General features: G+C 42.6%; 2 protein-coding genes across 3 annotated transcripts; both read right to left on the bottom strand.

Annotated features, from left to right (window-relative positions):
* Window positions 1–18780: 18780 nt before the first annotated feature.
* Window positions 18781–29516, bottom strand: LOC115047395 (integrator complex subunit 3 homolog). Of its 2 annotated transcripts, none has more exons than XM_029508300.1 (2): window positions 29213–29516; window positions 18781–23312 (listed from the first exon to the last, which is right to left on the bottom strand). In XM_029508300.1, the coding sequence occupies exon 2, from the start codon at window positions 22755–22757 to the stop codon at window positions 20874–20876; it is 1884 nt and encodes a 627-aa protein (XP_029364160.1). In that variant the 5' UTR covers window positions 22758–23312; window positions 29213–29516; the 3' UTR covers window positions 18781–20873. The 2 variants fall into 2 exon arrangements, with proteins under 2 accessions (XP_029364160.1, XP_029364161.1); XM_029508301.1 differs by lacking the exon at window positions 29213–29516 and adding an exon at window positions 28221–28387.
* A 4212-nt stretch (window positions 29517–33728) lies between these two features.
* nfil3-6 (nuclear factor, interleukin 3 regulated, member 6) lies at window positions 33729–36973 on the bottom strand. Its single transcript, XM_029508318.1, has 2 exons — window positions 36711–36973; window positions 33729–35831 (listed from the first exon to the last, which is right to left on the bottom strand). The coding sequence occupies exon 2, from the start codon at window positions 35727–35729 to the stop codon at window positions 34515–34517; it is 1215 nt and encodes a 404-aa protein (XP_029364178.1). The 5' UTR covers window positions 35730–35831; window positions 36711–36973; the 3' UTR covers window positions 33729–34514.
* Between the last annotated feature and the right edge of the window lie 17512 nt (window positions 36974–54485).

Below are 54485 nucleotides of genomic sequence, written 5' to 3'. Positions count from 1 at the left end.
TATATGTATGATGTCCGGTGTTGAGCTTGGCTGTTGCCACGGGAGTACAGATTGTATCAATGCTGCCCCTTAGTCCTGCAAGATCCAAAATGCTATTTATCTGTGACGCCGCCGGTGCTCTGCAAGCCAGAGGAGACACTCAAGGTCTTATGTGGATTTGGCCAGGAAATCAGTGTAGCAAGTCTTTAATGAGGATTGATGAGACATTGAGTTTTGTTGTCAATAAAACTGATTATTTTCACCTCTCTTGGCCCAAGCGTGTTTGAGGAAGTCGGGGATGTTTCAGTGCATGGCTGCTTGCAATCCTTAAGTCAGATGTGCAACTTGTTGTGAAGCCAGAGAGCCGCACAGGCATGTTGAGCAATTTTTTTCTGTCCTAAATGTAATATTAAGATCTTTATATGTTTGTGAAATTTTGACCTCAGTTTGCCTTGTCTTGATCTCAAGGCTCAATGTGTTCCCTTAAGCTTCTACACCCAACTGTAACTTCCAAGGCCTCTGCATTGGTTGTACAAGACTTTATGACATTAGATCATCTGTATTGAGTAAGAAGGAAGTGGATCGCACACACAGGAAAACAAAGCCACTGACAATGACTGATGACAGTCTGCATTATCAGTAGCTTTTGTTTTAGAACTCAGTTTATACTTGCATCAGGATGGAATTCAGCGCGTAAAAGCAGGATTGTTCTCACCTTTAGAAAACATCCCTGTTGTTTTGGTTGTTTCATAACCATAGTAATTGGGAGCACATGCGAGTGTGTGGAACCAATGAAAATGTTGGGCAACGCTGCTCTGATCTCATGCTGATGCGAGATAGCTGCCTCCACCTCACCTGAAAGACCAGAGAGAGGAGAAAGGCATTCAGCTGTTTTTACAGCTTACAGACAGAGGAAGAGTCATGTGCCAACAGCTCTATATGTGTGTGTGTGTGTGTGTATGTGTGAGGTATTACATATGTGTTGAGTTCATAGTGTTACTGCCATGTTTTCACCATCTATTTAGAAGTCATGCGTGCGATGGCGGCTGTAAAAGGTGTGACAAACTCAGCTTGAAGCAGGTGCCGGCTGTGCAGTCTGTTGATAAACACAGCTTTCTTTTCCGTCCTCACATACATATATATATATATATATATATATATGTATAATATTATATATATGTGCACACACATACAGGGAAGAAATCACACAGACACACTTTACACACAAACACTGACTCACTGTGAGTGACAGTCGTGCCTGTTTGCACTAATGCACCCAGAGATATTCTTGGCAGGGAGCAGATTGGTTGTGCCATATGTGCACACACTCATGCATATGCATGAAGGGCTAAATATGACTTCCTACTTTAATGCAGACATTTATGCTATTGTATGCGCATTTAAACTTACATACAGATGTTTTACACCCACATGAGCTATTCCTGGCTCTCCACCCTCTTTCACTTCTGAATTGAATGTAGGATGTTGATCCAGATTGTTAACCTCTCTCTTGCTGTGCCACGTGCTGCCACAAGGAAGCACACACACACACACACACACACAAACACCAGAACGTGTAGTGTTGACACAATTATATTGGTCTATTTTCAGAAGATCCAATCACATGATTTATGTCACTTTAACAAGTTCTCCAGCAAAGCTAAAATGACTCATTTCAATAAGTTAAATCAAATCAAACTTATTTATATAGCGCCAAATCATAACAAAGTTACATCAAGGCACATACATTTAGACATACAGCAGGTCTAGACCAAACTTTTTATGCAGTTGTTAAAGAGACCCAACAGATCACTCCAAGAGCAAGCAAAGGCGGCAGTGGCAAGGAAAAATTTTCCTTAAGAGGCAGAAACCTCGGGCAGAACCAGGCTCAGGGGGGCGGCCATCTGCCTCGACCGGTTGGGTTGAGAGAGGGAGAGATGAGGTGGAGGGGGCAGGGGCAATGAGAGAGATATGGTAAGAGTTAGCATGAAGGAGAAGAGGTGGGGACTCAGTTGGAGAAGAGAAGATGCCATGGAAAAGACAAAAACAAAACAACAAAAAAAACAAAACCCCAAAACATACAGAAAACATACAGTGATTTCAAACTGGTAGTTTTTAAATGTGCACAGAAGAAGACGTCACCACGGGAAATGAGTCTTTGTCTGGAATGATAACTCCAGTTAACTCCTTCAGCAGCAAGCACTGAGAGAAAAGGAGCAAAGTGCAATCCCCATTAGTCTAGGCCTTCATCCATCGTGCCAAGCTACTGAGTTTTTGTATTGATAGGGAATTTCATAAAACAGTGAAAGCTCTCTTACTAAATTCCAGGTATATGTGTGTGCAAATGAATATAGCTGTGATATTTGATGGTGATCCTCTGATTGTTTAAATTGATATGGATTTGGTTCTCTTACAGACAAAAGTCCCTTCAGACTAGGTCACTATAGCTCTGGGATCTAAATAGCTTCAGGAAAATCTTTGTACTAAATCAGATCAGTGGTTATGTGGCCTTTAGTGTGAGTTATTCTATGTTATTATGTTTCTTCTTTATGAAATAAACTATGAAGATAGATAACGTTCAGAAGAATTATCTATTGAAGTAAAACAGAGAACACCTTCTGATATTAATCACACTTAGTGTTCGGAGAAAAACCACAACCTGTGCCTGACAAGAGCTCAGATGACTTTGTGCTCTGGTGTCCTGCCCTTTTCTGTGAGAACTGAATGCCTTCATATAGTCCCAGACGACGAGAGATACAAAAACGAATGAAACACATTTTATATTCTATTTAATATCTGTTTTTCATGATGAAAGCATGATTGAGACAGAGATGCCGCGCCTTAGAAACAAATTTCTGCTGAAGTGCACATGCAAAATTACCACTACCATATAAATCATGACCCACTGCAGTCACAATAGCTTTCAAAAATATTAAAATAATTGTCTTTTTTTTTTATGTAGGTGCTTTATATTGCAGAGTTGTTTTGTTTTGTTTTTTTGGATGAATATATATTGATTGTTATCAATGTTATCAATTATGTATACTCATACTGTTGCCCCTTTAGGTCAGGTAAGCAGTGATATTCTTGTAAGCACGTGGACGTAGCACATTTAGGCCAATGACGTCCAAAGTAACAATGAATGCATTCTTGCACTACGTAGAATTGTGTACTGGTAATCTGCGGTAAATCCCACAGTGATCATTTCTGAGTTAGTCCCATGACTGATAGGCAGAGAAACTTTCAGATCTGGTCAGATGAGTTTCCCTGCAGAAGCGTTCCAGTTTTCAGCTCAGGATAATCTGTCGACCTGTTGTACTTGTCACTGGGTCAGGCCCATCAGCAACGACTTAAACATGTTTCCTCACATGATTTATTCATTCACTTAGAGGAAAACTTAATGTGCCTCTCTGTGCGCCCCCCACAAACCAGAAATGGATAAGCCATTGAAGATAAATGAACAAATGTACTTCATGTAATCATCATAGTATGTGGTTAAATGTTTTTTTTTTTTTAACAAAGAACTGTATCGTACATGTCGCTGTATTGTCCATCCATCCATCTTCTTCCGCTTTCCGGGTTTCCGGGTCACAGGGGGTGCCGGAGCCAATCTCAGCTTCGCTGTATTGTACTGTGTTAATGTACATATATATGTTTGCTATTTTTAATCATCAGGCGTATATGCACATGTAGATGCGTGTTTGTGTGTGTGTGTGAATAGAGGTAGAGTGTAGAGCCCTAACCTCCTCCAGTGTGAGTCATAGAGTGACGTAAACAGCCTCAGTCACTTACACGCCTGGCCCTTGCACATGGCTCTCAGACAACACACTCCCTGCCTACACGTGCTTTCCTTCCCACTTCTTGTCTCTCTCATTCTCTCTCTGTGAGCCTTGCTTTTTTTAGCGTTTCACCAAGTACCCACCCATTTCCTCAACTCTGCCTGTTGCTTCATGGACAATGGCAACCATTATTGTTGCTTAATTCAAGTAGATGTCAGTAACCTAATTTCTCTTGGAAAAACAACTTGAAAAAGATGTCTTTTTTCCACCACTGCTACATTTCTCATAACTCATCTGCCCTGCCTCCTTCTCCATTTTTTTTTTTTTTTTTTAATCGTGCGGTTTTATTTTTGCTGCTTTCTGTCCCAATGAAGTATAGTTTAGCCTGTTGTGAAAAATGTTTAATCGCCTCTGTTGCAACCCATGGCAGAGTCCTACTTGAGCTAAATGTAAACATGTCCCAGCTGCTCATGCCGTAGCTCCCATTAAGAAGGAGCTGTCATGCAGGAGTTGCTTAAGAGCTAAAAAAAAAAAAAAAAAACCAAAAACCCATTGCCACGAATCCCAGTGGGTTATTTAGAAGCAGGAGGATTTCTTAGAAAAGGGGTGTGTGAGAACGGGAGCTGAGGTCACATCAAATGTGAGAAGTGTAGCATGCAGCTCACATGTCGTTAGTTGGTGTTTTCCCAATGTACAAGCCTAAATGTTTAACAGCTACAGCATTATCAGGTTGAAACAAAGGCTCTGGTTTTCCTTTTTGTACCATTTGTTTGCTCGCGGCTGAGACTGAAGGTCACTCAGCAGTGGAGTGTTTGAACTAACATGGCTGTGTTGTTAATTGTCATCACCAGAATTATGAGAGAATCTTAAAAACCTAGTTTAACAGGTTCAGTGACCCACATGCTCCCAAAGAAATCCCAGATTAACCTGCGTATCTCATCTGAGGAAGCCTTATAGCAAAGCCAGGTGTCTTCCGTCTTTTCTCTCTGCGTCTTGCAATGTTGGACTGAAATTAAATCCAGACTTGGGGATTTTTCACTTCCTCTGCTCACCTCACGCTTCAAGTAAATCTGTTGAATGTAATCTACTCGCATGTTGTGCTACTTTGGCAGGAACCTCGGTGTGTTAGCAATGAATGCGCTTATGGTGGCACACTTGAACGCGGCACGTAAGCAGTGAAATGGCAGACACAAACAACAGCTGACACTGTAAATCCCCCCCTCCTTGCAGTTTTCCGCCATACCCACCTGCTAACCCAACGACCCAATCCCATTCCATGCCCTTGGCATAGTGTCGCTCTGTATGTGTTTGCGTGGCTGCTTTACGTAACTGCCCGTCTTGGCCCCAGTGAAGGTGTTACTGTAACACGTTGGGAGCTGGCTGCATGTGAGCACCACTCACATGGGACCTGCCGCTCAGCCTCCTCCTCACCTCTCCCTCCCCCCTCCAGGTGTTTGGATTAGAGCAGGAAGGAATTGAGTGGAGGGGAGGAGCAGGGAGGCCTTTAGTGTAAACTGACTCCCTCGGTGTCATTGTTTATACTCGTGTCCCACTTCTGCCTCTTCACTTCCTTCTTTCTCTGAGTGTATCACTCTCAATGCACAGTGATTTTTTTTTAAGTGCAACTGTAGCTACATTGCCGGGACTTTATTTCTCCTGCCTAATATGGTGTTTTTGTTTTAAGCTCATTGAGCGTTTTTTCCTGTCAACAGGTGAGACCCAGTGCTGCTAAACACACCATAAAAATGCATAAACATCCTCACAGCAGCTGGCAGTGACTCTGCAGTCTATTCACATTGTTTGGTAACACTGAGTGTTTTGAAACACGGGCACTTTTTTAATCCTCGCAAGTTATGTAACTGTTGGGGTGTGCTTATGTCATTAAAAGATCAAGATAGTGTAGTGACTGTTGAGAATTAGAGATTTTAGCATTTAGTGTTTTACTTTTTGCTTTTAACATTTTCGACAAGTTACCTTTGTTAATGGTTAATAATTCTTGAAATTCTCTCATGGTTTACAGATCAGTTATGAACACATTTTCAGGGCCAGATTTAGCTGCAGAGCTGTAAAAAATGATTTGTATTTGGTACTGATGCAGTTATAAAAGTTAGTAAACTATCAATAAATACTGATAGTTTCACCTGGTAACTCAAACATTGTTATTTTTAATGATACAACAGATAAGGAAAGCTTTTGTAAATTGTTGCTTACAGTTTTTTGTTTTTTTTTTGCAGAAAAATCCATATTTTGGAATAGCTCCCACCTGCAACACGAACCTATCCTAAAGGATGTTGCGCACCTTCACAATCAAGCATAGCAATCAAATCTATCATACTATACCTTTATCTTCTAGTTAGTGCAGTGATGATAATAAAATCCTACAGCATTCTTGGAAAGTGACTAATGGCTAATGAAAACAGTGGAGGAGTTTTCAGCTAGGATATTTATTGCCTTATATAGTTGATGGAATCAAGTTAGCATAATCAACTTAAAAGATGAACATTTGTTGATTTTGTGTTTACTGCGTGTCCTACGTTGTTAAGAGTAGGCTAATATAGTATGATTCAGGAGTAGTGAACTTGAGCATTTGTCAACAACTCAATCATAAAGTTATGATAATTATAATGATTATAATGGACCCAACCCGCAACCCAGAAATGACAACCGTTTGAAGATAAATGATTGAAAGAATGAATTCTTGACCCAAATAAACGAGAGAACTTCCTCGTTGCAACCCTTGTGGTTTTAAACACTTAGTTTGGGAAGCTGTGATTAATTCGCTGTAATTAAGGAGTGTTTAATAACATTTTTTTCCCCTTTGGTTGTTGTCTCTCAGTTACGTTCATCCTTTGACACCCAATACAAGAAACAGGAAGTGATGCTTTTGTCACATTGGCTGTTCAAACGAATTCAGCGACATGTATGACCTTATTATGTAGGTGTGTGTGCATGCTTGTCAATGTGCAAGTGCACACTTGGATGCGTATATTGTTGTGCGCATTGTTTACTGGTCGTGTGTGTGGTTGTGGGACTCCACAGGGGCTAAACAGAAGCACAGGAACACAGCTTCCTACTGCTCTCCTTTTGGTCACTTGAACCATGACGGCTCAGGACAGATGGATGGGCTTGTTGACACTAATCCACTGTATGAGGTAATGGAGTTAGCCTTTGTTTGCGCACTCCTTCCATGCCACCCCTGACTTACTGACTGACCTACTTAACCAACAACTCACGTGGCACCAAAACAAGCACACACAGATTTGGTATTTCTTTCCCAGAAGCTTAGATGACTATAAGATGAAAAGTCTGTGTCTGTGTGTGTCGACTGGCCACGCCAACACTTTTGCTGTTGGTATACGTGTTTTTTTTTTTCTTAGATAAGGATTGATCATTTATTAATTCTATGTATGTGTGTGTGTGTGTGTGTGTGTGTGTGAGTAAATGCGCTGGTGGATGGATGGATGACTTTGTGGTGATTCATTGTTAATTACTGTGAAACCCACAGAGCAGAAGTTAAAAATTAGCACATATATATGTATTGAAATTGAAAGGATATTTTAATGAAACACTTCAAACACCCTCACTTTTTCATGTTATCCACCTCAGGTTTGTAAGACTACATTATAAAGAGGTTTTGTTTTTTTTTGTTTTTTTTTAAGAGTCTGTGTTAGCAAACATGCTTGTGAAATGAAACTGAGAGAAATTATAGTCATAATCTGATCTTGTTTTTGAACCAGCATTTCATTAATCTTCTACTGCTTGTCTGTTTTCGGGTCGCGGGGGTGCTGGAGCCAATCCCAGCTCACACTGGGCGAGGGCGGGGTCACTCTGGACAGGTCGAATCAGCATTTCATCAAAGAAATTACTTTATGTCATTTCAACATAAATGGGTGTGTGTGTTTGTGTGTAAACACTCCAATGTCCCTCTAAACCTGCATTGTTGAGGATATGAAACTTCAATGGCCAACTTTTAGCACAAACTACTTGTATCCATCAAGTATATCCATTCATTCTACAGAGTCCTTGTTTTAAAAGAAGAACTGACTCACAGCATGAATGGTCCCTTAACTGACAGCAACAGCTTCATTGGCTGTTTGAAATTAAGAACGCACTAAAGAATGTATCTAATGAATATGTGTGTGTTAGATGTAGACGTGGTTTTCCTGCAATTGTTTGTCAGACAAGAAATAACTTCAACTGTGCTGTAGAAATGAATTTATGAAGAGAGTCCTGTAAAACAAATTGAAATTTTAGACTCACATTGACATTTCACCAAATTACTTAAAACGTGAAATCCTTTTGCATAAGAAAGCCATGAAAAACAATATTGCCAAAGAAGACATTACAACATATATTACTTATTTCACAAGAGGTCCTTGCACCCTCTTCATGAGTCTTTTTTCACTCTTAAAAAACTGACTGTGCTTCAAGGTTTTATGGGTATCTCAGATCACCACAAAGCATATCCACATCACTAATTCCACATTTTATTTTTAGATTTGATAAGAGTTTGATGTGATTGGAAAACACTGACATGGCATGCTGTTGCAGCTCAACATAACAGTCCAGTTAGTGTGAATATATCTGTGAAACACTGAAGTGACCCCCCCCACCACCACCCTCCTGTTTTGCTGCAGGCCCTGATGTACAATTACAGCTCTACTGAGTAAGCTTATGACTCTTAGAAGTGTCCTTAATATACTCCTGCTATTATTACAATTAATTCACCTTTAATTTCCTCTGTGATTTTCTCAAAGGACACCTTGTACATCATCACTGATTCACATCCTGCTGCTTCTTTAATGGACTGTTGTGTGTGAAGAAACACAGGTGAGGTGGGGGGCAATAAGATCGTGTGATTTAGAGTGATGGTGAGCTACGGAGACATGGACTGAGAAACAAGGCCGGTCATTGTCTGGCTGGCACAATAAACCAGATTCGCATGGTGGCCGATGAGGATTCCAGGCCCGGGGTGCAGCCCTTTGTCTGTGGCAGGAAGCCATTGCCACTGTGGGGAGTGATAACATATCCCGAGACGTGTCAGTCAGCAGGGCACTGTCTTAGCACCTGCATCCACTATGCATATTTATCCCACTATTGTTAAGGACAGAAACCAGCAACGCTGCTCCATTACTGTCCTTGTTCTACTACTACAATGTAGCTTTTGTGCATTTTTCATTATATCTTCATTATTTCAGCCATGGCAACGGTGTGGCTGTGTAGATGGCAGATGACCTGCTGGCAAGTTGGTCAGTGTGTTGGTCTGCGCTGAAATATCTCAACTGCTAATAGTGCCCTGAAGATGTATCTCAATGACTTTGATGCTGGCTTTTCCTCTACAGAGTTATAAGCAGTGTTGGTCCAGTCCAGCTCTGACTTCTTAACGTCTTCAGAAATAGACTAGACATCTAGCATCAAAAATAATCTTACACTAGGCTCTCTGGACTTTCTACTAAGGCACTTTCCAGGTCTCACTCTCCTGAGGTCTGTTTGTGGCGTTGTGACAAACTGGATAGAACTGGATGAGAAACTAGGTTCACTGGCTTCGTGTGTATGGGAGGAAGCATCAGTTACACCGTGACACACTATGGAGCAATGGGAGTGTGATTGACAGCAATGCGAGAGAAGGAAACAGAACATGAGCTCAAAGTGTAAGTCCACAGGCTTGGTGCATTTATGTGAGTCACTGCGTTGTGGTCACAGTGCTATCGATCCATCATAATGAAAAACTACAAAAAAATTAAACTGCCGTCTGCCTGTTTGCTAAGTGCTTCAACAACTGGACAACCACAATGTCACGGACAATGTAAGCAACCCCTCTTAAATGTGTCATAGCTGTATTCAATGCAAAGGCCTCTGTGGATTAGCCAAGGCTATTCTGCAGGCAGTCTAATACAAAAAGGTCTTTATGTCCCGTGTTGTGTAACACGCCACTGAATGAAGTTTACCTTCTCAACTTTCAGATCATATTTTGGTTATCTTACTCAGAGACCCTTCTTGAAGGTTTATCTCTTTTCCCCTCCGGCTGTAACTGCTGTCCTGTGTAAACTGCAGTGATGCTGATATCCTGCTGCCGTTTGCAACGCTAATGTCACCGCTCCCAGTATGTGATTCATGCAGTGATCCAGTCTCAAGTTGCAGCTAGAGGATGTTTGTTTTAAACCTTCCTGGGACAGAGCAAAGACTTATTATTCAACCGGCCTGTTTTTCTGTTTCCTGAGATCAAGCCAGTTATATTTATAGGAATACTGTTATAATCTTGTGCCATATTTACAGATAGATTTATTCTTCTAAGATCTGACTGTCAGTATCTTAAAGTGTGACTCAACAATGTGACCTCAGCTATTTTACTCTGTCCCCTTCCCACTGTAGTATTTTCATACTGCGCAGCTGTTGATGCACGACCTATAATTCAACTTCCCTGCGAAGCAGAATTCATCCAGTTCATACTGGCTGCAGCTCTGTCAGCGGGGGCTTTGAGGGAGAGACCCTCCACCTCCCTCAGTATGTGACACACTGCCCTAACAAGAAGACTCATAGCAGAAGGCTGTTGTCATCCACCAACGCCCGCACAGACAGTTGCTGCTGGGGGCCCCCAAAGTGAGTCAATGCTCACATTCCTGTCTGAGGAGAAAATAAAAATCACCCATCATCCCCTCCCTCTCTCTTCCTTTTTCTGACTCTCTCTCCTGCAGCAGACACCAATTGCTTTTTAACTCCTTAAAAGGTGACCTTGTTAGACCCAATGATAAACAGTTTTGGCCGCTGTATTAACACTGGGGGAGAACTAACTGAACGTGCTGAGAGATAACGGTCACTGCTATGAGGGGTTGCCACAGAGACATGACATTCGTGCAGTCAGCCGTTGAGGCAGAATCAAATGCAGCTGAGACACGTGACTGCAGTTTAGTCTGTTGGTTTGTGCTGTATATGGTCAGTTTTGTTGGTGCAGGGAAGAGATTTCCTCAGAAGTCTGTGACGGAAAAAGTGAGAGGGGTGGAAGGGGGGGGGAGTGATTCTATCAAGAGATAGAATCATGCTAGGACGGCCAAATCTGCATTTTTAGATTGCCCTCCTTTGCTGGAGCTTCTCTTTGCCCCTGATCAACCTCCCCTAGAGCACCACCTATGTTAGTCCATGTTCTTAGTTGCTTTCCCTGTCATGTGAGTTCATCCGAGGCTCTGCTGCTTGAAAACTCAGGAAGTTGTGATGGCCAGGCGGGGCCATGTTGAAGAAAAAAGGAGGGGCTGACCTACATTTTGCCCGCTGCCTCCAGAGTGCAGGCGCTATGTGGATATCCACAAAGGTCTGATTGACTATGAGCTATTTTTGGTTCAAATTATGGGTCTGAGGCACCAGGCGATGTAAGATTACCAGATGGTAGCTTGTTTTAGCATGTAACAGGCTTCAGTGAAGACTTAACATGGCAGCGTTTAATACCCTCATCTTTCACAAGCTTTTTTGGGTAACACACGACCTATCGCTTCACTATATTATAGGGACTTCACCAATCCATCACATGAACTGAAGCTTACATCCTCATATTTTACTTATTTGGGATTGAGGCATATTTTGTTATGAAAATTGTACTTTTTTAATGGATTTTGAAAAAAGACCTCAGAGGTGAATGCTTTGTTGCAGCCTGGTCCTAGACTTTGACTTTGTTTCCCACATCTCAAACTTGTTTAGCAAACCAGATTGTTCTGGTTCGCTTTGCAGCACAGACTCCTGCTTTTCACCTACTGGAAGAAGAACCCCCCTCCTCTCCCAAAAAAGGAACTCAGCAAACACAATCTCAGTCTGACTGGATGACATGAAATAAAATAGCGATTTATGAAAGCGTAATTATCAAAAAAGGGGACGAGAAATGCATGAATCTGCCGAGCCGTTGGTCTAACCTGTTATTTCAGACAAAGCGGTGCAAGTAATCTACCTATAGCATGCACAGTCTGTAACTGCCAAACCTGCAACCTCACAGCTCATATGAAAGCTGAGCTGTTACTTGACATTATGGTTTAATATTGCAACTCTAGCAACACGAGTGTGTGTCCCCTTGTGGTGTTGGGGTGGGGTGGAGCTGCTATTATCGTCTCCCCACACTTCCTGCTGTGCTTAACTTTCTTCTTTCTTTATCGAAAGTGATGAGGTCAGAGATGTGATGCCAAATATCAACAGCCGATATGTACGCACGTACTTTCATCCAGTCCACTGCAGACATTAAACACGTTAAAATATGTAACTTCTGTTTAAACTTTTGCAAACATTATATCAACTTATTTTGTTCCAAATGTTTCCATCAGTTTCCGAACATAGTGAAATCTATGTTAGTTTCATTAGGTCTGATTACTTTGTATCTTCTCTGCCCAGGCAGGCGTTGTGGTTTCCTGTGAGAAGTTCAAAATTGAGTCTAATCCAAGGCACGTTTTATCATAGTGTTACATCTTCAACTATAGTTTTACTGGATGAAAAGTTTCAGTCATTGGCCATCTGGATCTTAACTTACCGGAGAAATATTAACATTTTGAAAATGTTACATCCACAGAAAAATTGAATATTGTGTTTCCAGGGACCGTCTTCCATTCAGTGTTTGTTGTGAAATTCTGTTGACAAGTAAACAAACAAACCAGCATAAAACAAAACTAACATTTTGATGAGTTTTATTTGGGTTAGTCGCTGATCTGTGCTCTGCTTAACTTGATGTTTCCTCAAGGTTACACAACCAGACACTTTATACAGTATATTCGACATGTATATTAAGTTCATTTCATATGAATTGACTCATATTAAGAAATTTGAAAAAAGCTGTCCAGGTTATTGGTCAATCAAATTATTGAATTGAATCAGGACATTATGACGACCCATTGGTGTAAAGTGATTTTAAATGTTGTTATTGTTACTGAATACAAAACACGTTTTCATAAACTGATGGCAATCATTGCCATTGTTTGTTAAATGATAATGTCCAGTTTTGCTGTTATACATACATATCTTATATTCCAAATAAGTTCACAACATGTGCCTCCTCTGTGGAACAAAAACGGCTGTTTGTTTTTTTTTTTTTTTTTTTTTTTGCTTCTGGGCCAAATTGACCTTTATCCTTTAGCGATACTGTTCTCGAAGCTTCACAGAAAGTCTTCTTTGACTCGTCAACTTGCTTTTGAATGACAAATGTAAATCTACAAAATGTGGGTCACACATGTGATGCTGATTGCCTTTGTTTATGCAGCGGCTTCCAGGAAAGATGTGTGTTGGCAATCATTTCAAAAATGTGCATAATTTCCATTCAGTCAAAACAATTTGCTTCCTCAATTGATGTTTTGCTCTTTGTTTCCTCATTCCTGGCACTCCCATTGCCCGTGCACGTGTACATCACCAACACCTGTGACGGTGACTTTCTACAAGGTCACTGATAGTGGCGCCCTTCCAGAGTCAACAGTTAACATAACACATGGCCAGTTGCCATTTCGGTGAGGTTTAATGTTAGGAAAAAGGTTTTGTTCTAGGAAAATATTTGGCCTCAAAAGACCAAAAACGGCTGACAAGTAAGTATTTGAGATCAAAGTTCAATCAAAGACTGTTACAGTTCCATGTATGTTAAAAAGGTTGAGTGTTCTTCTTTTTTTCCTTTCTATCGTTGGTGACGTCATGTGAGTCCTGACCTAATTTTTACCCGGGGATGAAGAATCAAAAACAAAAACCGAGGCCAGGCAAGAAAAATAATTTAGTGTGAATGAACCTTTCTCTGACATATATGATCATTCATATAGACATGTGAGTGTCTATATGAATTCACATCCTACACACATACAAACACACACACACTGTGCCGACCGGAGCCCCCTGACTGAGCCCACCGAAATCAAAACAAACATTGATCTTTCTGACTAGCTCTGCCTGGATCCCACAGTAACACAGGCAGCCGTATGTTACTCAACTATAAATACAGGCAGCAGGTTGTCTGGTATTGTGTAATACCTTTCCCAGCCCTTCACAGCCTACACCACAACACCGATGATCTGAGATATCACCTCTGTGAATGTAGTGTCTGCTGCCAGAGCGGAAAAAATAAGCACTGTTTTCATCGTAGACAAAACACAAAGCATCCCAAAATACCACAATTTAATCTGTAAGAATGTAACACAGCCGAAGGGGTTTCTGAAAAGTGTTGTGTGGGGCATGCAAAGACTTTGGCACTGGCTCCTTTCTATTGATAAAACACACTCACATTGTCTTATCTTGAACACGTGGCTCAGTGCACTTCCTAGGTATTGTAACATTTATTACACATTACCAGTAAACAGTTTGTTATGTGTGTGTCATAAAACCTTCGATAGGCATCAATCCAATATTTAGACGAGATTCATTTATGACTGTTTTTGCTTTCTGCATCCGTTCTCCGCAGCTCACGCCTCATGTCAACGTTGATGTTGTTGAATTTTCCAATAATTGAAATACAACTTTATATAAACATCCTTCTGTTGATTTACTAATTACTCTATCACCTCATGGCAAACCAGTGCACAATGGTGCCGTCGCTATGATAAAGTCCCCCTTTCTTTCTTTAGCTGGAATTTGAGAAGATCAGTTATTCCAATGACTGCACACAGCCAAATTGGTCAAAGGTCAGACAAGAAAGAAAACATTTTGATTTTTATCTTTATCAGCAAGAGCTGCCAGGTGAGTTTATACTGGGCGGGTTCTTTAATCCTGTTGCTGTACCACTGGCACCCAACACGTTTTACATGCTTTCACTTATTGTTTTGGTCTTCAAAATGACAGTTTGTGATGGCTGCTTTGGTGATGTAATGGATTCCAACTTTTTTTTTGTTTCTGAAACAGAACTACACAACAACAACAGCCCCCTTGCAAAACACCTGACAAAACAGGAGCACTTGATCACGCCATCCCTCCCTGATGTACGGGTCCAGGCATTTCCACCTGGGAAAGTGCCTGGTCAGGTGTTGGCACGTCGTTTTGCATTGTGGTGTCTGTGTGTCTGTGTGTGGAGGGTTGGGCAGAGCTGCATGGTGGAGTTGTGCAGCAAAGCTGCAAAGAATGCACAAACAACAGAATTTGTGGTATTTGTCACCCCCACCTCTTACATCACGTCTGTGAGTTAACCCGCTGTTGGGGCAGAGAGGTGCAGATGGGGCTGGTGTGTGTGTGGCTGGGTGGGGCTACAGTGGGGTGGTATGCCGAGCTGATCTTTCCGTTTTTGTTTTTTCTTTTTTGCTGGCTGCAGTCGATGGCCTTGTGGTCCAACAGGAAGGAAGCCCATGGGGTGAATGACACAGCCGACTCTTTGTTTTTACTCCCTGCACTGTTTTCACACTCCCCCTCTGTGCCCTCTGGGCCTCCATCATTATTCATTCTCTTTCTCCTCACTGACTCCACCTCGGACTGCTTCGCTGTGGTTACTGCAGGATCATGGTCACACACCTTCCCTCTCTCTTTCTCTGTCTCTCCCCATGGACTGTTCTTTCTGACACGCTAATATGAGCTGGCAAAACCTGGCTTTGCAGATAAAACCCCCTCGCTGCGCTTGGCTGCTGTGTGCCAGTCAGCTTCAAGTTCACTGCTGCATTTGCATTCAGCCTTGTGGGTGGGGGGGTGTTGCTGCACTGCAGGTGTAGGACATTTGAAGTAGTTGAGCAGTTGTAGGTCGCATGAATAGAGTAATAATCAGGATCAGTGGTCGAGGTCTAAATCACTTGTTAAATGAGTCTCTTCTGGTTCTTTTCTTTTCCTTTGTTTGTTATGGTGAAAAAGACATACTCTCTCACTCACCTTTGGAAACCTTTTTATATTTTTGCATCTTCTTTCTTAGTTGAAATGTATCTGTCACTTTTAATCTGTCAGCAGCATTTTCACATCGTGTCTGTCCTGCTTCCAGGTTTTTGTACGTCACACTAGAAATGACAGTTGTGATGGCAACAGACCAAAGACAAAGTCTTGTTTTTTGCATGCATGACCCAGAAAGTTTGATGAAGACAGGGTAGAGGAGAGGCGGGGGGCTAAGTGGGCCCAAAGCTAAATCGGGCCAGGCCACTCCCTGTCCTTGCTCCGTTCACTCCACCAGCCGCTTCAGACCAGTTTGTCCGTGGCTGAACAACTATTCAGACCATTTCACGGCCATCCACCTCATTTCCAGTGTTACTCTTGTAAAACTAAAGAGGCTTCTACCCTCACAGTGTAGGTTCAGCACTAAACTGCACTTTGTATTCTCCCTCTTCTTATTACACTGTGTACACACCTCTAACCTTGTCTTTACATCTTCAGCTCTGTGCTGTTGCTTCCTCTGATCAGACGAACTCTGCAACCCCTTCATAACATGCATGAGGTGTTTTACTGAGCCTCAAGCTAAAAGGAAGTTATGCAAGACGAGACTGCTTGTCATGTCTTTCTCATTTACGTGTGATAGTTTTGGGTTGGTTTCAAACACTTTAATACCTTTGCTGACACACAGAGATTGTCTGTTGCTGTGTTTAAGCAGACTCTCGTATAGGAACTTTCAGTGTCAGATAGTCAGATAGTGAACTGTTGAAAAATTGCGCCTCCAAGTCTATAAATGATAACGACAAGTAGGTTATGTCAACAGCATTGTGGTACAACTGTGTGCATCATCGCTTCAGCTGCTTCACATATGTATTCTGTATGTTTGCACCCACACTCTCACATGTGTATATAGGCGTGTTTGCTCAGATGCGCAGGTCGGGTGCCTTATTTGATTGGTGCAGGTCACTATAGACTGTCTATAGCATGTAATGATGTTCGACATACAGAGCAGAAGGCGTTATGTGGTTACTGCTGTACAGTATGCGGGCAGGAGATTTCACCGTTACCTGAGTCTGACCTGCCTACACAGGCATCCTGGAACCTGCCCCAGAAATGTGTTCGAGGCTTCTAGTGTGTCATTTTGGAAACAAAGCAGATCTCTGCAGTCCAGGGGTCCCCCCTGCTCCCTTCTGGACTGCTATCTCATCCCTCTTTAACCCACCACCCTTCTTGCTCCACTGACCCTTTTCCCCAGGCTGTGAAGTGGGACCAGGTAATATGAGAGCCCTGTTTCTGCTCTGTTTGCCAAGGATATCTCTGCTGCCAGAGACAAACAAGAGTGACATGGATGGAGCCATAACCTTCATCGATCCACCCATCGGCGCTCTCTCTCTCCCACCCTCCCTCTTTAGTTCTCCTTTACCTCTCTTCTCCCTTGCATGCTGACCTACTTTCCCCCTGACCTGTTTATGCAAGCAGCAGTCATTCAAGTCAAATGAGGAAAATAAGGGACACAGCAAAATGACTGCTGGAACTTTGCCATTCATTGCAGGGAGTGTCACGTTGGCATGATCCCATGGGTGTTAAGTAAGTTGGCTGAGGAATTCCATTACTGAACAACTCCGCCAAAACCAAAAACCTAAATGGACGGCAGTCTGCTTTTTCTGCCGGTGTGTGGGTATGTTCACTGCTATGTGCCTGTGTGCATGCATGTATTTGCTTGTGTGTGTGTGTGTGTGATTGTGACTGGGAGCATTGTGAAGGGCATTGATGCGTCAGCCTCAAAGAGGTGCTTTGTTTGCAGGCTTAGATCAAGTTAGAGCAGTGGGTTAACTTCCCTCCCCTCCTGTATCCTCCACCCTCCGTCCCCCTTCACTGCTCCTCCCTTTGCCCTTTATGTTGTTATGAACATGACCCCATTTTCCTTCATACTACAGAGGTAGACTAAGGGAAAATAGATAATTTAAGAGACACTGTATATGATTACCGGTTAATAAATAATTCTTCAGGGACCAGCTGTGTAATCAATCTATCAGTGTCAGACTAGATTGAATTGCGCTGTTTTCATTTCTCTTTCAAATTCATTTTGTAATTTATTTTCTACATTTGGCAATTTTAAAGAAGTCGTGGAATTTAAGTAATTTAATTCTTCACCATTGACCCATCCATGCATGTCTCTCCTTTCCTATACTGTGGTTTCATATAGACTGTGAGACTGGACTTAGATGCCGTAACACAGCTTGGCCGAGCAGGCAGCAGCAGTCAGGGGCTCAGGCTGTCTTTGTCCTGCACGTCACACTGCACTGAGTCTTAGCTTCAGATACACACAGTTTTTCTAGCTCTTTTGCTATAAATATTCTGGATTTCTGCAAGGCACACCTGTTCAAGCTGATCCTCTGGTTTCATAACCCCGTCTCTCTCTGTGCTAAATTAGTTCGTGTTTTTTGAGTACAGAGGTATTTTACAAACTCAGAGCTTTTTATTCATTTCCAGTCCGAGTCTCATTTTAACATTAACTTGAGATCACTGGAAGTGTGTCAAAACTAACAAGATATTTAAACATGCTCCACGGCCACAGAGGCTGTACTCAGAAGACAATATCTCAAAAAGGGATATGACCTAATGTGAGTGTTACGTTTGATAACGATTTCATGCATAAAGCTCAAAGTAGGCCATCGTTACATCAGAAAGGTTTGCCAGGGAGCTTTCTGGCCGCGACAGGTGAAGTGTGTCACTGTGTCAGTGCCCCCCTCACTGCAGTTTAGCCTCAGATGCCAAAGAGTAAGTTGCCCATGGGGAATGGAAAGCTCCATACAAGGCTATCTCTTCACAGTGGAAACAGACTGTGCCAGTTGAGCTTCACTGCCGTCTAAATCTGAATCAGTGAGAAAAGTCAGGAAGGTCTGAAGCCCAAAAAATAAATGACCTTACCTGAAACTTATGTAACAGGACAAGAAAGAAACTAAGAGAGACTAAAATCAAGCCTGATCTTCATAGTGTAGTTCCCTAATTTATTTTGTTTCGTTGCAGGCAATGATTAATCCTCTGATGTCAATCAGTTAGTAATGTATTACTTAACTGATAGTTCTGGAAAAAGGTTTGTAGATCACCACCACGGTTGCCAACTTTTATATGCTGCCTATAGGCAGCACGAGGCTGCGTGGTAGACGGAATAAATGGCTGCTCAGTTCAATGTCAAGTGTGTCCTTTAATTGTGCTCAGCCACACAAATTTGAGACTCCTTTTAAAATATGTTGATAGGCCAACACTCTTTTTATTGTTTTTTTTTTTTCAATCTTGAAATGCTCCCACCTTCCACAATGAACATTAGTGTCTTTACATACATATTCATGTCAGGAAGTGATGGTAATGACCATACATGACCAACCACCATCTCTAAATACCACTTGAACTTTGCCTGTCTCTTTTTTATCCTCTTTTTCATAAAACCATCAGCAAAACCACAAACATTACTGATTAATACACACTGAAAAAAGGGTAAGGGTAGAGGAATGAGGCAAATACATGTCATCACAGTCAATAGGAGAAAAGACACAGTATAGAGGAAACCAGAACAACACCTTGACAAAAAAGAGGATATAAAACCAATGAAATAAACATTACAGTGTTGTTCAAGGATGAGGGGAATTTTACATTTATACACGAGCACCAAAAAGCCAAACATGGTACATAGACTTTTATAAAACTAGAATCCAGTGCAGGCAATTCAGCCCTGCAATCAGAACTACCATGAGACAGGGACGAATAACCCCTGAAATGAATAATGCAGGCACATGGGAAACAAGGGGAGTCTTTCATTGATTTATGCCATGATTCTTTTTAAGAAGTTTAACAATGGCTCTATTGGAGGGTTAGAAAAATTTGTATTGTGTTAGCATTTATTTCACAATAAATCAGTTATCTGGGGTCCAGTGTGACCATCATGGGCCATGATTGGTCAGACTGATAAAACCTCCTTTCTTGTCAGTGAATGTACAGTATCTGTGGAAGTCTCCTTACATCTTTTACACAATAGGAACTTGTTCAGTATTCAGTGCACTGTAGTGTGTTTACATGAATGTGACTTGATTCCTTCTGCTTATGCCCCCAAGCATCCCATGCCTACATTTCAGCTGAGAGTCAAGGCTGCAGTATGTATCTAAAAACATCTGTACACATTCTGGTCTATGTTCCTGTGGGCTTTTCTACAGTGATGGGTGTTTGGATAAGAGGGAAATAAATACATTGGGCCAATAAATGGTAACAACAACAAGATATGGTTGACAAAGCTCAAATAAACAAAAGGCTCATAGCCTGCAGCTGGTGAATTCCACCGAATGTTTAAAGGCTGGTTAATAGTTAATAAATCCAAACATTTTATTGAGGCCTGTGCCTCAGGACACAACATGTTCTCCATTCAGTGCTGTTGGCGCTCCAAACTGGACGGCCATTTCTGTGTAAACAGGGCATTAACAAAAGGATTAATGCTAAAGCTCAACAATCAAGAAAGAGGCATTTTTAATTTGAATGGGTCCTGTAGCAACAGAAGACAATGTGGCTATACAGTGATTGTGATTCATATTAGGATGGTCACTTTCAAAATCCACTTTTACCATTGCAGGTTTGTCGCATTTTTGTTGAATTTGTATTCAAATTTCTTTGTAAAATATATATTTATAATAGATACATATATTCATATATCACAGTAATATACAAACCAAGTGCTTAAAAAATAAAGGCGATGGCGATCTGTGGTGAAATAATGGGAGATGGTTGGGGAGAGTATGGATTGATAGAGGTAGGGTCTGGGAAGAGGGATGGAACTTCATATTATAGCGTTGGTGGCATTGGTGCTTCTTTGGTCGAGGGACTGTCCCCAGTGTATGTTTGTTAAGGCAAATAAGCCATACATGTGTATGTTCTTCCACAGTAAGATATGTACCAAATTGATTGTACTGATAAAGCTTTGAACTTTTTCTTTTCCCACATTCTTGTTTGCATGTGATCACAATGTGCTTTTACAGATGTACTCTGTTCTATACTGTTGGTTGACAAAAGTAGAAAAGCAGGCAGTTCCATTCCTCCTCTCATCGCATAAACAAAAGTGCTTTGTAAGTATGGAGAGGGTGTAAGAAATGACAAATCTGTACAATATATACAAATATAATACAGCCCTACAAAATGTCCAGCCTTTTTGGTTCTGTTGGTGGTAAGGGAGTAGAAAAGCCCTGATGTCTAACCCAAGGGCTTAAGGAGGGGATGTGATTATAGGGCAAAGGCATGATGGCAGGGTGACATTGTCTTGTTTGTTGAAGGTGTGACAGGTTTTAAAAGTGAATGTCATTCTCGCCTTTTGTTTCGTCGTCCTGTCTCCTTTTTTGCACATTCCTTCCGGGGCTCCAGCCCTGAGGCTGACTGCCTGCAGGCTCCACCCAGGCTCTCTTGCTTAATGTTCGGTGGTGGAGTGAGTGAAAAGTAGGGATGCTGGGGCAGGGGAGGTGGTGTGGCAGAGGGAGGCGTGGTTGGGGATTCTAGGCCGGAAGTGCTGCTGCCACTGCTCCCAGTGCTCATAGCCCGATGTTTGAGCCTGAGCTTGTGGGGCAATGCTGTGCCCCTCACCTCCCCCTGGGGATCACGGCCCTGCGCTTGACAGTAGCTCTGAGGGGACGGCAGAGGCGAGGCAGGCTGGTGGAGGCTGGGAAGATGTTGGTTGTGGTAGATGCCCATGTCTGAGCAGGACGAGGCGGGAGACTCATCATCATCTGTGGAGGCCTCTTTGTCGGAGCTGCGGGGGTCTCCATCACTACATGATGTGTCCTTGTTCGAGGAGATTGATTGGCCTTGGCAGGAAGGATCATTCCTGGGCCCACCCTCATAAGTGAGCACGGGGGGCTCCTCATCCTGGGCACTGAGGTATGAATGATGAGGCTGCTGTAGATGATGGTACAGGTGTGAGTGGCTGACTCCTTCCATTTGCTTGTGGAGGAGCTCTGCAGATGGATCGCCTTCCTGCTGGAGCTGCTGCTGCTCCTGCAGTAGTTGCTGCTGCGGAAGTTGACAAACTCTGTACACCTGCCTCTCTCCAACATCATTACAGCTGCCTGAGAGCTCATATGAAGGAGAGTCCGATGTCTTCCTCTCCAGCTTCTCTGCTACCTCAGTCATAGTCTCTGTGGAGCTCTCTGCAATGCACTGAGGCAGTCGACTGGCACATGTCTGTCTGCTGCTGCTGCTCTGCTTCTGAGGGGCCTGCAGCTCGATGTCCTGGGGCCTGGGGAGGGTGTCTGCAGGATAGGAGGCACTGCTGGAGCCGTACAGAATGACACTCCTCTGGGCAGCAGGTGGGTGATGGGCGGGCTGGCTGACAGTGTTGATGGTGGCAACAGGCTCCTGATGGGGTGGTAGTTGTTGGTGAGGGTGGTGCTGCTGCTGTTGTTGCTGGCTGTGATATGCAGCTTCCATCTCCTGAGAACGTTGCTGGATCTGGTGATGAGTAGGTACAGAGGCCAGACTGCGGTGGATGTTAAACATAATCTGGGTTGTGGTGCCATTGGCAATGTCCATCTCTAGCCTGTCGCCTTCTTGTTTGATCTCAAAGGGGATTGGGTCTGGACTATCCCTGGAGGAGCCATCAGACATGTCGGAGAGGGAACCACGTGGCGAGTACTTCACCAGCTGCCTGTGGCCCTCACTGCGTCCTGATTGCTCTGTTTCTGAGGAGTCAGAGTTTATCATCACCTGAGAGCCACTTGAGTAACCGCTGGAGTAGTACTGGGTAGTAGAGGATGAAGATGAGCCTCCATTTCCTGTGTTGTTGCCCCCACCGATCTGCTGGCTCTTTTCAATATATGAAGCAGTGCTTATAAGGCCAAAGCGCAACTTTAACTGTAGCAGCTCAGTCTTCAGCCTTACATTCTCATCATTCAATGCAATGACACGGTTCTCCAAAACCATATCATTGAGACGGCGCTTCTCCCGAGAACGCTTGGCGGCCTCATTGTTCTTGCGACGTTTTTCCCAGTAGGAGGCATCCTTTTTCTCGTCAGAAATGAACTCGCGCTTTCGCCTGCAAGTTACATTGGGTTTGGGTTTGATGAGACGCCCCAGGCGAGCTGGGGTTCCGAGGGGAAGAGAGTCTTCATAACTATTGAAGGTCTCAAGGCAGTTTAGGTTATTCCCTGAGTTCTTGTTTGATGTTTTGAGAGATGAATTTAGATTTTCCATTCTTGTCTTGTCGCAGCCAGTTTGAAAAGTTGCTGGGGTGTCTGAGGAAAGAACCACGTTAAAGGTAAAGAGGAGGCGGAGTGGTGACGAAACACTGTTGAAAATTTCTCCAAAAGTCTGTTTATTGCAGGTTCGACTTGCTTATGATGGAAGAGGACTCAAGTGTCCAAATTAGTCAAAAACAGAAAGAGCAACTTTAGTTCAGAATTTGCAACCTTCATTTATCCACTTGAAGGTTTTTTAGTTTTGTGTCCAAACCTAGTATCACAGACGCTAAGTGCACAGATCAGTCTTGGAAAAAACCAAAAAATCCTTAAAGTTTAAAGTGGAAAACGGCCAGTTTCTTTCTTTCTCTTTCTGCTGATCTGCTGTTGGTAGTTAAAGGTTTAGCATCAGAGCGGCACACTGAGCTAAGCTGGTGGAGAAGTGCCCTAGATCTCCACGTAAACAGCAGGATGTAGGTCAGCCTGTCTACCTCAGCTTGTCAGTCTCTTAGGGAGCCTTGCTCTCTCCGGCTGTCTCTCTTCTCTTTGCAGTTGACAGGAAGATGAAAGGCTGCAGAGATAAAAAAAGAGAGAAAAAAGAAAGACATATTAATCCATGTGGATTACTTATAGTCGATTATGCATTTTCATATCTGACTTGTAATTATTCTTTTTAAGTTACTTTTCTTCATGCTCATTCCCATTTAGCATGGATAGTGGTCAAAGTCTACATCTGTACCGCTTTCCTCTGCCGGTTCGGCATGTCTGGCTTTGGCTAAATGTGTCGCTCATGGCAACCAATGACCTCACTGTCTGACCTTTTGACCCCCCCTATTGATCTGCTCTGTCTGCAGCCTATGACCCCTGACCCACAGACTGGCATGTTGATGTTGACTTTTGTGATGTAATGTGGGCACTGAGTTCACTGCAAAGCTGATGATCCCATTTCCTTTTGTCATTCAGTACTGAAAACCTTGTTGCTATACACTTGCTGAAACATCTGAGCTCACCATTTTTGAGTCAGCTGATGGAATAATAAGTCTGGTCACTGGAACTGACATATATGGCAACTGAGGCGAGTGCAACATATTTAATAAAAAGTGTAAAACCACAACAATTTCATTTCGCTGTGAGCAGAGAACTGGGTTGTGTGAGGATTGGCTCCTTTCGTTTGTCATAGAATTTGGACCAGACAGAGCAAAGAGTGAGTCACGGCTGCTGGAGTTCCCTGATTCCTTTTTAGAGCATTCCCATTAGGAACAGCCCAATACTTTCCGGCTGAGAAATCCCATCCAGTAACGCTGCTTAAGCAGCACTGCTCTCCTTCCTTCCCCATGTGTTCATCTGCAGAGGAATGTAGCAGCATTCTTCGCCAAAATAACTCAATGCCAAATCAATGATGCAGGGTGAGCAGGTAAGGCAGACAAAGGCAGCAGCCAGTGCAGGTTAGCTATAAAGACGCTGAGGCTAGAGAAAGAGATTTGGAGGTGTGTGGTCCTCTGGGAGGAGAGGCATTGATAAATATAGGTCAAGGGCCCCTGAGAAGAAAGGAAACAGGGGCCAGGACTTGGGCAAGCATAACACAGCCTGGTAACATTTGGGGAAACACTAGAATGGTCGGATAGTCTCATAACTATGGAGGTGGGTGTCTCAGAGCTTACAAGGAGGAAGGAGTGGTATATCGTGGGCTGAACAGGTGTACTTTCCTCACAAGATGTTGCTCTTGTTGGAGCATAACACCAATAAGTCATACTGGAAAGCGATTCTTTCGTGTACTCTGTTGTGCATGGCCCTGGGGATGGAGACATCAGCTAGTTTAATCCACCTCGTGGCTTCAGTCTGAAATATCTCGACGCCTGCAAAAGCAACCACAGTGCTTTTGGTGATGCCAAAACTTTGCTCTTTCACATTTGTGATTGTGAGTGAAATAGCTCTACAGCTGCTGGATGTATCAAACACATTAGCACATTAGCATGGATGGTACTAGTGTGCGCTACAAGATTAAAACAGCACCACTAAATGTGTGTTATTCAACATCTGCACTCCAAGGTTAAACTGCACAAGTAGTATTACAGCAGTCTGAAACTCTAATCTCATAATCTGGAAAGGTGTTTACACTGGTTCTACCCCAGCTCTTCCCCACGAGCTGACACCATTACGTAACTACAGGCGTATCCTCACAATGAAAATGGATTTCTGCCCAGATTCTGGGAAGACAATCCCTTCTGTAAGCATCACAATGCAGACAAAGAAAGACAAAACACCTCTCTGAGACATGGACACTGAATTTGTTAGGAAAAATTGGCAGTGCCTAGAGTTTTACCCCCCTGCTCGGCTGAATGATTTAAGGTTATTCCTGTGAGACTTTGACATGTGGCTGTTGGGCACGAGGGAGAAAGATGGAGGAGAGGGACTTTTTTCCTCAGTGTGGCCCACTGACCCAGAAACTGGGGACTGACTGCACTCTGTAAACACAAGTCTGCCTCCACTGTATGGCTCGCTGGAATATAGGTCAGCCGAGCTGTGAAGAGGTGAAGCAGCAAGAGAAAAAGGAAACAGACAGTGGAAAATGAAAGACAAAATGAGAAGTGAGGACGAAAAAGAAGAGGGAGGCGTGGAAAATTGGAGCAATGTCTAAATATAGATGTAGGTGAGAGCAAGTGGAGCAGAAACAAAGAAACAGGGAATCAATGAGGGAGAGTTAAAACAAAGAAAGGGATGACATGAGATTATAGTGTAGCTGAGAAAGGGGGGAAGCCATGTGGCAAATGCGGCAATAGAAGGAATGTGTCACCCGTAGCAACGAAAAGGGGAAAACAGAAGGGGCAGCCAGTCACGTTGGCCTACTCTCTCCTTTCTTCTGAAACAACGATTTGTCATGGCCAAAAGAAAGATGGAGAGAAAACATTTTGTAACAAAAGCAGGTTAGGTGACATCACACAGTGTGTATACTGCACATCTCTATCCACAGCCAGGATGAGCCAGACACATGAATGAACTCTTGTGTCAAATGAACTCACAGCAGAGGGAGTTTGTGTGTGTGTGTGTGTGTGTGTGTGTGTTTGTCCATCTCTTTCTCTGTTGCACCCCTCGCTGTTTAACCATGTGAGTGAACGAATGCTTGAGCTGTAATCCATTTCATTTACTCTCTTTGTCATCAGATTTACATTTCCCAAAATGCTCAAAGCCACGATGACAGAAACAGGAGTTTTAAATCACTGCTGACAAAAGCAGAGTTAAAACACAGACATTGGCATGCATGAGTTGAAATTTTCCAGCTCAAATCTACAAATAAATTTCAGTGAGGCCAGGAAACCTGTAGTGCCGCCCCTCTCCTCTGTTCACATTCCCCTGTCCTCAATTACTCTTTGCAATTTATTATATATTCTTCACGTGTCATCGCTAGGTCTCTGTGGCACTTGTGGAATGATAGCAACGTAAAAGAATCCAAGCTGAACTCGCTCACACAACCACAGCCCCACACCACAGATGTCTAAATGTGGCAGTGAGCTTTGGAAAGAGTAGACTGAGTTCAAACCTCTGCACGTGTTTCTATGGAGCGTTTCAGGAAACGGGAGCGGGTCTAAAATTAAAAAAAAAGGGGGGGGGGGGCAAATGCTTTAGAGCAAAAGGTAATGATGAAACTGTTGCCCCCTCCCCCTGGGAAGAATGTAATATATGGCACGTGGTGCAGGGTTGGGGGTCATGGGTGGGGTCTGCCTGTATATTCCAAAGCCTGGGACTGACTTTGTCTTCCCAAGCAAACGGGGTAAAGGAGCTGGGATCCTAAAGGGCTGGGCAGCCTGCCAGCAAGGCGGAGTCCTAAGCTAGATCCTTGTTCCACGAACACAGCCATATCACCCCTCTCTCTGGAAGAGAGAAAAAAACAGAGTGACTCAGTCCATGTGTTGCACCAGTCACATGTGCTCCCTTGGCCTACTAAATGCTGTAATTCGCCTCTGTGCTGGCTCCAAACCACAGCACAATAACAAAGCACGGCCCTCATCGTTTTATCATCTTGCATGTGCCAGGAAACCCGAAAAAGTCAAGAGGCCGCAAAGTGGGACAGGATGGAAACAGCCCCATGCCTCTGACCATGACCTCCCCTGCCAGATTTCTACTGAGCGAAGCTGCACACAGACAGCTTCCCTCAGACCCAAATAACCACTGAGCAGTTGCCTCAACGGTTCAGAGCAGTGATGCAATGTGCTTGAAACGAATTTAAAGATGTTTGTTTATTTTTTCGGGGGTCGTCATTAATTTGGGTCGCGCTCAGCTGTTTTCACCGTGTTGCGCCGCTTTTTTTTTTTCCCTGCATGCTTGCCTCCTTTGTTTGTTATGGCGGGCCGACGATTTATTTCGGTGGGGTTTTGATTGTGCCTTTCTAGTCGGCGGCGGCTGTGCGCCTCATCCCCCCTCCCACAGGGCTAATGTGACCTACATTCGGCTGGCATACAGACCCAGTGTGCGCGCCAACCAATTGGCCGCTCCGCAGCGAAGCGCAGCGCTGCTCGGCCACAGACTACGGGTTTCCGCGGATTGCATAATCTGCCCCATTCTTTAATCCTTTTTTTTAATTATTTCATTCATTTATTATGCAACCTTCATAACCTCTCGAGTCATTCCTGGGCGCCGGGCTGTGAACAAATGTGCCACACACCACCGATGACGCTGGAAGGATGTGCGGGCCGTCCCGGCACTTTCGCATTATCAGCAGCGAACATGCTTTTCGTAACTCTAGAGAATGATTTGATCACGCTGTCTTTCTGTGTATGAGCTTAAGGTGTTATTGCACGTGCTGCGTTCAGGCTTGCCATTACCGTAAAGGGAAAGCCACTGGGGGGGGGGGGGGGGGGGGCGTCCCCACGTGTGGCGGATAAACCACCAAGCCTGCGCGTAAAATGAAGCGAATATGAGTTTTCTATTTCTAAATAAAATCTACAATCCTCGTGCAGAAGTCATAAAGTTGTCTAGTGTTTTTGTTATCCGCGTGCCTGTTTGTTCTGGCATGGCCACCTGGACAAGATCGGTGCCGGTGCGTTGCGCGACCAGGACCAGTTGGACTAGTTCTGGACCGGTGCTGGTCCGCAGCCACACAGGCGGAGTTGTTGGAGTTCCACGAAAGGCCACAGTGTAGGTTATTGTTTGCTCTGATAGGCTGAGCTCAGCAGGAGGGAGAAACAATCTGCTAAAATTTCACCAAGTAGCGCACTGAGAAATGTGTTACCCCGCGTGCCTCCTTTGTTGCGCCGTCTGACAAATCGTCCTCATGCATATTTAATCAGATCCTCGAAGATCCGACGCGACTCTTTGAATCCGAGTGTGCCACGAAATTCACCCAGTGCCTCAGAAATTAGACGCGTCCCTCCCAGCAGCCTGCACGTTTTCACCTGCTGTGCTGGCACAGCGCGTGCTTCTGTTGTGGCTGAAGCACACATCTGACCCACATTTGATCCAGATGTTCTGATCCACGGCTCACCTCGCAGCGGCCGCCCTCAGCGCCAGAGCCCGTCAACTCCGCCGCGCTCCATCCTTCTCTCTCCTTCTCCCCGGCTCTGCGCCGTCCGAGCGCGGCTGGTAAACAAAAGAGTCGCAGGTGAATGTGACGGTCCACACGGATCCGCGGACGGAGGGATCATGTCTCCATCACGCCTGTCGCTGCGCTCTGGTTTGTGTTGCGCTCCTTCGGACTGTCCCACCCACTAAAGGGTTAACCCAGAGGGCTGCACATCCGCGTTAACCTTTACAAAGAGCAGCTACACGTGACACACAGAAGTGTGTCCACAGTTTGCATGGGATTTTTCCAGTTGTCTGCGCAGCCTAGCCTACTAACCCAAAAGAAGCCGAGTATAAATAAGTCTCTGTCCTCAGTCTCTGAAACTCACATACATATAAAGTCAGGCTGCTCCCAGGCCACCCTCTCTTAAATAATAATAATAATAATAATAATAATAAAAACAACAATGCTTTTGTTGTTATTATGACATAGGGCTATGCCGTGTGTTATGAAAACAGGTGTATTACTAAACCAACCCCAGGATAAACAAGCCACTGACAGCTCCGTAACAATAACTGGGGTTTTCACCACAACACTACAGCGCGGATGTGTTGACCCAGCCTCATTACAACTATGGCACTGCTCCAGAATATCCACATTCGCCTCCCTGTGTTTCCACCTTTTTTTTCTGAAGGAATCCCATAACCTCTGGCCAACACCCCCACCGCCGCCCCCTCTTTCTCCCTCTCCTTCTCCCTACAGCCCCCACAGAGCTCCAGCACTCCGCACTGAGTGAATCCAGTCTCGCCTTGACGCCCAGCACCAAAACAAACACTCATGGACTGAGACAACTCCTCGCCACAACCCAATGAAACACTTATGTAGTTATTTAGAGGAGTCCGTGTCCCACACCCACCATCATATGTGACTGTGCAATTCAGTTAGTAAAAATGATAATAATGCCACATGCTTACCCTTCTTGTTTTAAAAGAGCAGAATCCACAGAGATATCTCTGTTCTTGTCCAACAATCCGCTTTGCGCATTGGTTGCCGGTCTGCTGTCCTTAATGCACACACACTCACACCACTTTGCAATCACCAGCTCTCTGATTAGTGCAGGTAAATGCGAGTGTGAACAGTGACGCTTGTTTTCAGTGCGCTCCTCATGTCATGTTTGTCCCAATCTCTCCCCCCCCCACCTTCTCTCTCTCTCTCTCTCTCTCGCTCTCTCTCTCTTTCTCTCTCTATTTCCTTCCCTCTCGTTCCCCTTCTCTCTGTGTCTCTAAATGTATGTTAGTAGGTCAGTTGTTGCATAACAGGACGCTTTGGGTGCCTAGTCACGTTTTTTGTTTCTCTCTTGGCTCTGCCTCCTCCCTCTCCTCGTCTTCAAATCCTGTTGCAGAGAGGAGATGCAGGGGGAGCGGATGGGGAGGAGAAAGGCTTGACTGGGGAGGGCCTAGGCTCAGTGCCAGACTCAGTCAGTTGAAGGCCAATGACGTCCATAATAAGATTATTATATTTTTAAAAAAATGCATTGTGAGATGAAAACACACAGAAACTAGCCGGGCTGTGGTGTAGCTAAAGCAGATTATCACCCTCTGCGCATGCAGGTTGATTCTACCAGACTAGTTTTACAACAATGCCACCTGACTTTTTATGTAGCTCATCTATTTCCTGTTTGTTTCCTCTTCAAGTTAAATTGTGTGATATTTGGGGAAAGGTCTGATTTGGTTTCCTTCGACGAGATAAATTAAAGGCTTAAGGCTTAATTAACTAGCAATACTTTTGACCTCAATCAGTCAAAAAGAAAATCAGCAGCTAAACTCACAAAATTACACATTATATCTTGTCATAGATGTTGTTCTTGTTATAGATTGTTTTATGCAAATGAAATGGAAAGAAATGTTGTGTTGTTCTTGACACATATAATAAACAGGGAAAATATAAAATCCCCCAATACCTATCTGTCAGATTCATGTATTAGAGTACAAAGCGACATCAGCCACATGCTTGTAATGGAGTACTTGTACAAACTGTGAAGTGAGCCCAGACTTTGCAGAGGTGCAGCCCTTGACTAAGTGTCCTTGGCTGACACTATTTGAAAACAATCTGGATCATTCACCTTCTACCTTGTTGATATGAAAGTATTTGCAACAGCTATGACTCAAAACAATACACAGTGAAACGTCATATCACAGCAGCATCACATTCAGGTCACACTGAAGGTGGTTGGTCTCCGCCCTAAGTATTCATCAACAGGTTTGTTTACACTGGATTTTTTTTTTTTTTGGCCCTTATCACCACCTGTCGCATGGTCATTACCCATGGCACTAATCAACTGAGCATTTCTGTATAACCACCACAGGAAAGGACTTTGTGTGTATGTGATTTCATTTTTGACTCATTCTGACTTGGACACTTGGTTTAACAATCACAGAGGCTGATTCTGTATCGTACCAATAAGCTGAATCTACTTCAGCCACACGGGGTTGAATGAGCTCATTAAACTGGACTGAATGCAACTATGTTTTATATCCAAGGTGAGTATTTTGATCCAAAGTGATCACAAGCAGGAGTGTGCGTCAGTCATGCTGGCAGGCACAAAGAATGGAAGAGATTCACACAAAGATAAGGGCGGTTAAACTATTTTGATCATGTTGCTCCTCTGATTTTAGCATTATCCTTTGACTGAAGCACAGGTTTTTGAAACAGCTGAGTGCCTATCAGCCTGGCATGTAAGGGACTGTTGGAGAGAGAGAGACTCACCCTAGGAGGGCGTCACAGATGTATTTAGATGACTATTTTATTAGTCATTATTTCAAAACGTTTTCTCTCTGCTCTAATGTAGGTCGTGAGCTGCAAGCAGTACATAAATTGCACTTGTGTGCAGCAGTTGACAATGTACACAAAAGAAACCGTGAGGTTTGAGCTATCATTGAAACAACGCCACGTGTCAGATTGTGATCCTTCAGTGTCCCGCTCCAGGCAGTGGCTAAGCTGTGCTCATTGTCTAAGTGCATGTAAAGCTCACTACATTATCCATAGAGCATTTTAAACTGAGGAAAGAAGTGCCTGAATAGATGCCCTGACAGCTGACTTCTGCTACGGATGTATTCATTATTTCCTTTTAAAGTTAAAAGCTGTTGTATCGTTTTGCATGGCATTGTTAAAAGATGGGTGTCAGTGGAAGTGGATTTTCACAAGACTTGCTCTTGGTTTCTCACAGTTGTCATTTCTTACAAAGACTTAATGATATTCCTAATTTCTGCACATTACAGTAACATTGGCATTTTTGGTGTAAGTAATTTCATTAATTGAAATAATGAATGCATAATCATGTCCTTGACAGGTGGACTTTGACACCATGGTTATTATCTATTCTTGTGCTTGTCTGTAGTTTGCTAAATAGATTTCATAACTGCTTGCTTGCCATTATAAAGTGGCATTTTTTGCTCCTCATTTGGAATTCTCTGCACACATTTGTCCAGATTTGTACAGTTGCTAAAGCCACAATATCCTCCCACCTCTCTTCATCTGTGACACTGCAGCAGAGGGTAACCCTGAATATGGGGCCTCAAGTAAAGCTAAATATGGATCACCATTCCTACACATGTCTTTGTTTCCTTCTTTAGCCAGAGGAGACATACAGCAGTGCAGGAGCAGAGGCATTGGCCATGAACTTGGATCCCCATCCCCCCACAAACACACGCACAGACACACACACACACACACACACACGCCCAAACGTAGCACACTTAGTCTCGCTGTCTCACTTGCTGTCTACGCATCACTCCCTCTCATTTTGCACCCCATCTTTATCCCCACCCTACCCAACGTTTTCCCCCTTACAGCTATGTCTGCAAGCGTTCCCATGGCAACTGTCGCACTGCCTGCCTAGCAACAGGCTTTATCCTTTCACTGGAAGAAAAAGGGGCAACAGCATTTGGGGGGGGGGGGGGGGGGGGGGGTTGTGGGGTTGAGGGTTTTTTTTTTTTTTTGTATGGGCGCATAGTGTGGATGATTTTGTAACAGCAGCATGTTGCAGTAGATTCATTAAATCAGGCTCATCTTCTTCTCTCAGCACCTGCAGTGTCTGCCTCGCTTCTACCTTATTACCTTTTTGTGTCACTACAGGATCCGCCAATTTACTCCGAATTTTTAATGTTTGCAAAATGTTTAAAATCTGATGTGGGAAGAATTCAACAGAAGAAAAATTAGTGTTCAAATTCTAAAGGTCATGTAATTACAGTATGTATATCTTTTCATCCTAGCTTGATTTGCCAGTTACAAAAAGCAAGAATGAATACTTTTGAAGCAAAAAAGATGAGAGCTTCATTTCTGTCAAAATAAAACAATGGGGACATATGACAAGAGCAATAATCTACATGATCATTTCTCATAACAAAATAATAATGCTTTTAATAATGAAACCCCTATTGTATCATTCATTTATTTTCTCTAAATGAAATTGACCTTCTTGTATTTGAGCTTCAGTCATTGTGCCTTTCGTGAAAATACAGAAACATAGAGGCAAGAAAAATATGTGTGTACTGTCACTGAATGTACATGTCACTAATTTACAAAACATTTACCTTGCCAGCATGCAGGAATAATAAAAGATTGCTTTGACCTATAACATGACTTACATAGTGAAGCAGATATTCTGGTGCCCCAGCGCCATGCAGAAGATATTGTCTTTGCTGCCCCCTGTTGACAAAAAAGTGACATGATTTTAGTGGGTAACACATTTCAATGCATACCAAGTTGAACGGAAATTGTGGTACCATTAAACCTATCACATACTGTCACATTAGAAATGAATCTTAAACACCTTTACTGCGGCAGCATGTGACTATACGATCCTGTCATTTTAAGACTGTACATTCTCCTCTTTGACCATGAATTTCCCTTCAGGTTGGTAAAATGAAAGCTCTCATGTTATGAAGGTCTATTAGTTGGGTTCAGTTGCGTAATTGCAGGTTCATTGTCTGTCTAGCTGGTTTTGAGACTGTGGGAGAGAAACCTGCCAAGTGCCTAACTGCACTTGCTACCGTCTACATTTGTCAGCACTTGTCAGTCAAACCTCACCCTGTTTGACTTATTCTTTCATTGTTGCACACATTATCTTTTAATAAGGCAAATCAAGTCTAGACTCAGCAGAGCCTTTGTGTGTTCACTTTCCAGTGTTTAACATGAGTGCTGGATGCTTTGCACAGTAATGTATGCCAGGCATTGTTATGTTGGTTTTTGAAGTCTGAGCTCTGCAGATTTAATATTGCACTTTTAAACTGCCTGGGGATTCACATGAAACATAAAGCAACAAGTGCTGAAATAGTCTTAGCGTTGAATAGAGGCTCATTTCCCAAACAAGACTACAAAACACAAATCAACAGTATCTTCATGCTTCCTAAATGCCTTAACTCAACAATTCAAGTTGGGAAGGCTGAAATAAGCATATATGAGTAGGTCAACTCACCACCATAATGCAGAATCAGTCAAATTTCTTTATTGTTAAAATGAAAACATACAGAGACACAACAGATGTTTACTTCTTGTCATCACCGCAATACAGACAACAATTATAAAATATCTTCAAACTGTGCTGGAACAGGATGTTGAACACCAAAACAGTACATTAAAGTGTGTGCTCCTGAAATGAAAATGACCTGATGCATTTTTACACATAACAAGCGATGAAATAAACACGTCCAAAAACCTCAACTTTGGCCTTCAAGACTAATGGATGCTTTGAGAGATTGTTTTTTTCTTTTTAGTAATTACTGTGTTTGTTCACAGGGTTTGAACAGTCCTCCCTCAGCAGTTAGTTAATCCACTAATGACAAAACTGCACACACACATCCGCCATGATGCTGTGTTAACATCCTGCTGCAGTGCTGAGTTTCCCAACCACCAGAGCGTATTTTTAAATGGCGTGAGGCTGCATTCTCTCAAATTGCAGTTGTACGGTTTTAGTTATCACAGTGTATGAAAACAAAAAACAGGATTACAGGTAAGACTCAGATGATGATTAAGTGATTGTTAGACAGCAAGTTATGAGATGAATGTTTATAGATATTTATTACAATATAATACAGGATATGAAATAAAAACAACATACTGTTAGACATGAAAGTTGAGTTTGATAGGTCCTTGAAAACATCTGCATCCTCCAATTCTCCTGTTTTTGTGTGGAATTTCAATAGCATCACTTTCAGTAAAACATATTTTTGTTTGTAATGGTCTAGACATTGACACAATGACACACAGCATTAGTCCTCAGTTGACTTTGGCCATGAGCTTTTCTGTGAAAAGCTTCTTCAGCTGAGCAACTTCCTCGCTAAGAGAGGTGAGCTGGGACTTCAGATAAGTGTTCTCGTGCTGATACTGGACTTCAGTTTGTCCTTGTGTGGGAGGAGGCTGGAGACTATAGCTGCCAGCTGAGGTGTTGTATTGAGGGGATTGTCTCCCCCTTTTTATCTCCTCTCCCTCCAGCTGCTGGAGCCAGGGCCCAGCAAAGTGGCCTACTCTTGTTTCAGTTACATTCAGTCCTTTGCTGACCGCCTCTCTTGAACCTGTGGGAAATGCTGGGCTTCGTCTGGCACTGCTGTTGTCCCCTGAAGCATCAGCCCCATCGCCGCTTCCCGGCGTCTTAAAACGCAGCTTGTGAGGCAGATTTTTCATTGCCTCAGCTTGGTCCAGCTTCCCTCCAGTGAGTTCTGCAGTGTAGTGGACTTCAGCAGGGGAGTGGTGGAGGTCATAGCCCAACTCCTCCGCCCTGTGTGGTGATAATTTCTCGTGATCACTCAGCCGGTCTTCAAAGAAGATTGGGCTTCCCACACTTGACCCACCTGGTGTAGAGAATCCAGAGTCCTCTGACATATTACTAGCATCCCTGGAGCACCGCGTGCTCATCTGGCTTGTCTGGCTGTTGGGATGAGTGACTGAGGAGCTTGGGAGGCCCCCGTCACCACCGAGATAATAGTTGGGAGTCAAGGTCTGAGCGTTGTGCTGAGAGGTTGTAGTGAGGGGTAAGATGGAAGCATTGGAGGGATCTTTGACCAGGCCAAAGCGAAACTTCAGAGCTAGGAGCTCTGCTCTCAGACGAGCGTTTTCCTCCAGCAGCGCCAAAACACGACTCTCCAGGACCATGTCATTCACACGCCGTTTTTCCCGCGAGCGCTTAGCTGCCTCATTGTTCTTCCTCCTCTTGTCCCAGTATCCCTCATCCTTTTTGTCATGGGGGATGAACTCACGTTTACGTCGGATGCTGGAGGTAGGACTCTCTTTGCGTTTGACGGCAGAGGTGCGACCTAGGAGGGAGCGGGCCAAAAGGCTGCTGGAGGTGAGGATGGACACAGCTTCATCTGTGAAGGACAGAGGCCCTGCTCCCCCACCTCCCTGCCCTCCTGGAGACACTGCAGCAGGGGACTCCAGCGCCTGGAGCACAACCACATCCTGCTGCCTCATCTGCTGGGACTCCTCTTCAAACATCAGGCTGGTCGAGGGTCTGAGGGTGGAAGGTAATGCTCTGTGGTGCTGAGTGCTCACTGGACTCGGGATCTCTGGGAAGAGAGGATGCAGCAACAGTGCCACCTAGTGAAGGAAGGAAAGGAGAAGAAGGATTTAGTGGTTATGCAAGAGCCATTACAACACAATATTATGTAACCTCATTACATCTCTCCAATAAAAGGGGAGCAACTTGTACCATAACCTGGCAGGCTCATTATACCATTAATATGGGACAATGTGCATTGTGGATTCAAATCTAATCCTCCATTCAAAACTTTAGCATTAGCTTCATGCACAGCAGCCTTTTAAAGACAAACAACAATAAAAAAAAAACAAAACAAAACGAAACAAACAAACAAACAAAAAAGAAGCCAAAAAAAACATCTTTATTGCAATGTGCCATTAACCTGATAAACTCTAAACCTACTCTGGTGTTAGTACAGGACCTGAAGATGTAATCTGTGAGCTGTTTGACTTGGTTCTCCAGCACTGAGCCTCACTGACTGGACCTGACCTGACTTACACTCAGCATCACCCGCATTTAGAGTCACAGGCATCTGCTGTGCTTGTTTGTTTGTTTTGTATTTGATTTTTTTTTTTGTTTTTTTTGGTCATGGTGCAGCCAAATTTAATTATAAAGAAGTGCCTTTTTTTATCCATATCCATGCAGTATAAGCAATAAAAAGCGGTCAAAACAAAAAAAGAAAAATTAAACTAATTTACAAATCAGCTCGGAATTTTAACACAGAAGTCTTTAAACAATTCAAGGAGTTTCATTTACAAGTTAAATGCGAATTTAAATACGATAACTATTGAGACGCTCAAGTTAATCGGGACCTTTTAAGGTTGTAAACTTTAACCGTCGCTTTCTCCATTGCAGCCTGTATAATTATGAACATTTAGAAAAACAAACTAATGTAATGTGTTATTGGCCGAGAACCTCCCAGGGAAGAAGAATGTTACCTCTGAAGAAAGACCAGTTTTCTCCGGTGACTCATCCGCGGCTCCGAGCGTCTCCGAGCGTCTCCGGGTCGTGCTGAGGATCAGGCGCGTGTCTCTGACTCCATCTGTGGTTTAATGGCGCAGATCCACGCCGCGCTGTTATTCAATATTACCGTCGGTGGCGCACCTCCACTCTGCTCCACTTGGAATGCCGCAGCTCCTATTTGTAACGTGGAGTTCAGCTCAGGACGGTCCCTCTCCTCACTTGACCCAGCGGGGCCCTGTTTGTGTGTGTGTTTCTGAGACCGCCTCCCTGTGTGACCCCCACCCCCACCCCCAACACACACACACACACACACACACACACACACACACACACACACCTCCCCCCCTTAACCAAAGGAAAGTTCCTATCGACTTTCACACAGCATAGCTGTTTCATCATCACCATCATTTTCTTCTCCTTCTTCGTCTTCTTCATCATCACCGTCATCATCTGACACCACCTCGCCCCGCCCCCTCTGACACAATAATCTTCCTTTAACAATTAGGTAATGCTGCGCCTGAGTGACTCTTCCGGCATTGGAGTGGCTCTTGCTGTGAGTCAGTCGCGTATTAAAAACGTACGGCTCATAATTCACATAAAAAAAAAAAAAAAAAAAAAAAACAAGAACTTTTTTTTGTGTATGACCTAGACAGAATAATAGATCAGAACATGCATCAGAATATGCCTGAAGGGGTTTTACAGTCCAGAACAGGAACAGGAAGCCCTTTGATTAGAGCAGTCCATATTCCAGCAACTGCATATTAAAACAGTTAGACAGTCGTTTATGAGCATGATTTTGAACGGTGGCATGTATCACAAACAGTTGTTTGATAGATGATTTGTGGATACAGGCATAACAGTTGTTTCTGCTAACTCAGAAAACATAATAATACGCTATGGATTTTTCTGTGTTTTCTTTCTTTGGCTTGTAATAACTGAAAGCACACAGTACATGATACGTGACACCTGATAAAGCATTTAAACCCAAATGTATTACATCACCTCATAGGATAGCACAAAAAACCTTAATTTGGTGGGATAACTGTATACCGTTTCTGTATGTTGCTTCAGGGAATAATAGCTAATTTTTCCTTTTTTAGTACACGTAACAATGAAAAACACTAGGATTAACAAAGAAATGCTCAGCAATTAGATATCAAACTCACATAAAAATAACTCCCTCTGAAGTAAATTTTGAATAAATGATCCCTTACTCGTGACTATAGGGATTAAATGTGAATGACATGAGCTTTAATATGTTAGTTTACATTGTGCTCATGGGATCTGAGAAAGTAGTATTTAATCAGATTACCGCAATTTTCTATGAAGTATTCATACACATGAGTACTTGTTGCATAGCACTTGGAGGCAACAGGAGCAACAACAGAGGGCAGTATGTGAGGAAAGCACATTTTTGCCTGGGGCCCCATAAAGAGGTAAATCTGGTCATGTATGTCACAAGAAAGTCTTAGGGAACTTAAGAGGAAATGAAGAGATGAAAGTGTTTTCATTTAAACTGCTTTGATCTTTTTGCGACTGGCGTATAGCAAACATTTTTCCTGGAAACTTTCCTAAGGACATTTAGTGATAAACATTACATTCTGGGAAAATGTTAGGAAACTACAGGATGCGTAAATAGTGCATTTACGGCAACATAAAGATTAATTGAGGTCAGACAGGCAGTTCGTGGCTGAAGCGCTGCTGCAGCAGTGTCAAACTATGGAAAATGATCTAATTTGTCATACTTACAGATGCACACAGCACATAATAATACATGATGTATAAAAGTGTTGCAACAGAACTTCCATTGTCCACATCTTTACAGGAGCTGTATCCTGTGGATTACAAAACATCTGACTTGCCCTGAAGTGGAATCAGTCCTCAGCATGCCTTAGATTTAGGACACTAGAGTGTACGTGTGTGTTTGGGTTTGTATCTGTAGCCTGATGAGACCTATACATGTATGTAGGCAGCAAGCAACACGTGGCTTTGTGTGCCAAGTATGAGATCAGCGTAGCAGCCTTGGTGGAAATCCTCAACTGACCTCTGTTTTTACAGTGAAGACTTGTGTGCATACAGGAGACAATGAACTGTATGTACCACATCGTATCACATATGTAAACCCTCTGAGCAAACGTGCTATGGTTGACAGTGAGATACACTCTGAGCCCCCTTGACCCCCACTGTTTGGCCACCTTTGCTTTCTGATAGAGACAGAGGCCAGTGCCTGTACAGTCACAGTACATTAGTTGCTCTGAACAAGACTATGTTAATGTGGAACTTTCCACATAAATGTTGCACCATAGGAAACTGAAAAATATATACTTTATGATGGTGGTTTGTCACAATTGCACTGACAGTATCCGCGTGATTTCAATGACAGTTCAGTTCCACTTTTGGAATTAAAGCAATAGTTTGAAATTATGAGAAATAAATTCTTTTGTTTTCTGGTAGAAACTTAGGTGAGAGGATCAGTAATTGTCATCTCTGTAAGGTAAATATGATGGTATCAACTTAACTTATCTTACGTTTGGGATTTGTCTAAATATTGAAAAATGTGTCTAACAACAGCAACATATTATACCACAACTGTTTAATTCTCACAAGTACTGCAGTGGAGTTGTGTTATCTTTGGATGGAGCCAATCTGTTTCATTTTGCCTCATGTTGATGGGCTTCTGTATAGATAGGAGAGGAGTGTCATCTCATTTAACACTGTCAAATTATGCTCTTTAAGAGTTTAGGTTGTTTGATACGCCGCTGTGAGCCACTGATCCGTAATCAATGAACTTTCTGCAGTAGATCCAGATCAGTGGTTACCCAGATTAGAGAATCAGATGGGAGGCTGGGGATTGGCCATCTTCAAAAACACCTTGGAACTGCATAAAAGTGAGAATGCTGCTTCTGATAGAAATCTATCAGAAGGCACAGAGCATCACAAATCGCTGTGTATGTATGTGGAGGTGTAGCTGTGTCCACGCTGACCCATGTCCACCCATCAGAATTGGAGCAATGGACTAAAGTGGTCTTGTCTGATGAGTCAGGTTTTCTTTTACATTATGTGGATGGTTGGCCATAAATCAGAGCAGGTCCAGCCCTTTCGTAGAAACAGTATTCCCTAATAGTAGCAGCCTCTTTCAGCAGGATAATGTGTCCTGCTGTTTCCTGGTTCACAAATGGATTGAGGAACCGCAACCAGCTGAAGATGTTGATTTGGCTCCAAATTCCCCAGACCTCACAATTCACACCCTGATCTCACAACTGCCAGAACTTAAATGATCTGCTACTAATGTCTTGGTGCCAGATACCCCAGATCACCAGAAGTCAGAGGTCTAGAGGAGGCCTCATCTGGTCAGGGCTCTTTAGGCAGCAAAATGGGGACACAAACAATATTAGACAGGTGGTCATAATGTTATGGCTGACTGGCACATTGACTAATATAAATATGTTGTTTTCTGCAATGCGCATAAAACATGAGAGTTCAGTTTCAGAGAGCAACGTGAGTCTAGACGAATACTTATGTGCTCCTGAGAGGCCTCCTGGTTGGAAGCTGACAGCAGAGTGAACGATTTTAATGAGTGCAGAGGAAGATACTGGGCATACGTTGTGTTCCGTATAAGATGGTCCCGGCATCCACACCACAGCACCAGGCATAATAGCTGTTCAAACTACATGTAATTTTGTGCGTTGCAGGCTTTATAAACCTCACAGCTGAATAAAATGGATCACACCCACCAGCAGTGCACACCCATGTGCCGATAGTTGTTTCTAATGGAGCAGGTCAGTCTGTCTTTGGGAAATGATTGAATAGTAAATTACATTAGTAGCGTGCATCAGTGCACCAGTGGGTTGCAACAATGCCAGGATGTTTCTGTACAATAAAGTTACAAATCTGACACAGATTGAACAATGAAATGGCAGATGTAATGGCCTTAACAAAAAGACTGGGTGTGCCAGTGAAATGCACTCCCACCGAGTAATCTTCTTGGAGGAGCCCCTAATTTTCTCCACTAGCTCTGGGATGCAGCCCAGTACTTTTCTCCCACTGTGATGATTCTTTATACCGCAGTTATTATTCATCTTCCACCCCTTATCTGTTTCTGACTCGTGGGGGATGCTAGAGGCAACTAACCTTAACATGCATTTATTTGGAAAATGGGAGGAAACCCACTGACGCACGGGGAGAACATGCAAACTCGACACAGAAAGGGCCCAGGCAGGGAGCCAAACCAGCAACCTTCTTATTGTGGGGCAACAGTGTTAACCACTATACCGCTCTGCTGCCCCCTCTTTATGGTAATACTTCATCTAATTGCTTTAATTATAGTCTTTATATAAATGTACATATTCATGTTGTATATTTCAATGTGTAAAGTACTTTGGTCTTTAAACTTTTTAAATGTTATAAAAGAAAATTGTCTCGCCTTGTGCTTCTGGTTGATTTATGCAACAGGAAGTGAGTTACAACATGCATCTGGTTAATAGCTCAACTTTTGAAATATGTGTCACACTTCTTGAGAAATTTGTTGTACCTTGGACTTCTTTGGAAATTAAAAAAATAATAATATTAAGTGAAGATCTTAGCACTGCAACATATCAACTTCAAACCTTCCAGTAAAACATCTCCAAGATGGCCATTTGAATGAGACATTAATCCACATGAAATGGAAGTTGTTTACTGCATGCTTCGATCTGCAGAGCACCTGTGGAGACTTCTATCACTGCATTGACAGTTTTGTTTTTCCTCAAAGTGCTGTTACCCAAGACAAGTGTCAGTCAGTGCAGATTGGGTTGCAGTCAACTGACCTAGAGGAAAAACAACATAAAGAGAGGAGAGACCACATGAGTTCAACAAGTTCAAGCTGAATTCTTGACATTCTAGCAGAGGCTCTTATTATGGAACAGTTCACCTTGTAGCCATGACCCGCAGGCAAAATGGGTGCACAGAACCCAGTAAACAGCATGTAGCCTCCACTGAAAAATATCTCCTGCCTCAAGTGAGAGGGCAAATATTTACAGGAGGGATTTTTGGTCATGTTGACGGTAAAAAAAAAACAAACAAACTGTAAACTGAACATTATGTAAAAAACAAAAGATGTAATTTAAAGGGCATCAGTTAAAATGTATGATTAATGATGATTAAAAGTTCAAGGTTAAATGAGCATTGCGTTGTAGGACAACAAGAAAAGTATGTGAGTTAGATCTGAGCAAGGAAATTGTTTTCCATTTGTTGGCTGGTTTTCCTGTCGGATGAAGAATGATGGAGGCTTTAACATCTGATGTTAGTTTCCCTCTCCAGGCTTTATAAATGTAGATGCTGTCCTCTGTGTCTGTGGGATACACAATACAGGCCCAGATTATATTTTTGTTTAACATGTAGTGATGAGAGGTGTAGTTTTATGAATGGCATGAATAGACTGAAACAGCACTGGTTTTCTGAATTTCTCGGTCAAGACCTGTTCAAGACCTATACATTCCCGTGAGTTCTCTACTTGAATGGATTTATTTTGAAAACAGATCACTTGATCATGTGAAGCTCTTACTTGTGTGAAGTCCATTTTTTAGACAGCAGAAGGATTTATTTATTTATTGACATTTGACAACATACTTTCCTGCTCATTCAAAGAGGAAAATCAGCCTCGGCTCATATGCACTTGACATTGTCCTCAAGATAGCTGCTGATGATCCATGTCAGATTTCTGTAGAAATAAAGATCTTCGTTGTGTGATGTGTTAACCAAACTTCATGACAAAATAGAGATATAAAAATGTCAGTGGCTCCTGTTGTAGTTTTAGTACATCATATTTTACAAGCTTTTTATTCTGCAGTAAGTCCAGGCGATCAGTACGTTGTTTCTGTTTGGTTAAATGACCTTAGAACAGTACAGCAACGCATTGACCCAAAACGTCCAAGTCGTGTGTTAAGGTTTTTCTAAACCTGTAAGACAACATTTTTTATTTTGATTACGTCTGTTCGGGGCAGCACAGCAGCATAGTGGTTAGCACTGTTGGTCACAGGTTCGGTTCCCGGTTTGGGGCCTTTCTGTGCAGAGACCATCCAAAGAAATCATGCCATGTTGGGTTAATTGGTGAATAGTCCGTCGGTGTGAGTGGTTGTTGGTCTCTGTTGGCCCCGTGATGGACCGGTCACCTGTCCAGGGTGACCGGTCCATCACCCAGTGTGAGCTGGTTTTCCTGTAGATGGATGAATGAATAAGTCTTTTGGAAACATTCAAAAGCTGAAGAACAAATCAGTTATAAATAAATTATATGTTAACACTTCTAATTTAGGGAATAGGGATTCACCACATTACCACTACCACAGCTTTATTTTACCTGTGTTGCTACTTTTTCTGTCATCTAATAAAAAGTACTGATTACAAAACCACTATGAAAAATCCAAAATCCAAATTTAATAAGGATTTTGAAAGTCTGCACATGTTCTTCTATTGTTTTTAACAAGTGCATGAACTCATCAATTAAGTATCACATATTGAGAATCACATATTGAGAGCAATCAGCAGCAAATCAAAATTTTAAATGAGCTGAAATGGATTTGTTTTCCAGTTAGTTGCTTCAAGATGTACCAACAAAACTTGCGTGACAAAACTGTCTCAGAAATGTAAATGTTTTCTTGTTTTTTTTCTTGTATAATTAAATCTTAGGTCAGGAAATGACAGCACATGTACATTGCCCTGTGTAATATCACCAGTAATATGCCTCTGGATCTGTTTCACTTGCAGTAAACAGATGATTAGTGGAGGTTATAAAACCAGTGGAGAGCTCTGCCAGCCTGGCAGCAGACTCAACTGTTTTTAAAGTGAACATTTAAAAAGGCTTTCAGAATGATATTTCACCGCCCCAGACAGTGCCGTTTGTGCTTCTTGGCTTTCTTCATAATTCATCAGCCATGGGGTAGATTATATCTGCGGCAACAGTGGGCAGCAGGGTGGCTGGATGGATATAAATATCTGTGCTCTGTTCTTGCCAAGTAGGTGGCACAGACAAGACTCACAGCAAGACTGTTTACTCCAGCTGACCAGCTTTACAAAAACAGCCACTGGGAGTCAGACAGATGAGCCGGGAAGTGTTAGCCAAAGTTGACGGGCAAAGACTTGTTATGTAAAGTCCCCTGCAGGAGGATCTTAAAATACACTCTGAACCAGGCCACAGGGGAAGTCCGGAGAGGAGGACGGGGATGGGAGGAGGCCGTCACTCTGGTGACACACTTAGCTGCTGCCGAAAGAAGGTCACATAGATGGAAGTCGATCGCCTTCTGCTGAGCGACATCTGTTTAAAAAAACACCATCTCTGATTTGTTTTCCAGCCCCTATTTCATTTTGTTTTCGCCTACACGTTCATATACTCCGGCTCTATTGCCACTTTCAGTGTCCTCAGGTCATCTCCCTGTCTCTGAGCTTTAATGTGCATTTTATGTTGTCACAAAAACCTTTTTTCGTGCTTTAGCAGAAAATCCCTCCACAGCGACACAGTGTGCTGCACCAGTTCCCTATCATCCAGCTACATGGCAGCTCTGCCTCATTTCACCTGCTGTGTAATGTTACCCAATGCGATAACTCTCAGAACTGGTCAACCAATGTTATGAAAGATAGTAGGAGCTGTTTCCTACACTGTGTTTTTTATGTGAACTGTTTACCCCTCCTCCTCTTTCCTTTTTTATTTAGGCTCAGTTCATTTTCTTTCTACAGTTCGATTTAAAGTCACTGCATTGTTGTATAGTTGCCAAAATCGGCTGACAGAGCCTGCTGACTGATGCAGACTACTGAATGTGCTGCCTTGCTTATAGAGGGTGTCGTATCGACTGAATCGACAAAAGGATAAACACTGCCATTCTCTTTTTTTTTTTATTAATTAAGTCTCCAGGCCGGTCCTCCCAACTGGATGGCGGCGCTCTGATACACCTCTGGTAATATGCGCGAGCATCAGTTGCAACTCTCGGTTTAAGAATGTGTCTTAGCTGACAAAAAACATTCTCGGTGGCTCCCTATCGACTTACAGGTCGCAGATCACATTTAAAAAGAAATTTCATCCACTCTTTATAGAAACGTATTGGAGTTATATAGATGTATGTAGATGCCATGTGAAGTAAAAGTATTCATTCCCCTCAAAGTACTCAAGTGAAGATGCAGATATTTAAAAATGTATTCAAGTACAGTACCCAATAGGTCTACTTCACTGCTGTCAAAGTTGCACACAAGTCTCTATTTTAAAAAGACTGTTTTTGACTCCACTGTCCTTGAAAATGTGACTTACCTATCCCTCTAAAAGTGTTTGTTTTTTTTTTTTTTACTTTATTCCCGACAGTTTGAGAGAAGTGGCATCAGACCTTTCATTTTGAACATCTCTGTATGTTTAATATTAAGCTACAACCAGCAGCACCGCACCTATCCAGGGCTTTACCCAAACTTGGACACACACACACACACACACACACACACAAATACAACACTTTTCAACCACGCAAACTCACTTTTATAACAATGTTACACTGAGGGTGATTTTGGGTCAGTGTGTTGCCTGCGCTCCCCATTGAGGTGGGAATAAAAACCTACAGAAACAGGCAAATCTGGCACTAAAGTTAACTAAATCTTCAAATACCTCTGAAGCTGATTAATGAACAGGCGATACCTCATTTGAGCCGTGCTGTAATTGAAATGTGAAAACATGTCTGAGAAGCTCACGGTGACTCTGCTTAGCCCAGGATTTTCCCTCTCAGCGGTCTTAATAGAATCGGAAAACAAGAAATGATTTATGAATGTGTGCTCTTACGTCATAACTGTGCAGTAAATACAAAGGTACTGCAGCAGCAGCTGGCTGGTTTGGATAACACAGTAAGGAAAACAGCCTGTCTGTGCCTGTTTTTGTTTCATTTTTACTAACAGCAAAGATGTAAAGTGAATATTTATGAGCTACAAGTAGCTCCATAGTTGGAAGTGATACTTTCACATCATGTAAAAAAAGCCAATGTGCCTGTTTTCTCTTTCACAACGATGACAAATACAAACACATCAAGCTTGGGTATTATTTTTGTTTGCCTGGAAAGAAAAAAACCCTTAAAAAGATAATATTCTCATGTTATGAATCAATGTTCCCCTGGAATGTGCATTTATTTAACAACTTGTCTATACCACGGATGCACAGTGCCTATCCAAGGCTCATACACAAGAGATGTATTGCGGTGTCTATAAATAGGCCATGACTCAGTTTGTTTGGCTTGGGGGGGGTTTGTTTCATAACAAGCGGAGCGTGTGCATGTGTCAGTGCGCATGTGGTTATATGTTTATTGATAATTTGTTGTCATTTTATATCTCCGCCTCTACCAAATGTTTCAGTGATTCCTCAGCTGACCTCAGTCTGCTCACAGCTCCATCAGCCAGGCGATTTTTTTTTTTTTTTTTTTAACTTATTTTTTTAGTAACTGGGAAGCCACGAGCAGGTGACCTCTCAAATGCTGTGTCAACACAGACCCTGCTGTTTTCTCCCTAATCAGACAGAAATGCCAGCATCATTTGTACCTGGCCTGTGACACATATTGGGAAAGCTCTCAGCCTGACTGTGAAGCTGAAGCCAAGAGCCTCAGACCTGCTTCCCTCCTCACGCTTCTATTCTTAGGCTCTCAAATACGTCACGCTGTTACCAAAGCAACCACTTTTGATCGTTTTAGGGTGAAGGTGGGGTGGGGACTGGCATATGAAATGCTCATAACACAAATTACATATGTTAGAGGGGACATTTCTTGGGAGTGTGACGAAGGATTAGTTGAAATCACAGGGAAATCTGCAAATTCTCATCAAGCAGATATAAAATTACCAGAATTACCTTCCAGCTACTGAATGTCTTCTAGTATCTGTCACGTCTGGCACCAGGACAGAGGGAAGATGACCTGAACTGTCTTGAGGAGAAAAACTCCATGTGACATGATGGATGAGTTTGTTTTGTTCTCAGATTTTTCCCAGAATGACTGATGACAGTCAGTATGCAACTGGAACAAGAACACATCAGCTTTCTTTTAAATAATTATCACTTCAGGGAGCTGCTGCTGAAGGTTCGCTTTGTTGCTCTGACTTGGCAGATCTGGGAGGAGAAGAGATAAAAGAAAAGACAACAGCTGCTTTGTTGTCTGTTAGCACCTGTTTTGGGCCACATGTCCCACAGTGACCAGGACACTCTTTGCAGTGATACACTGATCTCTACTGTCAGTCAAGAAGAAATACATTATAAAGCCTGCAAAACAGGAGTTAGAAGAGGAATGTCCTTAAAGCTCACTGTCATCGTATTCATTTAGCAAAAATACAACTGCAAGAAATCAAATTATCTTCAGTGAGTGTTGCTTACTGTGTGACATGTGACATGCACGCTCTCTGGGGGGACGTCACACTGGAGTGTGAAAATCGAGGAATTGCGGGAGATTATGCTCAACATAGCGTTGCTTTGTCTGTGGAACACAGGAACATGTGGTCTACCCTGAATCCTCAGTTGACTGGTTTCCCAATCAAATGGGAAACCAGGTGCAAAACTACTTAACCTGTTACACTTCGATCACATGACTTCGATATCATCACTGCTAAACTTGCACAGTGCAGTTGAATTGAGCTCTGACCTCTTCTTAAAAAAGCCTTCTCTGTCAAACATAGTAACAGTTTGTAACATCGTGATTGTAAACACAACAAGGCTGTAAAAGTGGACTAGTGAGTGTAATGCTTTTTGTGTCACATGATGATGTTTAAAAGGCACTATGTCTGCCTTTTTAAGAGATGTAATCGTATAAAGATATTGTGACAGGGGGTTCTTGTTGAAAAGCTTTATGCAAATAAAATAGGAAAATATGTGAAGCGTGTACTGTCCGGAGACCATAATTCAGTCATCTAATCAAAAACCCCCAACACTTCAGTACAAGGCAACCAGACAAACCAAAACAAAAACAACAACAACAAAAAGGTTTTGTATTTGGACGAGCTACAGCCATCTGTTCCCTTCTTCATAACACCCAAAATAATATATCCATGAAAGGTAAAACCAAAGCAAACATTTGACTCATTATTATTGCTGCTAATAAACTGTGGTTACAGCCACAGGGTGAATTTTCAGCCAACCACTATGTGATAAAGCGATCGGTGAATTGGTGTTTAGTAATCTGATGATGTGGGGATATGTATGAGATCAACTGTCTGACTATATGACAGTTTCTTCTACCGCTTTCACACGAGCACACGGTGAAATATCAAAACAAAAGCTCTCCTAGGAAACAACCATTTGGCCTACATTCTTTGCTCCTAACAAATCTTAAATGACACAAATGAGTGACTTTGTTTGAGAACCCTCCCTCCCCACCTGACTGAGTGCAATAAATACAATACAAGCAAACGTATAAAATTGTTATTTTGAAAAACATAAGCGAGAGTCCGCTGCATTTTGTCAGACAGTATTGTTTCATCAATGTAACCAAATGTTTCTGTAGAAATAAGAGCTTATTGTTGTTTGCACCAACTGAACAGCATTCATCGCAGAAGCTGTCGCTTTATATAAATACACCATCCTGTCCAAACACTGATGTAGATCCCGAACTTAATGTTGCTGAAACTCAACAGGGCGTCGAGCTTCGCCTCACGATGAAAACAGATATAAATCTCACTCAGAGTGGGAGTGTAGGTGTCAAAGGTACTTAACATATTTGTTTCGGTGCCAGGTAGATGGCTGAGATTGAAGGGGGTGCGAGGCAATAAAATAATTTAATTTGGGAACAAAGGGTGTATACAGAAGGAGTACATGGATGTTATGTAAAGCCGGTTATGTAAAACATGCTGTGCGGTTGCATAATCTGTTCATAATCAGACGGTAGTGCAGATATAGATGGCCCAGTTTCCACCTTGTTCATTGCAGCATGACAGTGGCACAGTGTCCTGCGTGGCCAGGTTCACCCGAGGCTGCCCTCCCACAGGGCCTGATAGTGTAGAAGATCAGCCATGACAAAAGAGCTTCGTTTTCTCTACTTTAGGTTTATTTCATCGCATGAGTACGAGCAGATGGCAAAATTGTTTCTGGCAGGAGTCAGTTCGTTTGTATGATAATGCTTAAATCCTTTGACATGACATTACAGAGTGTACGCAGCGCAGCCCTGCACCTCTGAGGCACGCCACGCAGATTACACTGTAAGCAGGCATTCTAACATATTCTACTGCTTATTCGTTTCCCGGTCGTGGGGGGTTCTGGAGCCAATCCCAGCTCACACTGGGTGAGGGCGGGGTCACCCTGGACAGGTCACCAGTCCATCACAGGGCCAACACACAGAGACCAACAACCACTCACACTCACACTCAGACCTACGGACAATTTAGAGTCACTAGTTAACCTGAACATGTATGTCGTTGGACAGTGGTGTCTGTGAAAGCAGACAATCAATATTAAAAACAGTGACTTCACGTCGTGTCACAGGGCCAAGGCTTTGTGTGTCTAATCCTTCCACTACGCATCAAACGTGATGCTCGGGTTTTCCTTTTTCTCTTCATTTTTGTGTACTCTGAATGTTAATAATTACAAAATCACCATACAGTAGATCTGGAAAGATAAATGAATGGCTGACTACCTGCGGTAACGTAAACCCCCCTCATTCTGTCTTTACACCGAAACCCTGACCTCTATTATCAGTCAAGAATATGTGTCTATAAAAGAGAGCAAAAGGGCGAAAGAAAAATTTGACAAAAATATTCCAGGCGATTGTAGTCTCTGCTGTGCAAACAATAACTGTTAACAGTTCCACAAACTACATTGAGAGTCAAGAAAAAAGCATGGGGCTGAAACGAGGGTTAATGTTGACCTTCAAGGAATTGTCATCTCCCCGTGTATGGAACAGAATCACTAACACAATCCCAAACTCTAAAAGATACTACTCATTGAACAGGGCTTTCATTTGTAAGATATCTACTTATGAAACAAATCTTGTGCTTTCTGAAAAAGATTATCTATTGAGTAAGAGTGCTCAGCCATTATGACAAAACTCTTGTATAATTCAATACTTCTCCTTTGAAGGTGATGTTGAACCTTACATTAAGAGCATCTTCTGCTCTTTGACAAGAGGGATTTATTTGTATGACAGAGGAATTGATGTACCATCTTATTAATAGCCCTCTGGCTTACTCATATGGTGAATCAAGCTGATGAAATGATATAAGAAGAAGCAAAGTTTCTTATGAAGCAAGCCCTAACCTTTCGTAACATCAAGTGGCTCTTGTTACGTGAATGCTCAGGCTCCTGTCACTAACTAAGGTCATGTTTCCTGAAGTGTCTCCTGCTCGCAGCACTCAGCATCATCTTTTTATGTCCACAATGAAAACATGATTGTGAACACCAGAGAAAATAGATGATGACAGGATTCTGTGAAGCACGCTGCTTACATTGCAGTTTATGAATGATTAATCATGATTGTAAATGAGGAATCTCTCCATTCTAAATACTAACACTTTATTACAGTCCGCTCTTTTGTCATTAGACTGACATTAAAGCATGTGAGTAATGTTCTTATGCTTGTGATATGAAGGTGGACTTGTGTAAAAGACTTAACTGCCTTTGAAAAGGAATGGTTTAATGTATTTTTTGATTGACAAGAAAGGTATTGGTAACTTGTTATGTTTGTTTCATTATATTTTATAAATGCAAAGAAGAAACATTACGGACTGATATCTTGTTTGTGGGCCTCTAACTACTATTATGTTGACAAAGCCCCTAATAAAGTGTTTCTATTACGAGTGTAATTCCCACCAGACTAAACACTGAAAGAGTTTTTAGTTGGTCTCATCAGAGGCTTCCTTGTTCGGTTGAACATTCAGTGAGGACGTGATCTTCACTTTTATGTAATGCAAACTGCATCTTAATCCCCGTGGTGTTCCATACAGTGGATTAAAAGGATTTTCATGAGAGTCAAGCGAGAATACTGTCATTTCTTTAAACCCTGAAATAGACTGAGGCATTTCAGCTGCAGCCACCAGAGAGGCAAACCATGCAAAAAGAGCTTTGAACAGTTGACTGAAAGAGCTTAATTCAGACCAAACGGGTCCCCTGATGCTCTGAGCCAACCACCCAGGCCAGCAGCCAGGAGATGGAAGAGAAATGCTAGAGATTACAATCTTATTTGGAAAAAGGAATTTGTCCCAGGGTGAGGGTGCTGAGGTCACTGTGACCGGAGACCACCCTGCTTAGCCGTGACCTGAAAACTCAGTTCAACTTCAACTTCAGCTTTTTTCTGTGCTACTATGTAAATATTGTAGCGTCAAACCATCACAAGATGTAATTCAGGCATCTTTTGGCCTTTAGTGAAGAAACTGTTTAGCATGTCTTTCTTGTACTTGCCAGCCTTTTACAAAAGCAGGATTGCAGAGTATCCAGTTACATGTCATATTATCCTCATAACGGTGGACTTTCCAAAATTGCCAGTTACACCGCATCTGAACGTCTAAGCTTCATCTTGAATTTTGTTTGAAGTAGCAGCTGCTTATGAAAAGTCAGGAGCTGGAGAACCCCCTGATTATGTAGCCCTTGCCCAGACAGGAGGATATTCCAGTTTGCTTTAAAACTATTGTTCTTTCTAGCTGAATATTGGGTAGGGAGTCACAGGTTTGTAGAGTGTATATATAGCTTTAGAGGGATTAGGAAGTGGACCTGTCTTCAGCCAAACTCTTACCTCTGTTCCTAGTGTTGGTATATAAGTGAAGCTAATTGAATCGGGAGAGACTTCTTTTGGAGGTCAACATTTTTTTATACTGGCATGTGCACAGTCAGAGGAGAAAGGAGAAATGGCAGTGTCTTTGTCAGTTAGAATCGGCGGTGGTGGGAGCACTGAAATAAGGAAAACAGAAAGTGGACTAAGATTTTCGAAGACAGGAGCTAGATAGTGTGGAGGAGGGTTTCAGCAGCAGCACATACCACGGGGGGGGGGCAGCTAATCCCCTTCTATTTGGGTTCAAACCATCTCATGTTGCTTTGCATTGTACAGCACAGGAAAAATCAGGGCTTTTGAGATTTATTGCACGACCTGACTCTAGGTCCGTGCCACAGTGATCTTTGAGGTTGCAGGATTCTTCTATCCCTTCATGCGCAGTGAAAGCCTCACAGATGATCCAGAATGTGGCAGCCCATTTCACTCTTTGATCATATCACATGCCACCCTATTGCTGACTGACCCTCCCTACTACTTTCTGCCATATTTCATCTCCACCAAGGAATGTAGTTTTGCATGGACATCTGAGACTCTTCTCATGTGTGGTTGGAGTGAAATTTCACTCCAAAGTTAATTTAAAGTTTTTACAGCACATTATTTAATTTTGTCATTTCATTGGCGTGAGTCGCACCCACGATCTTGTTGTTCGTTCATCTATCTGTTTTCGGGTTGCAGGTGGTGCTGGAGCTGATCCCAGCTCACTCTGGACAGGTCACCAGTCCACCACAAGGCCAAACCCTGCTGTTTATATTTTCTTACATTTTTTTCTCCTTTCCTATTCACCCACGTCACTCCCTGTCCCTTTAACACCATGTGGATTTCACGCCACTTTACGTCCATTTACCTCGCTGAGTTGGCCTGGTCACCACAGTGCTATTTATGGAGTTTCTTCATGTTCACGCTTTCTTACACCATTGCGTGGGCAAGATGTTTTGCTGCAACAGTTGTAGAAAAATGTTTTCCCCTCCCCTTCTGCTTTCATATACTGTTGATTTTGAAAAAAAAAAAAATTGTGTCAGAGTATCAAGTTGTCACAATTTCTCCTTTTCATGCCTGATTTCTTGAGCTGATTTAAACTTGAACTTGAAACACAAAATATTTTTGCTTCCTCAAAAAAGAAAATTCAAGAGAAAAGCGGTGTAAAAGAGATGACACCATATTTTACCCAGAAGCAAATGGAAGAATGTAAGGCAAAGGAACAAAGGGTGACGTCTCATTGTGCATGACTACTTCACATTATTGTTTAGTGTTGTAATGTGGGATCATGGAATTAGACAAGTGAGTTTTCATTGTGCAAAAAGAAAGAGCGGGAGGGGAGAGGACGATAGTGTGAAAACGAATAGAAGGGTTTGTTGAGAACAATAGCTCAAGCTGAGATCTTTTTATGCAGTCCTTACCTCATGCTCCCACTACCCAATGTTTATTCATTCATTTCACATCAGCGAGTGAAGAAGAAGTATGTGCGAGTGAAAGAGCCAGAGCATTTTCCACAAAATGAGAAAATGTGAGGAAATATGTGCTCCTTGTACAAACACACACTGGGGAGCGTCATACACATGTTCGGTGAACTCAAATACACTTTCACCAACATCATCCATCATGTGCTACATGTGCTTTTTCATTTTAAACTGGAATATTCCAGGCTCTGCTAATTTAATGAACACTCATATATTAGGGTTATTTCTTGAATTGATGGAGGTTAAGATGGTTTCCTCCACCCTGCTCTGTTTGGGCATTACTGTGGAAAAGTAAACTTCTGAAGTGTGTGCCGATCACCTTTTCAGCCTTTTCTTTCATGAATTAGCCTATATGAACTATTTCCCCTGTTTGATTTGTATTTTAATGTCACCATTTCAAATGTGAATGCATTATGCCTTGAGCCAGATGTTTTATTTCAACAGCTTTCCATCACTTATTGCTCTCAAACACTCTGTTAGCCACTGAAGCTAAAATAACAGCACCACCTTTGACGTTTTATTTAAGGGGTCTGTGAGCATCATTAAATTATCCTTTAATATTAATCAAGCTATTATGCTTTTGTACCTCACTTGTATTATTATTTCAACCTTTAATGGATTGTCATTTTGGCTGACTGCTGTCCTCAGTCAATTCCAGCTGCAGTGCCTGGTTTTCAGGTGTGCATTCTCCACATATCCCATAACTGATCAGATATCTGGACTTGGGAGTCACCACTGTAGTATTGAAGCTGTATATGAATGCTTCCCGAGGAAGATTTTGATTCTGTGTGGATTCTATATGGATAATAATATAAGATTTAATTCATCGCCAAGTGAGAGTTACTTAATGATGATTCCTGAAGATGGGTAGCCGTGTGGGTGGAAAAAAATGACTCATCCATCATCTGTCCGTTGCACTAGGTTGTTGCCACTGGTGCAGAAACGAGTCAAGCCCCATCTCACAGTGCTTAAGGAGTTATAATGTCAGAGTTGTCACTGCTCTACCGTCTCATCAGCACCCACTCACAAAGCTCTTGGTATTTGTGCACTTAGGGCAGGGTGGGGTACAAAACCATTCTTTCTGTTTGAGAAACCCTGCGTTAGCTGCCCTTTTATGTTTCTTCCTCAGTTGTCTTTCTATAGCTCTTTTCTGCCTGGGAGCTCATATTATTGCTGCTGAATTTTTAAATGGCGAATAGGAAGTGGGGATTTCCAATGAATATGGGAACATTATGCCTTAAATATCTGTCCTCAAGAGGCCTGCGTCTTCCTCTGATCTACTTCCTAATGCTCAGGAAGTTTCTTCCAATCCTGCTTACCCTCAGAGATATTTATGATGGTGATTTAAGTGGATTTTGAAGAAGTTAACATTGCTGTGACAGTCATCTAACTGATGCATTGTTAAGCTTTCACAACATTTATATATATATATATATATAAGAGAAGAGCTTTGCTCTCTTTAAATGACAGCCCTCATGAATGAGTCAGTGTTGGCCAAGCAACTGAAGACATTACCACCCCCATGCTATTGCAGAAAATGACGCAGACATGCTCTTGAGCAACA

The sequence above is a fragment of the Echeneis naucrates genome, chromosome 8 (assembly GCF_900963305.1).
Source record: "Echeneis naucrates chromosome 8, fEcheNa1.1, whole genome shotgun sequence".
Lineage (NCBI taxonomy): Eukaryota > Metazoa > Chordata > Actinopteri > Carangiformes > Echeneidae > Echeneis > Echeneis naucrates.
The sequence above is the reverse complement of the archived record's forward strand: the minus strand, read 5'-3'. Positions and strand labels throughout refer to the sequence as shown.

What these genes read in the sequence shown, in the direction of transcription:
- LOC115047395 (XM_029508300.1), bottom strand. Translation starts at nt 22,757, where the DNA reads ATGGAAAATCTAAATTCATCTCTCAAAACATCAAACAAGAACTCAGGG.
- nfil3-6 (XM_029508318.1), bottom strand. Translation starts at nt 35,729, where the DNA reads ATGTTTGAAGAGGAGTCCCAGCAGATGAGGCAGCAGGATGTGGTTGTG.